Source organism: Varroa destructor, unplaced genomic scaffold, assembly GCF_002443255.2.
Source record: "Varroa destructor unplaced genomic scaffold, Vdes_3.0 BEIS01000001.1, whole genome shotgun sequence".
NCBI classification, from domain to species: domain Eukaryota; kingdom Metazoa; phylum Arthropoda; class Arachnida; order Mesostigmata; family Varroidae; genus Varroa; species Varroa destructor.
This window is the reverse complement of record NW_019211454.1, coordinates 39,937,102-40,009,190: the sequence shown is the minus strand read 5'-3', so window position 1 is coordinate 40,009,190 and position 72,089 is coordinate 39,937,102. Positions and strand designations below refer to the sequence as shown.

The window sequence follows — 72,089 nt, the reverse complement described above, 5'->3', positions numbered from 1 at the left end:
TTAAGATACGTTAAAGCCAGCTTCGTATTTAAGAGGATCAATTAATGCATTGCACTATATCAAGTTGTCACATGTTTATGTGGGTTTAATGAACTTATCCGCCGCATGCGGTTCTGAATGGTAAATACTTCAATAGTAGTTTTTGCCCTGAAGCGGTTAAAAAATTCTTTAAAAAAAATTTAATAAATCTTATATTTTTCTTTAGCAAAGTATATTCATACGCATAGACCCAACAACGACTTCAACAAAAGTTAGCTTCAAGCCTTGCGAATTTAATAGACATTTGGTGTTCACAGCGGTTAACTTCATCCATAAAAATTCGGGAACTTTTTTGTGAGAACTAAAATCGTGCAGACGGCACGACTGAGTTGGATGATAACAGCCTAGAGTTCATAGCCCACAAATAGTATTATTTTTTTCATTGTATTGCTATTATATTTCAGTCACACTTGCGTTTATTACGAACTCTCCTGAACAAAAATCTACTGATCTTAGCGGTGAATGATCCCTTTCAAAATTAGGATATTAGTCTTCACTTCTTTGTTTATGAATGGTTCCAAGTCGCTGCTTAGTACTGCTTTATGGACTTGTCAGGAAAGAGCGCCTGAAAAATATTCTAATTGCGATGTAATCTACAGAATCTGCTTACCTGCAAAAATCTAAGAACACCGAAATCGGCCTTAGTTTAAAACTAGGCGTACCTATACCTAATATATACCTCTGTATATATTCAGAATATACAAGCACCTCGTTTCGTGCTAAAAGTAGCCAGTCATTTAAAGCAATGGTTAGCGATAGCATAGACGTACAGCCCAGAATATTTAGATCGCCCGTATAGCTTCTGTTTTGTTTATAGACGTACGCGTTAGTCTATTTAGGGACGACCGGGTCATCCGGTGTTCTTTGCCTTCATTTGATGGGGTATGAGTGTAAGTCTTACTCATCTGTTTGCGAGCTGATCAAACGGTACTTTGACGGTGTAGAGCAAAATAATAGCCTACTTCCTTTAGATTGCTCAGTATCCACATTATGAGCAGGGCTCATAAATGGCAACAGATAAAAATTGCTAAATTCGACCAAATCAAAGTGGCTTGTGCTGTTTGAGAGGCAATCGTTTCGCAAAGTTCAAAAGCATTCAGGGAGTAACTAAGCTATGGCAGGATGAGCAAACGAACATGTAGCAAGGTTCGCACACAACGAGGTTTAGGGTTTAAAGGATAATAGGGGGTAAGAAGGGTTATGCTGAGACGCGGGGGCCGTTAGCGGACGAAGCCCGAAGTTGATAGTTAGATTCGAGCACGAACTGTGTCATGAACGGCATCGTAGATGGCCGCCATGACTATAGCGGAGAACCAGAAGTTAGACACTTCTTTAAGTAATTCCACTAAAGACAGAAATGCTTTGCTTTTTTTATTTCGAACTACACCTGCGTTTAGTATAACATTCAACTGGATTCAAGTGGCGTGTGATAAAACCATTTGCCTCTTTTATTTCTTATCGATAATGATCGGCTCGTTAATCATCATCAAAAGCTCATTTTTCGTTGAAGTCACAATCTAGCTCGGTCGGCAGCCGGTGAAACACAAGCTACAGAATATCATTTGTGTGCAGTCTAGACAGTTTGGAAGAGTCACCTTTAGTCTATAGGTAATTTAGGCTATATATATGCACACATATTGTGTGCTGCATATATCTAAAAATATAGTGTTCTTTACAATGAATAAGCAAACGGATACATGCGTGGTCTTCGGGACCCTGTCCCCTTCATAGATATCTGTATGACAAGGATATGAATGAGATATATTTTGCTTTACTTCTTCATCATCAGTGATGCATAATAACAATTAACTAATTATCATCATTGTTTTGCCAAATATTCATACGAAGCAAAAACATTCTGGGAAAACACTTTTCAGTGTGAAACGGTTAATAGCAGCTGTTGGATCTAATAAGAACAGAACGAAAGAAAAGCTGTACGCCTTAGACGATTCGGAGAGAGACGTTGGCTAGTTGAAATTTACATCAAATAAAGAGAGATGCTACCCGTATCAAAATGTGAACATAAAGGGCACACGAATGTTTTCAGAGGCGGGAACAGTCGGAGTGGCAAAGGCTGAGAGGGAAGTAGTGAAAAAAGAATGCAACAGTTGACCAGGCTGGAGATTCGCAAAGAAACAACACTGAGGCGTGCGCAACTGGGCTTAATGGTGTGCTACGCCTGAAAGCAACCATGGCACATGAGGCATTTGGATATGCGGTCTAGTAGCAGCAAGAGGTGGCTGAGAATGGTTGGTTCGTTCGCTGGGAGCAACTCCCAACCGAAAACTGGGACGAGTCGAGCAACAGCCATCGAGGGAAGGAGCCTCCTTCGACGCAGCTTGCCGGCGTGGCCTACCGGTCGAGATCAGCCGATTCGGAACGCGTCATCCATTTTAGGAAGGGAAAACGGTTTGAGCGATGTCGAAGAGAAGCCGACGAGGAAAAAGAAGAAGAAGAAGAGACGAAAGGCCAGGCATTGATAGGACAGACGGGCGCAGGGGCCGGAATGGATAAAACAGTTGAAAAATGCGCCGCATTTTGTTGTGATGCCCATTCTTCTGGATGCGGCCTGCTCCGTTTTTGTTTCATGGTTCGTGTTATTGCCCTTGTGTCCATTCTACGCTCTAAACAATTACCTTCGAGCCAATGTTTGCGAGGTCAAACTGTAACGATGAATAGTCGCCCCGTGGACTGTGTCTATAGGCCACCTCAGACAAAAACATAGAAAGAGAGTTAGAAAAACCAGGTACCCTTCAATGGTCTAACATTTATAGAAAAGTGCAGAAAAAGCGTACTGCATCTGTCGTAAAATTGCAGTAATGATAGAATGATGCGAGCTGTGAACTTTTATAATTGGCCGATTACTCTTATTGCAAGTAGTTGAAGGCTGTCCGATGAAATCGGTGATGGCTAGCATATGACGGAACTATCAAGTCTATTACCGAGTGGATGTTAATGGACAGCTAATGGAAAACCCGGCTAGTCGCGAGGCCGCGTGTGCAGATCATAGACAGGTCTAAAAGAACTTTAATACCTATTTATAATCGGACGTGGAGAGAGTAAATGGGCAAACGCGTTTACCTAAACGTTTCGAGTTTTGCTTCTAGTGCTGCGGCTGGCAATTTCTTCAGACGTTTGGTTCATAAAATGCAAGAAGTTTGTATTATGTCTTCATTAATATGTAAATCAATGTTTTGGTTAACTTTGATGCATTCAAAGCGTTTATTTTAAGAGGAAGTTATAAAAAATATGTGTCTTAATGGCGCTTTTAATATCCAACACTACCAAAAAAAATGTCGATCGCTCTTCTTGCTCGATACAACTTTCGAGTCACATAATCTCGAAAATATAAGTCGCATTGGTGTCGTTTGAAGGCTGACATTTGGCTGAAGTAGATGTGCTAAGAATATCAAGGTGCCTGTATTCAAACTTACGATAGAGCGCTTTAAAGATGGGCGGAATATCTGCAAAGATTAGTTATATTTTACAGTTTAATTTTCAGAGAGATACAAATGCTGCCCAGGCGCGGAAAAACCTTATGCGGCTTATAATCAAAACGCCTATCGGAACAGACCAGAAATTGTTCTGTCCGTTTTGGAAGTTCCTGGTTCCCGTTTGGAAGGGTCGATCGATTATGGAAAAAAATTGATGAAGTGATCGCGAAAGTTCAGCAAGACCGACACGTGGGTGTCCACGATGTCGCCAAGAAGCTAAACATTCGCCAGCGAACAACTTTAAACCAGCAGAAGACCGCCTGGTATAAGAGAAATCTCGATGCTTAGATCGCATACGAACCGATGCAAAAGAATTAATTCGACCGTATTTCCATCTGCGAAACTTTACAGGAATACAACGGGATCAATCCATTTCTAAAGCGGTAAATCAAAAGATGGAACGGGTGATGACGCTACGTGTTTGATGAGATCGGATCGGAAGCGTGTGTTATGAGTCGCTGACGATGTCCCGCTGACGAGTGTGACGAATCTCTACTGTCAGCAACTAATAAGATTACGTCAACCTATTGAGAAGAATCGACCGGAACTAGCGAGCAGAGAAGGCATCGTTTGCGATCATGATGATAGCTGGCAAAAATTGAGAACATTTGAATGGGAAATTACATAACGTATCTATAGCCTTCTATAGCGGGTCTCGCAGCATGTGTTCTTACTCCCTTTATGATGTAAATTTAGCTTCATAGTAATGGGGAATACAAAGATCACCTGTCACAATATTTTGCTCAGAAACCACGCAAGTTCTATCGTGATAGGATTATAGTATTAGAAAAAAAATAGCAGGGCGTCCTTGATCGAAATGGCACATAGTTAATTTAGTCATATTATTTCTCAATGTCTGGATTAAAAATGCCCCATACTTCTTTGGCAATTTAATATGTGGTGCCGCGTTTACGCACAATGTCATTTAACAAAATATTAATCGTTAAAAAACGCCCGATTGAATTTTAATAATAATAATAATAATAAAACGTGTCGTATTTGCTACAGACAGTGTTGAACTACAACTTGTCGATTTGTCTTGTCGGTGGCCTTGCTAATACCCTGTGATTTTAATTTTTAACACATCTTACTTAATGGATGCAGTAGCTTTCATACAAAAGAAAGCTACATAGAAGCTCTCGTACAAATACGGAGTTTTCGCGTCCGTATACTGTTACGTCCGTGAACAATAACATGAAGGAATAACTCGGATTGTCGAAAGCTGATAGAGTCCAAAGCAATTCAATAATCCAGAGAACCGAGATATAATGCTTCGTCTTCAGACTATCAAACTTTTTTCTCACGTTAGCATCTAGTGAATTCGGGGTTTCGAAATTGCTGAACCAACAAGGCACCGTCGACCAGGTACTGCTAAAAGACTTAATGGTAGCTTAAGTCACTGTATAAGTATTTAAGATACCTAATTTTTTGTGGTTATCGACTACAAATAAAATAGCGGGAGCTTCACAAGGGAATTCACAGACGAGTAGAATAAAGAGAAATAACTAGTCACAGTTGCGGTGACAGCAATACTATTCATGAAAGTATAAGACGGATTAATTGAAATTTAGGTAAACTGTTTAAAGCAGAGTGGTAAATACAATGCAGAGACAGGGGGAGGTATCATTTAGGGCATCGGCGAGAATCAATAATAGAGTTCCTGAATAAACGAAATGATGATATTGTTCTAAGGGGCAGGGCAAAAAGTCCCATGCAAAAGGAAATTGGTATTTCAGGGCATTGACGGGGCGATTGGCATTGCTTTATTCACGCGTATGCGCTACAACCTAAACTCTGTTGTAGTTAGAACTGCACGCAGCAGTCAGGAACGCCCGCTACTATAACTACTACTCCGCTTCTGATTTTAAATAAGTGGTTTTAGATAACTTCCTACCATTTAACATAGTTAAATATTCTTATTTTCCGCATCCTACTGTCACGTACTTCTAGCGTTCTTAACTGATTTACTCTAGTCAAATTAATTGTGCGTATAACTATAGGATAATTTTAAATGGTCAAGCGAAAGATCAGTCATGTCCAGCTAGTACGACAGCCGCGTACATAACCTTAATTAACAGAACTCCTCCAAAAGGACAAGGAACAACTCTTCTGAGTGGCCCGACCGATGCCACTGCCGCCAGGGGCCAGCCAGAGGAGTCTCACAAGCGATGCAGGCAAAGTCCTTGGAGCCCTGTAACTACTGGCAGAGGTGAGCATCTGCAGAAACCGTGGCAGTAACAGAAGGAAACTTGCTGAGCACTACGCAGTTCTTCCTATCCCCCTCCACCCAATGCCGTTCGTGCACCCCACCGAAAAGCCACCCGTTCTTCGTCTCATATCGCATTACCATTTGCCATGTTTTCCTTGGCCCTGGAGACTCCGTAGGGCAGCCAAAACGAACAGCGTTCGTTCAATTCGCCTCCATTTATAATGTCCTGTCAATGTTCCTCTCTAATTTATACCGCCAAGTTAGTGGCAGTGGATTCGTTTGCTGTGAGCATATGAATATAGCAGCCGACAGCAAATTAGACAAGGGAAAAAAACAGTATCTGTAGGAATACAAGCCTGGGCACACTGATCACTGCAAATTCAGATAGCACGGGAATTTGCGAATATTGAAATTTTAGAAATGACCATATGACTTTCTGTCGAGTCGAAATCTTAATTTGAACAGAGGTTGGATGTTAATATTGCAACCGATCACAGTATCACAAGCACCACTTATGAGATTTAGGTGTCATCGGGTTAATTCAAATGATTCGTATGTTATGGTTGGTAAAAGCTTCTCATACATGCGATCCGTTCTGCCCCAACTAGAGGACCTTTATAAGAGATAGCAATGCGTGTGCACTAACCATATATACTGTGTAATCAGTTCAGAGATCTACTTGATAAAAGTGTAATCTAAGCTTGCATTTGGTCATTCGTTGAAACGGATGAAGTGTTTCTGAAGTGATATAATACTTTCTGTGAACACTTGGACACCATATAGGGGCGATGCTGTCACTTCATCACGACGACCAGCGTTTAGCCGACGACGAATGGGTGACAGGTCTGTAGTTACTCTGGGGTTCACTTGGAGACGAAACGCATTTGCGTTAGCTTGCCCTGCACTGGAGCTGTTAAAAGCTTGGTCCCTGAAGTTCGAGACTTTTTTGAAGACTTCTTTAAAAAAACAATCCCTTGATGGAGTTCCTTCCTATAACAGGCCTTTCGACACTTTTTCAACCGTACTCACTCACCATGGATATGCACCCATTAAGTTGGTCGCCGGCTGAGTTGCGCTTGCCAACCAAGCACCTGACTGAGCGGCCGACTGACCGTTTCGCGCACTTTCAAATATTCCATAAAAAATCTATCTCTATATAGCTAGCTTGTTAACGGACGTCCATGCTAGACTGTATGGTCTTGCAGTACTAACAATGCGAGTCAGAAGAGATACCTGTTGCTGAATTCTAGAATCAGAGGTCATTGGAGCTTGCCCCAATTTTAGAGGGCTGTTGGTCGTTACTTCGCTCAGGTCTGTAGCACTCTAGCACTAACAGGATTAAAGGGCGCGTTCAAGGAATAACACAGATTTAATAGAAGCCAGACGGTATATTTCGGCGCGAATGTTAACCTTCGGATTGTGGCATTAATTTCTAAAAAGAAATTGTTTCCTTAGGCCAGGCTGCTGGACTCTGTTTCGTTAGACTAGTCTTGTTGATACTATAGGGCTTGCGTGAAATCCATTTGAAGGTAAACGATAAATGATATATTTGGCTCCTGTTTATGCTGTATTGTTTTTTTTCATTGTCTAAAAACCTGTCAACCAAGTTCTGCTCTACTGCATACATCCACGTCAAAAGGCCATTGAACTTTTGTAAGACCCACTCATTTCTGGGCGACCATTTTCATTGCGTGTTATAAAATGACTATAGTTATAGAGCAAACCTAGTGGAAGGGAGGTGTGGTACGACCAGCAGAATTTAAAAATGTTTAAATCTCGAGAGCTATTGGAAAGCTATTCATTCCTGTACCATGAGGATCAACAAAACCGTATAGCTGGTGACAGTCCTCTGACACTTTCAGCGGACCTGTCTCGAATTGTATGTTGTCGTCGGTTTTTTGATGCTCGCAAGTTGTTTAAATGACGCCTACGAATAGGCGTTAGAAGAGATCGTTTCCTGAATCGTGACGAAAGCAGGTTTGGAAAGTAGAGCTTATCGATTGAAGTCTAACACACGTCAAACAAATCAAATGTCAATCGCCAATTGTTATTCTATTGTGCTAACAATGTTGCTGCTGAAACGAGAAGGTGTTTTCATATGCAATTCGGGTCGACCCTGATATAAAACGGCTAACGTAATAGTAAATCGTGCACCTAGTAGTATAGCAAATACTCTTGATGGTTAACATTAAAGATATTGACTGACGAAAATCGTAGTTATCATGCTTAACGTGTGGGCAGGTGAGCAGAAGACTATCTTCTCCTAGGAAATGTAGTGCTTTGGATTGTAGCAAATTGCGCGGGCTAGGCGTTCGCTCAGTTAATTGACTGGTTGTACTACACGAATTTCGAGAAGATCTGGACGCTGTTTCTCCATCTAATTGATTGTCCGACGTTCTCACTACAACATAGTAGAAATAAAGACAAAAATGTGATATTACCCTTAAACTTACTGGCTTTTTGGTATGATAAGGGCCCATTTTGAAATGCCTAGTACGCTCTCAGGCTGTCTGAGCTCCTTATGCATATAGCCTTGAATATGCTCAATGATTTCTAGCAAAAATGCGTCGTACAGCGCGGAATATAGGGAATACGCACGCACGCACGCACACACGCACGCAGGCAACAATTATCGTTATGCTCACTCGATCCTAGCGCAGGATCCGGAAGCCACCAGAATCTTCGCCACGCTGTGCGCACTAGCGCCACAAGTGGTCGGGTTACGAAACAGAATTTAGATCACTTCCTAGTTCACAGACTGCTCAAACAGCAAACAAAGTGATCTCAAGCAGTCTTTCCGCCGACGTAAATGTCTGTTCCTTATCATCATTTGATATTTACCCCATGAGAACGGGATAAGAACCACACAGCCGATGTGCGGACAAGTTGAATTGGGCGCTGGGCAGAGGACGGGGTACGGGCAACAAAGAAGGTTATTCAGTTAAGAGATAGGAAATTCGGTTTGCTAAACCTGATTTACAAAGGGGTACAGGGACAGAGGGGTTCTCAGACTTGCGTTAAGGACTTCTGCGTATTAAGCGAGTTTGCACAGCGGAACAAGAAAGGGCATATATACATTTAGTGGACTCGGATTTGCCTGACTCGAGAACTTGCTGAGAGGGCATTCACGATATGGTAATTACATTAATTTGATACTCTGGCCTGTGGGACAGCTGGCCGGAGAATGGACAAGGCGGAAGAATAGAGACTGGCTGGGTTAGGTAAGGGACCGTTGTAATCGTTGTATTATATGTGTAATGAGCTTAGGCACGAACCTAGGCGAATGAAGGTTCGCTGATTCAGACTGTCAGGGGTTATCTTCGGTGATAACCACCCTTCTATGGGCTGAAATTAATTTAGAGTTATTACGTCCAGCATACATCTTGACCTAGGCCGCTTTTTTAATCAATGTTTCGTTGTTACAGAAACGAAGTGGGTTGTTTCAAATCCCTATTAAGTTACGACACTTTAAACAATTGGCATGATAATGAAAGGATAACCAATATCGCGAATAGAAGTCAAACGTATTCTCATAATTTCTATTGATTAGCCATATTTTGATTCTCTACGAGGTATAGATGCATCAATAATTAGTGCCTAATGGAAATCTCTAGAGTCTTACTGTAATTTTTTATTGTGTCTGCCACGGTAGAACGTTACCTCAGTGGAAACATGCTAGTGTCTCACCGTGGTAAACCAAGTTTTGACTTTACATCGGGACTTTCTTGGATAACTTGCACGCGTTATAAGTAAGATCAGCAAAAACTATCGGAGCCATAGTCAAAAAACTAGTCCTTGTTCAATGTTCGACCAGAATTTAAAACCATCATAAATAGTTCTAGGACCCCTCGACGCGTGGACGATTTTCACTAGCGCGTATATTATATAAAACTCATAAATTTGCACTTTAAAACGGAGCATGAGTTCGGTGCTCTGGGTGACCGTGCTTTACTGTAGAGCCTCAATCGTATGCTAAACGGGTTACCCAACTGGAATCAAATTGGCTACACGATGTCAAATAATGAAACGGTAATAGTATTCAATGTCCTCGTTAATGGATTCCGCGAAACTGCGGTTCTCTTGTCTCGATATATCAGCACTTATCCGGAAGCTGCAGAAATGTCCTCACTAAGTCTCAAATTTGTTTGCTTTCAGTTTGTGCAAGGTTTTCTTCCAATTTTGTTCCGCTGTGTTTCGAAAGCTTAGCAGTAGCTGCCGTCATATGTTCTACGCAAAGCTCATCACATTAAAAAAAAACTAGAGGAAGTAAGCTAAAAGATAAAATGTCGAGTGACTAGCCACCAATTGATCCTTCGATTGTAAACCTATTATACTCGCTAGCGCTAGCTGTACTTTTTCTAACTTGAATCTCACATCCTTCATTGCCGTAAGCCCCTTTTTAATGCATCTGATATGTATTGAACTATTTTTATGGTGCACATCGGCAATCAGCGAAGAAATATGGTGCTAGCCTACATAATATCGCCTGACTCAATTACCTATAGCCTACGCTTGTATCAGCATTTTCTTCAGTAATTTTTATACGTTTAGCCATAAAAAGTCGTACGAAAAGCGGAGTCGGCAATTATTTCAACGGATTCAACTGCCAGAAAGAAAACCGCACTAATTTTATATCACGATAGTTAAATTCAGTAACCAATTCATATACAAACATCAAACGCATAGAACTGTTTTTAGATCTTCGACAACTACCTGATTCTGTGAAAATAGCTTGGTTCTGTTTGAGAGTATTGTGCAGCTTATTCTTCTACGCTTCCAGGTGAGGGCAGAATTATTGACGAATGGTGACATAATCTATTGCTGACATATGAGGAAAAGAGCCTGCTAGTAGAAACGTGTTAACTTGTCGCCAACTTTCCCACTCTTGTTGCGCAATTCGTGTCGCACGCGTGGATAGCTGGATTGATCAGCTCGCTCTGAAACTTCTGAGATAAAATGAGGTCTGGACTCGTTGCAAGTAGAGGCACGTTGCTTATATTATTGCTAACCGCTAATCCTTCCCCTGTTTATTTCCGGCGTTGGGTTTATCGATTTGTAGATAGCCTTATATTCGTATTTTAGCGCCTTGATAAATTAGCACATTATTAATTTATATATAATATAAAATAACGTATCTGCATCTAATCTTTTAGATATATGCGAGGGTGCGAGCAAAATCCACTGCGCGGAGACGGATCTCACTGAAACAATTGCTGCAAGATAATTAAATTATCACGACATTAAACATTTGCAGTCAACATATATCGTTCCCCACCACACATGTATGTGTTACACATGTGGCTTACTTCGTGAATAGAGGGGCGTACTGGAACTGGCCTAGGAACATATTGCGAAACTGGTCTGGATCCAAAGATATAATATCAAAGAATCGATATGTGGCCTAAAGATCAATGTATCTTTAGAAGGCGGAATTTATCCGCACTGAACGTAAGTAAATTCTTCCTAGTTTCTTAGAATTTGCTGTTTTACAAGGTGGCAACTTGTACAATTTCGTCAATTCCCTAAAATTTGTCGCTCGTGCGAGCTCACTGAGGGAACCGTTCGGTATAGTCTAGATTCATACGGTTGGTACGTGTGTGAGGTAGGTATCAAATTAATTATACGCTGATCGTTGCCGTTCTCCAGTTTTGATTAGGTATGGTAGGACACGGGCGATTATCAGTTAGGCACGGCTTGTAACACAGATCTATCGTGTTTTCTTATAACACTTATTTACACAATTCACGCGGTTAGGTTTTGTTATTCGTTTTTCTCACGAGAAAGCACTGCTTACTATTTGCTCATGATTTTATACTTTCATAGGCTTAGTCCTGTACAAATGTTGGTTTCCAAGCCTCTACAAAAGGCTGAATAATTTATCGGTCTATGTTAGAAGACACAAGGCGAGCAGGTGACGCGTCCAAATACAAAACTAAGCTTTGAATAATTTCATTTGGCTTATTTCCAGCGGGACGGAAACAAAAGTATGCTTGTTGTCTACCGTAACGGATTTATTGTGAAGTAAAGCACTGGAGTGCACAAGCGTATTCACGTTTATAGGTTCGTATATATAACGTATATAAGAGAGAACTGTTCCTTCATATAATATAGGTTCGATTAAATAAATCCGATGTAGCTTATAGTTACAGAATACGTTGATGTTCCTGCATACAGGTCACGGTGTCAACAGGGTAAAGAAAGGAGAAGCTAGGATGAAATGGGCCGTGAAGACCCTTTTCTTATCCTCTCTCTCTCTCTCTCTCTCTCTCTCTCTCTCTCTACTTGGCGCCGATTACGACTGGAAATGATTTTTGTTTGAGGCAGAAGCAAATAAACTATAATAACGCCGATAGCGCATCTTCTATTAGATTTATTCTGGATATCTTATGCCACTTTACTCGAGCTTCGTCATACCTCGATGATTAGAAAATAATTATTTTTATGTTTCATACTCCATATGCGCCTTATTTGTCTTGTTCTTTGTTGTATTTTCTTGTACGAGGTCCATATGCTAGAGCAACCCTCCGATGATCTTCTAGGGAAAGATATGCGTGCGTTTTTGATTAAGTCGACATAGTTTGCAGAGCTGTGTTCAAGTTCCTTTAAATTAGTCAAGATTGAACCTCGTCCTCTCATACATTGTCAATCTTTTGATAAAGTTGATAAATTTCAATTTTAGACACTACAATGCGGCTGTACAGCCGATAGAACGGTCATTGCTGAAAGCTAAGTTTCGATGCAATCCCCATCAGTAGCTAGTAAGTAAGTAGACTTAACTCTTTTTATCAAATCAGTCCGTGTTCAAGAAGAGACGGCGCGCTTTTATTGTGTAGATTTAGATTAGTTATTAAGAACTTCATATAATTAATGTTTTTTAAGGGTGAGCTCTCCAGATACGCGAAATAACATGCGACGTAGCTCACTCTGTTTAGTATAAAATATTGATCGTTCGATGTACAGAATACATTGTGTGCAGTATGTTAGGATTACTCGATGTTTTGAGACATGAAAACCATGTTCCGCCATACTGTCGACTAGACTAAATAAGGTTTGAATTTGCATTCTTGCATATAATATAATAAATGTCTAAGTTTCTTATGATTTTCTTGTTTCATGTATATGCAAACCTCGAACGAAGTTTATTATGTTAAATGTATTTGAACCAACAATCTTACTTGCAAAGTGTCCTTGTGAAAATGCCCATTACGTTGTTCCGCCGAGATGAAAACTTATTCAGTTTTAGGAAAATATCTCATGTTAAATTAGAGACGGTGGAGTTTCTCTATTTACATACGAGTACGATTACCCAACGCAGAAAAATGAAACCTTTCCAACGCAGTAACACGCCGACATTTTGCTAGCTGTCTAGGTAATTGGTAAAAGTTTGTAAACGAATAGCAGTACAGAAGAAACCCCGGCAATTATGAAGTCCCTTTTGCCGGCCCGTTTGTCTTGATAGGACACATGAATGAAATTAGTTTACTCAAAGTATCTAACAGGACGACCCATTAATGATGTCGAACTGGTGAATTTCCTACAGAGTTCAGACTTTAGGCTGCACCATAGTGAGATTAAGAAAGATAGATACAAGTTGCCTGATCCTCCATTCACACTAGAATATATCTAATAATAGTACTAACAAATAATTATATGACTACGCTTATTATAGGATGAATGGGGTAGGGTAGACTATAGGAGACACCGTCATAATTCGCCTATTATCCGAGCTTGCAAGACGCAGTAAACTTCTCCAAAAATACAACGTTTATCGTTATAGCTTATTGCGCAGCTACAATGAATTAAGGTTAACTTTGAAACGTTGTAAATTCTCTTATAAAAATGGCACTTGAGCTGGGTTAATATTAAAAGGTTACCGAAAGTTATTTCGTGCAGCTTTACAGACCTATACTGTGAAATCAATCTTCGGTATGTGTTTATATATCTACCGTAGTATTTAACAAAATATACAAAAGTTATACCACGGAGTAGCTCTCGTTATATCGGTTATTATGAACGTCGATAGTCGTAAGTCGCCTAAGTCGTTAGGATCGCAACGGCTTTAGCAACGCTCTATTTACATACTTTCTTTACATCTTGATTTTAATACCCATACAGATGTTTAAAATACATTCGATTATGAGGTTGGATTGACGTACTTTTCCATAACTTCCGAGTGCGAGACCGATAGATAATAATTTACTTGTTATTGTTGATACTTACAATTTTTATTAGTTTTTATCTCACATACAGAATGCTCGAACGATGATTAGATATTCTGCTCGAAGATCAGCGACATTCCTCTAGAGGGTTTAATTAATGAAGCTTTTCATATGGTAGTTATTCATATTCAGGAATCCATTTGTTACGTAAGGGCAATAACAACAGCAATAAGTTATGTGTCTTAAAACGCCATCAGTCTACATCGCTTCAGAATACATCTTCAATAAAAGTGCGCCAAAACATCCTCTCAAAAGTAGAAGAAGTTACTCTACCCGAATATTAAATTAGAAGAACTACGAGCCTGTGAATGTACGGTATTCTGCAAATCATCTTAGGAAGTTGTGCGACACGTAAGACTATAAAATGGCGCGTTTTTCCTCACAGTATCTTCTTTTTCCTCTCAGACATCGACGCTCGTCTTCTACCATCATCAGTCGTTTACCCTACTGTAAATTGCTTCTATTGTCAAGTTCCGTTTCCTTCAATCTCGAATTTGAAGTTTTTTTGCCTCTTCTTTTCCGATAGTAACTTTCCATCTGCCTCAATTTTATTTCCCCACATCAATTTCTTCCAATGAACGCTGCTACGTCCTATGCCTTTTTCAAGCTGTCAATCCCCAAGGTGTCGTATTGAGAGAGGGCTAGAGAGGTCTTTCTTATGGCTTTAATATTAGCGGCAATTTTCCCCTCTGTCACACATATTAGCAGAAGGGGGAGAGAAGGCAGCAGCACCAAAGAAGCCCTCCGGTGCGCCAGTTTTCTTGACGTCTGTCGTTCCACTCGACGATTCCTCGCGCGGAAGTAAATGAGTGGGGGCAATTTTTGCTGTAAACGTATCGTTGGCTGACACTACCACATCCCCCGTAGTAGGAGCAAGACTAATAACAGCAGCAGCAGCAGCAGCGGCGGCAGCGGCGGCGGCGATTGCGCTACTGCCAGCAAACAATCGAAGTTCTGGCTCAAGCATCTACAGCCTTCTTGCGGTCTAACGACGCGCTGACAAACGGTCAACGCGGACAAATGGTCGGCAGCGTGAACGACGTGACGCCTTGTAAAGTGCGGGCCTATTCTGTTGCTTCTGGTTCGGGCCCTCCGCACTTGTGTGCACTTCTGGCTCTAGTTGATCTTGACTTCAGCTTGCAGCTGAAATTGCCGTAAGCTGTCAAAGCACCTCGATCGCCATACCTCTATACAACTGCCTAGAGTCGCTTGAACGAATGTTCTCTATTAGCTTTACCGAAGTGGGTCCAGCAGGGCGACAAATGCAAAATATGCTGATGATACTAAAGCGGTTGGAAAACATACAGACACGTACAGACGGATGTGTGCGACGCGCGTCGTCTTTTAAAGAAAGATTCTCCCCACAGGGTTACACTAAGTTACGCTCGTAATATGCTGATAGCTTGCTCGGAAAGCTGTTCCTGTACTAACGCATTTAGTCCAACGCTATAATATGTAAGTCCGAATTTCTCTAGTTGAGATTATACAACTGTTCGTCCAAGTAGGATTAGGGGTGAGCAAATGTGCATTTACAAAAGTAACTACATCAAAGACTAGACTTTCTGAAAACAATCAGGCAGATACCAAGTTACATAGAAATGAAAGCCACACCTTCAAAACATATTCGACAAACTCGTAGTCTAACGAACACAACTGTGTAATTTGAAATAAACTGACACGTCCTGTTTCGAAATAAGATGGCATCCATGGTAGTCAGGAGATCTTCAGCTTCTTTAGCTTGCGTGTTGCATATAGGCTGCTACTTATTGTCAGAAGACTCGTGCGCTTCTTGTATTGTATGTTTATCGGCTAGCCGTGACGATTCCGACATCTTGTTCAACGTATGCCCGGGAATCGCATCGGGTATGTAACAATGTCCCAATGCATGGCGTTGCTTATTCAATCTTTCGTTCGGAAACACATTGGCTGTTTGATAATACTTGTACGAATAATGATTGCCGGATATTCTGATGAGCATACCTTTTGTATAGATAGACTGGTAACCTATTCAACGCTACTATACTAATTGAACGCTAACTATATCGTGATTATATCGCCGGCCCTACCAAATGATGTACATGGCTATTGCAATCAATACCGTAGCAGCAATCTGAAATAAACCTGTGAGCATGAAGATGCTACAAGATTATGCGGTTAACATTAACAAAAAAAAAAAAAAAAACGCTACACACGACAAATGATCCACTAGTAAATTTGTCCTAGATGTTTCCAAATACATCTGAATATGTACTTGGGCAAAGTTGCAATTCAAACGAGCTCTTTGCCTTCCTCAAACGCTGTCAGTATACACGATGCTACATACCTATAAATCGCCAGAATATAATTCGATGAAGATGTGATCTACCTTGGCTGTACCCTTTAAATCCAATGGCCTTTTGCCCGTCGAGCTTGGATGGAATATGCTAGTACACTGTAAATAAGTTAACGCACTATGTTAGCTTTTGAACTTCTCAGCTACATATGTAAATTTTTGTATAGCTATTTAAATGAAGTTCAATGTCGATGTAGCGCAGTTTTGTAGAAAATAGATGGCCTAAAATAGAGTGACCTTACTCAAACCTGCGATAACGTAAATGTTGCTTCGGCCAGGGGATGTGCTGAAATTAAAATAGCTACTTGGTACACGCCGTGGGCCTATTTTCTTTGAAATGAGATGGCAGCAGAGATCAGAAGCGAACGCTGTTAAAGATGCGCGCTTCTACAGACTATAGCGAATGCCTGTAGTAGATTTCATTGGTCCCACTTTACAACACGCCAATTATTAGTGTTCTTCATTGTTAGTTTCATCGTTATCTAGAATCTAGAGCTTGTGTGGTTTATCCTGCTGTTTTATATTTGTTCGATTATCGAACCAGGAACTATTACCTGGATTTGCTAAATATGATCTAATAAGTTAATTTCTAATATATAATGTGAATGAATAGAATTGTGGAAGCGGCTGTAACAAACGTGCTACATTGTTAAGGACAGTCACTAAAGCCATTGATGCACCATAGGCGACATGATATCGCGTGCAGGGTCTTTGACATCATTCATAGCGACGATCGTCTTCTCGGCCATGGCAACTAAACGTCTGTTAACGAACGTATTAATAAAACCCTGTGACAAACAAAACCCTGTAAAAGCAACAGCTGTTAATCTGCTTGTACACATGAAGCGTATTTTCATTTTTCCACTACAACGTAGAACAGAGCTCTTACTTCCTTCTCGTGTCGTCTTTGGATTGGCGGCATACTTCGTCTCTATTAGGCTGAACCGCTGTGTAGTTCAGAAGGAATACTGGCATTTCCTGCAGCTAGTAGACATCTCTATTTTAATGTTGATTCTTGAATAGTGAGACGCTTTTTCGATACGTGAATCCGATCTGATAGAGATAATGGAACTGTACTTTCGGGGCACACATTAGGTGAGGTACGTCAAATACACAGAACGCTATTTTTAGATACAAGACCGCAAACGCTGCTGTTAGAGGAAACCTAAGCAGTTTCTCAATCATCGTAGCTGAGACGAGCCCCTTTCGCATCCTAAGCGTTCTATGCTTTTTCAAGAATGACTGAGTATCATTGCCACTCCAAACCGGCCAAAGGTTACTATTTAATATTCCCACAGCCGTGGTGAGTCCGATGCAATACGAGTAGTCCTTTTGACCGTTTTTCTCGCCCCGGGCTATACCTCAAGGCCTAGTCGACTAATAACAATAAGCCTCGAAAATAATCAAATTCTGTTCGAAATAATAAGATCTATTTCTTTTAGGACACGAGATCTTCTGTGTAAAAGGAGAACACCGACTTGAGCGTCTTGCTTCGCAACTTAAATTCACAGGTCCCTAATCACAATGTAAGGTATGTGTGGACTGAAATTTTCACCCTAAGTCACATGCATTAGATGTTTTTAAAGTTCAGGTCTCCCAACTGCGTCATCTACTACTTGTTTTCCTGAAGTACAAACCGGAGCAGGCTGAGTCCGGTTGTATTCGGATAAACTTATGAATGGTGTCAGTTCTCTAGGGCTATATCGAATACTAAACTAACAGTATGCCGAACGTTTTCCGCTAAGGTCGGGCCAGCTATAAAGGTGAAAGGACTCGTTTGAATAATCGGAATGGCAAATAAGAGCTTCTCCAAAATCGTGATTATCTGTAACAGTTAGCAAAAATTCATAATGGTAGTCGTTCTTTGCAATTAGGCAACAAGTGACAGGTTCATAAGGACCAATTTATTTTTCAATGTTGTATAGAGACTGCATCTTACCTGACACAGGGTTTTACGCCATTCTATTCCTATCGCTCTCGCAGGTTAAGTGTCGAACGCGAACGTGCAGCAGTGGTCGATTGAAGTATGTTACTAATGTTGGTCCCGACTTGAGTCGAACAGCTTCATTGCGGCATAATTTTGCCTTAACTTCCATCACTTCATGAATTTCGTATCACGCATTTCAAGCACCAATGTTTTTCATGTGCGAGACATCCAATGCTCCCGGCAAATTTTCCTGGCGGACTTCAGACCGTTGAATAAAGATACTTGCTCCAACAGGGCCCACCGTAGTTGAGCCCCGTCTATCCCGGGATGAGATATTTAATTAGTGACTGACGCGCACTTTTCAGGAATTGCTGTTCTTCTTGCATTGTACATCGAAAATTATCGAAGGGCATACATTTTGCTTAGATGCCACATACGAAAACTTATACTAGAAAAGAACAAAAACGAGTCACGCTAATATTTATACATTAACTTTTCTAACGAAAAGCAATAATGTGTGCTTATTTGTTGTAGATATCCTGTATCTATTGCCGTAAGGGACACTCGTCCCTGGTGAAGCCTTTTTAAAACCGCTGTTCATAACTATAGGATTACAGGTAGTCAAGATATATTCCATCGCTAATTTTAATCGACCTATTGTATGATTATTCACGGAATTTTATTGTCAGTCGGTTTATATACTTCGTTGGCTCAATGCCTGCCATTTTTGCAAAAACAGCGAAACGCAAATACGCAATAAACACTTTCTGGAGCCCTATATATTAAAGTAGCAGTGGTGCGAGCAGCTACCGGCTGAAGTGTTGTTTCATGTACTAATTTAAGTTCTTCGTCCTTCGTTGTAAGGCTTCATAACTAACGAGGCGTCGGCTCTTACAGATTGACGGCATATTGAAGTAAATAGAAGTTGGCTTAGATGCGCGCACGCAAAAAGCGGATCGCAACTACGAGCTCCGATATTGTCCCTTAAACGCGGCTAAGTTTTAGTCTTCTCAAAATCGCTAGTTCTATTTCTTAGCATTCTATTCAATAAGTTGTATTTATGTGTTCACATTAAACTGTCCTATTGTATTTCTTTAGGATATAAGGACCCTATACACTGTCGCTAGCTTTGCCTGAACCTACTTATGTTCGCATGCCGTATATATTTGAAAAAAGGAGTGCTCATGTTCTTATGCACGGGAAATTCCGCTTAGTAAATGATCGTCAATATAATTTATTTATATAAATTCAGCTTAAACAAATCAATTCATTGTTAGAGATTCGCTAACTAATGCATGACAGCTTAACATGTTGGTGTGCATTGCGGCACTTGGGTGTCCACTGACATCCTTCTTACTAAACCCTGCACCTCACTTCGTTCTTCCCCTTACGATGAGCACATAAATAGGGAATTGTTTATCGATTATAAAGGAACCTCTCAAGAACATTCTTGTCTTAGATCACAGTCATGCGGTATAACTAATCGTTTTATCACAAACGAATGCTTTCGGGACAACTTTGGAATGTAGTAACTATCGGTACTACGGGGCCAAGCGATTCCTTTTGCTATGTTGGTATACTGTGCAGATAGGCGCGCAAAATGCTACCTGTGGTCGCTTACGCATCCGAAGTTCATTTTGTAACTTGTATGTTCATACTCCAAAATCGCTATAAGACATGCGCTAAAGAATCCCTGCAATGTGAGAAACGTCGAATCAACTAAATGAATGTTTTAAGAAATTCGGAACCAGCGATATAAAATTGGCGTCACTACTTCAGAATCGAGGTCTTTAATTCGTAGAAGACTCCCTTTCTGTAGGATGTTCCTCATTAGTAGAACTTCTTGCACCGGTATGGGAAGCATCGATTGACGAAAATCGAATGTGTCTACGATCCGATGCGACATCCGATACCACACCTCGTATGGAAGACTTCCTCTTTTCCGAAGCAAAAAGCACCACGCCGTACGATGGGCCTTCAGACCTACATCGTGTATAAGATTTAGATCTTAAAGCAGATTGCCTTGTAGGAGACCTACGTCGGGAAGAGAAATTCTGCAATCCAAAGCACGCACGATTTTCGTCGGGTTTGTCACTTTCACAGTGTCGATGTTCCATGGAAATTTCACGGCTTCCAGGAGATAGTTGTTTCGTTGAAAGGTTGTGTCTCGCGTGTGACTTACAAGGTCTAGGGAACGCGCAGGTAATACCGATGCTTCTTGCAGATTTGGCCATACGGATTCCTGCCCCTGTAGGACCTCTAGTGTTCACCAAGGCTTGTTCTAGCTCGTCCATAGTTGGGCTGCTTCCTGCAGCTGGCTCGCCGGGCTCATCAGGTTGAATTGGTTGTTCCATATCTTCAAACTTCCTCGGTTTTTTTTTTTTAGCAGGGACCCTAGGTGCAGGTGTAGGTGTAGGTGTAGTGCTTTTCTTCATACTTCTTATTGTCCAGTCTGTGGCCTTGGCCCATCTTATCGATTTCGTCCAATCGACTGTATTGCCAAACTCTTCATCAGTTTTAGCTGGAGGCAAACTTCTCCCCCGAACTTTTTTGGTTCTTTTAATTATAGTGGTACCTTTGTTACGTGTAGGTGATTTAGCTTTGAAAGGAGACTTAGTTCTACCTTGTCTGCCTCTTCTGTCAGATCTATCCTTGGTTTCCTGCTCAGGATTTTCGTCTCCATGAAGACCCGTGCTTCCTGCTGCGATAATAACTGGGCTTAATTTTCTAGCGATTTTCTTTTTTCTGCGACTCATTTCTTTTCTCGGTATAACCTCGCATTTACTTCCTGTTTTTAATTCTTTAACTGAACGTCGTATCCCTTTAGCACCATCTCGCTTTTTAGATTCTTTCGCCCTGGACCTGTCCCGCGGCACGTGGGCAGTCTTTGCATTAACCTGTGTGAATTGCGCTCTCTGATCGAATTTTTGCGGTGTTTTGTGACATTCATTAGTTTCCTCTTCTAAAACATCCTCGTTTCTCTCTAAAAAGTAGCCATACCGGTCGGTTTTATCCTGTCGCAGGTCGTACACATTGAGCTCATTATCATCTTCGGCTTCCGTAGACGCATCCATGCTCTGCCAAGAACTGACCTCTTCGCAGCCATCATCGGAATAATCTAGGTCTTCATCTTCATACTCACTTCTTTCGCTACCACTACACTCCCCGGAAGAGGAAAAACCTCCTCTTAAGCGGGATCCGTATCTTGCACGTGTACTGCTGCTTGATCCGCTACCGCTACTGGTATTGATACTCGGTTGAATTCTTCTACTCCAGCGACACTGCCTTCCCCATAGCCTCCATCTTGCCCATTGGTTTTGATTTCTAGCAGGTCTAATTCGAGCCCGCGTACGACTTGGTATATAAATTCGGCCTATCATAGTTCCTGGGTCCAAGTGGCTCCGAGATTCCGCAGCGTTTGTCCTACATCGATGACGGCGATTACCCACTTTCGCAGAAGCCCTTCGACGAGCAGTGTGACCCCTGGCAACTGACCTATTTTTTCCAAAACCACGAGCTTCCTGTGTAGTCCTCTGTCGATTACCAGGTCGAACCTCCACAGCTGCTTTACCACGACGGTCTTGAGCGCGCGTAGTTAGCTGGTTCGTACTGAATGATCGGACTCTTCCAGGTGTCTTACTTCTGTTTCGAAATAGAATACGTGCCCCTCGATTTTTTCCACGATAGCCAAACCTCCAAATGACGCCGTTTCCAGAACAAATGTGTTTCCTCGAACAATCACCGGTTCCTTCCATTATTAATGTTTGTCGTACATGTCCAATTTTCTTTGCGTCACCCTGTGCCCCCGTATCCCTGACAGAGCGAGGTCGCGTGTTTTGAGAGGCTTTTGCAGTGCCTCGACCACAAGAATCGGCTTCGACTGTTGAAGAAGCTTGAGGGGTTTTAGCCCCCTTGACACAAGTTCTACGACGGTGAGTTGAAGGCAGCGTGAAACTAGGTCCATATTTTGCATTTCGTCCAGTGGCACTAGCGTTTCGGCTTATGAGTGCTGAGCTAGTTGCTCGCGTTTCTCGGTTTGTTATTTTTTCTTCAACAACGTGCGTATTTAGGGAGGGTTGCTCATCCCGACCATGCTTACCGTTCCGAGTCAATACCGAACTTTGAAGAGCTTTATACTTGATTGCAGACCGGTTGCTTTCAGCATCTCCACTTGTTCGAATAGTTCTAGGAGTCTTGGGAGTTTCAGTGGCATCTAGACTGAGGCAAAGCCCCGTTTTGCACGATAGCATTACTTCTCGTGAACATCTCGTAGCCTGAGCTGTATCAGTGGTCCGAGCAGATCTGACGTTCCCAGCTGTTTTTAAATGTTGAGGTAATTGGGCCTTTTGAGAAATACCGATGCGCAGATGGCTTGCAGGTCTGGCGACTGGGGTATAATTAATGTTCCTTTTATGACCTCCATTCTGAGCCTGTTCCGTTACCACAGCTGGCTCTGTATCTGGATCGTTTCTCCTTCTTTGATTAAACACCAAAATTGGTGCACGGTTTGAGTCGCTAAAATGCCTCCTGTCTTGGACTAGATGCGGCCCTCTCATTTTTACGGCGCCTAATATCTGAGCAGCTTTCGTAGGTTTAAGCTGTGAAAAACTTGGAGTATCCGTATTTCCTACCATAGATATCGTTTGTGCAATGTTTTTCTTGGATAAGGACCGGCGGTCTACCTTCCTGATAGGTTTGGTCGTTTGAACAATAGCTTCTTTTAAAACAGTCGCCTTTTGAACTGACACAGCTTCGGTATTCTTTATGCTTCCGCACAAACCTACTGTAGCTAGTGTTACTCTTTGTCCTGAAACACCACCTACGGCTTTTGCTTGCACCAAAAGTTTAGAAATTTGATCTGGTGTTACCTCGCCAACTCCTTTGTCAGGATCGGGGAGAATGTTGGGTTTAGCAGCATTTTCTAGTTGCCCCCTATCCATATACTGATTAAAGTTTAATACAGCTGCCTTCGCTCGTTGTTTAACGGATTCAGAGTTCGTCGTAGCTGCAGTATCGCTGCCAGCAACTACTGAGTCGCAAGCTCCTAATAACGCATTCACTCCACCTGTGACAACCTCCGATCGATCATCCGTTGCTACATTATTGAGAACTTCCGATCTTTTTCTAGCACCCGTCTGTGACACGAGCGTCTGGCCTTCCTTTAATTCCTGTTTCCCTATAGGACCCATCACTGAATCGGTTTTAACTCCGCCTGGTGATTGGTTGTTTCTTCAGGGTTTCGCATACTTCAAAAGTATTTTCTCACGTTGCTTGCTGGTAGAGCTGCTGTCTGCAACGTACGATTCTTAAACAAATTCCCAAAAATATTAACTATTAAACATTCGTATTAAAAAGCCATTAAATAGCATTTGACCTGCTATTTTACTATATTTGGTAGACAGCTGTTGGAAACGGAGGAACTGCTTTACACCTTTCATGAAATCTATGTTACATAGTTAATCTAGGCACTCAGCCACTTGAAAGCTTAATGTTGCACACGTAGCGGTTCTAAAGGTTCAATATTGCCCCACTAGAATCCTTGCCCCATCGTGCACAAATATAACAAGACTTAGAATGTTCATTTCGGGCAAGAGTTTCCGTACAATCGATTTTAATTAAAACACAGTCTCCGCTTACGGTTAAGTGTGAGGCGTCATTTGGTGACATGCCGCGTTGGATCTTTAGCTAATACTCCGTAATTTCTCCCATTGTGTTTCACAAGCAACAATTGATTTCTCGTTGCTCCTAGCCTTCCTAGAAATTTCTATGAACTACACTGATTTATGTCAGGTACTAGCTTATCTTTCTCAACAAATTCACAGGTTCCATCCCGTGGTTAATGTGCGACAATTACAACTTATCGCCTTCACCGACCTTCAATCGATATACATCGTCATTGATCGTAAAATAGGTAGAAACCTACCAGTTGCCGCCAGCCTAGATGGCTAGGCTCTCACGCACTTCAGTGCTCAAACCTCTCCACCTGAAGCTAGCAACCCGCACGTCGTTATCTGAAAGCAAAATACATTAAGAACGTCATATGAGTGGAGAGGAACGACTCCCTTTACCTGCTAATTACTAGTTATAATTACTACTGGTTTGATATTAGCCCCACAGCACGATCTATAAGCAACCTGGAGGATGCTAGGTCGTAGACTTATTTGTTTTTCATAGCTCTGCTTATTTAAAACCTGTACATCGACAAGCTGTTTGTTATGGAGGATGGTGTTTGATTAGTTAACAATAGTGAGGCCAAAGCACCATCTAATTTTGTAAAGCTATTAAGTTTTTTTTTTATTAAGTTTTTATTTTTACCATGCCGCTTGCATTAGTAAGCGATGTCCTACCGTAAAGCGAAATATATAGAACCGTATGATTTGTGCTGGGTTCGGGGCATCACAAAGGGATCTAATTTTTCTCTCTGGTTCTCAATAACTCTGAGGTCTAAGATAGAAGTAACATAAAATCCTTGCTGAATGTCAACAATTATTGGCACGGCGTTATTCTCATACGTTTTTCTCCGTTAAAGTCACGGTGCTTAATTTGCGTTTCTCTTAGCTAAACAGAGTCCCTGATTAATAACAATTTTTGCCTGTCGAAATGCCACTTTACAGTAAGTAGCATAATCAAAAATAAATATATTCACAATATTAAATCTCCTAGACTGCGTATCCTAAGATTTTTTTACGCGTTCTGTGTTGAAATAACGAAGCACTAGTGATTGTAACCGGCTACCAATACACGTGATCTTGTAGTCCGTGGAGGAAGTGCGCAGTTACTTACGAGCCTATAGGGGTGAGCGAAGTTAGCATTCTTAATGAAAACGCAGTATTATCTCTTATTATTTATATATTGTCTGTATGAACTATCTATGCCATATCTATCGATTCTATTTAAAAGTCGAGGGATATGGCAGGTTAAGACGTCGTAAAACTGCTTGTTTCTAGTGTAGGTATTAAACTTGCGCAATTAGTTCGTGAGCATTAAAGAATCCGTGGCACTGATCAGGTCTGCTAGGAGGAATTTTCAACGAAAATCAGAACTATTTTGGAGCAGTGACGATCAATAGCAAAGGTAAAATCTAACTTAGCTGAACCTTATGCATTATGTAGCTTTGGTACTGCGTTCTCGGATTCACTGGTAATTTTTCTTCGCCTTTAATCCAGATCTAGCAGAATATTTCTCCTCATTACATAACAGCCACAGAGTAACGAGAAAAAAAAATTTGTAAATTTGTATTGTAGGATATGAATCAACGCACAGATACAAACGCGCAGCAAAACAGGCCACGCAAAGCAATTCAGGTGCATATAATAGATTACGCCATCCATTACAACGATAGATATTGAAATTAAATTGGTGCTTATGGATCAGGTAGGTGGTGTCGATCGCACAGCGACGGAGCTTTGCGTTCGATCTTCAGCTTGCAGCTTATTTATAATCAGCTTACCGTACAGCTGCGTTCCACCAGAGTTTATTGTACTAACCTCCTACCCGGAATACGTTCGAAATCGTCCTCTACGTAATACTATCAGCGAACGAAATAGCAGAAATATTTCTATGAAGATAGCAATTGCGTTGTTTCGCTTTCATTCCAGTAATGTGCAGAATCTATGCCTGCTAGCTGGTTCTGGTCTACCAAGACGCTCTAAGATGCTTCAGGGGTTGTAAAAGGTAAGTTCGGTAGAAATTGATGGGCTCACTTTGCACAATCGTCTGAGACATGAGAACGGAAAGACTTATCGGAAGAGTTACACTACATGTTTGATGAGCCTTAATATTCCGAAAGAAGGTAAGTCATAATCTTTCTCATAGAAGCGTTTTCCTAGTGAAGAACTAAGCAATCTCGATGCTGTGCTCAAAGAAAAACGGCCATTTCACGAACGGGTGATCGAAGTTCCTAGTGATTTATCATCGCTACTAGATCGGTAATTATCACGGTTTCAATGAATGTACCAATTGGGGACGCTGATCGTCGATGCCCGCGTCGTTGCAGTGAAACATCTATTGCAAAGGCTTAACCCATCGAACAATAAGTCAATCAGCGTATGTATAGGAAGCGACCTAAAAATGCCATTGGACTTAGCCCTCTAATTTTCAGAAAAGGAAAAGTGTTAGCTAGGATACTTCAGCTTCCGCTTTTAAGTGAAAGCGGAATAATTTCGTATGAAAACATGAAAAACTAACATAGGGATGGCTCAGGTTCTAACAGTTTAGAACCTACCGTCTTGAAGCTTTTCGTGCCAAGAGAATCCAATTCCATCGGTAGGCGCCCTGCTGATCCAGTTGTTACAGAAGTTCCTCAAATAGCAGGGTTTCGCAGCATTAGGCATCTAGGAGTGTAGGGCAATTCAGCGAAAATAGAACACGTACGACAAGCATAGCATTAGTGATGGAAAAAGCCGGCGATCGTTTACAATGATTAATTCGTTCAAAGAACGGCGTCACGTGAGGTACGGGTTCCATTGGAGAAATTAAAGACAAGCACGTACTCTATTTCGGGGCAAAGATAGGATATTTGCAAGCATTCCATTGTTCAGAACTGGTCGATAGGCTTCGTGGACTCGAGTTTGTCGTGTCGTGGCAAACCGACACTGCGGAAATTCAATCTGGGACCAGGAAGCGCTACCCGACGAGCGTGTGGTCATGCTAGAAAAACGCGAAAATGTGCCAGAAGAGCATGGTAAAAAAGTTGGAACGCAAAACATAAAAACTGAAGTAAATGTGCACGAGCTACAATGAAGCAACGCTTGTGCCAACAAACGGGCCGAAAAACGGAGATGGTCAAAAAATAACATGGAGCGAAGCTGAATAAACCCAAAGTTAAAAAAAATTGGAAAAAAAACGCCAGATAGTGAAGCGTATTACCATTAAAAAGTTTGTTTTGTATTTGATGATATGGCCACAGTTATCGATACATTTTCAAGAGGTACTAGTACTGCAGAAGAGGAAATCATCGAAGATGCGTCTAAGAGATTATCTATAGGGAAAAAAAGTAGAGCGGGCGAGTTCAAAGGAAGGAGGATCCTAAGTCTTGAAACGAATCCGGTTCGGGTTATGTCAAAATCGCAAGCTCTGCACGATGTATGTGCACGCTTTTCGACGAGCGCATTTTATGGACGCATTTGTTAAAATGCGTTAATACAGTGTAAATAAGGGAACGTTTGAGTGGTATTTATGTAACAAGTCATTTTGTTGATACGCACGTGTTTATAAGGAATACAAATCCCTCGCATATCATTTTCAGAGGACGAAAGGTACATCTAGAAAATGATTATCCTGGAAATAACAACCCGTTAAGGGAAAAATTAGGACCTCAAACAGCTCATCTCTAACAAAACCGAAATAACGGACTGGGTTCTTCAAGCAAGCTTTCCACAGGATGTCGACTATTGCGTAAAATCATATTTATTCGGTTCTTCATCAATCATATTTATTCGATATTCATTCGAATAAAGTGCCACGTACTTTGACAAGCTAAACGTTCCGCAAGAAATACCTCTTCTACAAACTAGATTCATCTAGGCACGCGAAGCCTATTTAAAGTTGTTAGCTCTATCAATGGAAGCCAATCTTGAACGACAAACCTTAATTTCGTAGCTTATGGCGTTGCTAGGATCTCGGCAGGTCGTGGCCAGATCTCGGCGTTTCATGATTCAGGAACTATTAGCTGATCTGGTGACCTGATTCGAGCGCTGAGATAGCTTGATATTTCGAATTCAAGATGAATCAATGCACTTAGCGTCGTTTTAGGTAGCTTATAGGATGCGTGGAAGCCTTTAAAAGAAATTTTTTTTTCCTTCCCAAAATTCCCAAAATTTTAGTCCTTCTCGAGCAGACATAGCCGCGTCTATCTACACAGCAGAAACCGCATTACGGTACTCCTTCACGACCCATTGTTTTCAGGACTACCGTCGAGGCAAGAATTTTCGATGGAAAAGTGCATAAGCGTGATCTAATATTTGTATGCCATATGCCAGTGTTTCGAATGACTTTGGTCTTCGATTTACAAGAAAATCGATGAGTTTTCCGTCCAACCTGTTACTCCAGACATCAATCTCGTAATGTAATGTAGTGTAAGAGTCCTTTTGCTAAAGTGAACCGAGAGTCTTCAGAAGTGCAGAATTTGTTTGGCGCTAAAAGTTGGGACCGTAATATATAATAAAAAAAAAAAATGAAATATTGCTGATTGCGTATCGATTTATATAAAGGAAGTATCATGGATGTTAGTCATATTTATTTGAGGTACTAATGCAGCTTTCAGTGTACGGCACGCGTACATTAGAACAACGGCTAATCGAAAGAACAGAGTGCTTGCAGCACAAACTACATCCCACAATGTCTTTGATAGCACATCGTACCTTGAGATTATCCGTATCGACTTACCGATAAGCTATAATTGCAATATAATAGAACATGCTTTATAATTTAATTGCCCTAATAAATAATAATTTTCAAAGTGCAAATTCTCCATTCAGGTTTCGTTATCGTTGTCAGGTCTTCTGACGTAGACATGTCAATGTTAGGGTAAAGCGTTCCCGTAATATCGGAACGTCCTTAACTTGCGTGTCTTTTCATGCGTGGCTATCTGCCGGAAAACTATCAGGTGTTTAGACTTACCGGATCATTACGTTTTATAATCAAAGGATCTAGGCAGCGGTTCTGCATATTTACACAGCTGCAAATGCTGTCACCTTTTGCTTCTCTATAGATTGACATGTCCGTATTGGACTGACAATATGCGTACGTAAGACTAAGCTATTCTGCCGGTTTCCAATGAATTGGAACCAACAGGATTGAAATCTCTGAAAGGTCTCGCCCCAGTGGGTTAGAGTGAAACAAATCCACGGTGTCGCAATTCGTTTTGAACCCTTTACGTAACTCTGAATCAAGCGATTTGGTCAAAGCGGTTTGATTAAATAGGTATACCTTATCCAAAGGTTCGATATAAAAAAAGGTTCGAAAAATTTTGCGCGTAACCGTACTTTCGTTTTCGGCACAGCGTAGTTAATCAGGCGCGTCAATATGGACACTCAATCAACATTTCTTGGGCAACATTGGATCTGATTACCCGCGAACAAACACAAAATACGAAATACATAACGTAACGGCATCTAATACAAGCGTCCGTTAGAACAAAGTTCTTGGACCCGATTTAAACCAGAACTTACTTTAACAACAGCCTCAATCTCACGCCGTATCAAACGATTTTATTCAGTTCTTATCTGCAAAGTGGTAAATTTCAAGTTTAATGGTGCTAAATCCTGCTCTGGATGATACCGAAAAGCGAAAAAAGATCTGGTGATGAGTTATTGGCCACGATTTGAGAAAACCAAGATTATATACGTATGGTCCTTATCAGAAGTCTATAATCAGTTCTTGAACATTCATAATTGCTTTTCCTAAAGAACATCCAAGAGATCCTCGACCTAATCGCTCTACGTTTAAAACCTGATCGACCTTGCTTGGAAAGAGTCAGCGTCCTTTTTTGAAATAGACCGAAGTACTATATCGTCGGTTAGGTGCTGTCTTCATTGATTTTTATCCACACTGGACATAGCTGCCGCAAGGGTTCTGGGGGCTTTGAAATTTTCTCAGCTCGAAATGCCGTTAAGTAAGCAAAGATGTCTGGCCTGCACGCCGCAAGAGTTCGTCGGGCATTCGATTAACTTACGCGAGACAGACAGATTTTGTAATATCAAAACTGTATAGCCCATTTGAACTTACAAAACCCTACAATAAAGCCATTTGAACGTATTCAAATTGCTTCCTCTCACATTTCGATTTGATCTGCTCTTCGCATGCGGGCTACCCCAAAAAAACAATCTTTCGTATATGCATACTCCTGTTTGGAGCAGAGTTTATTTACGATAGTCAAAGCACTTGCTACACAAAAGCCTTCAACTTCAAACTCGAGGCAACCTGTCAGCATGATGTAGACAAAAACACTACCACATGAACATTAATGCTACAGGTCGCGTACGTCTCTGACCCGCATCCCTCCGTGTGTGCTGCGGATGTTCTCCAGTAGATTCAGTATCTGTTGACCTATCGCTTTGCTAGTATCATTTCAGGACAGCCCCCGTCATAGCTTAATGGGTAATGTATTTGCCTACTAACCTTAAGGATACGATACCGTACGTAAAACTGCATAAAGAAGCATAATGCTTAATCTTCTTCTTAAAATGCCCGTTCAAGCAGCCCCAGGCAATCTTGCAGAGGCGTGCCGATCGATAGTTTCGACAGTCTACGACAGTTTGTTGTAAGTGAATTGTGCTAGCTAACAGCAGGCTCAGCTCGAGCCAAAAGCGCGCAGCGGTGGAGAAGACCACGATTGAAAAACAGCGGAGGCGGCCCGAACCTTGCAGGACGTCACGTCGTTCAAACTATAGACCGTCTGTCCACACTGACGGCAATTTGGAGATGCGTCATCAGACTGCAAAGACTCTGCAGAACCCTAAATTAGACTCCTAGCAGTAAAGCGGCTGCCGCCGCCTGCTGCTCTTGTTGTTGATGTTGTTGTTGTTATCCGTTATACTGCTACCATATGAGCAATGGTGATGTCAGTCAACGATACATGTACTGCTGAAATTGCCTTCACTCAGTGACTCTCGTACGAGTAGTTACGAAGTGGACAAGAAAACTGTTGCACCGTAGGGCTGCGCTATTTTTTTTTAGCTGCTTCACCTCCGCCACAATTGCCATCCTCTGCTTATCTGCGTGACAGAGGAGAAGTCTGCCGGTAATATTGAAGACGTGAAGCAGATGTTTTCCATCCTGCTAGGGTTTTCTCGGTGTAGAGGCTCAAAAATTGACGATCTGAGGGAGGGGTCAAACAAAACGACGATTGTTGAAGAAGCTGGGAAGGATAAAACTGGAGCAGATGGAAAGTTACTATTGGAGAACAAGCAACAAACACTCTCCTTTAGAGGAAACTAGAGTCGGTGATAGAAGCAATTTAACCTAGGATAACCGGCTGATGATGGCGCTAACCAAGCACCGGTGTTTAAAAGAAACAAGTACTGCAACGGAAAGTGTGCTATTTGACATACTTGCATCTCGCGCAGCAGCCCGAGGGAGTGAGAAATACATCGTAGCCCTAAGCTCGTTTTTCAGCGGAGACAAACCGGTCAACTTAGTGGCTCTTGCTAAGTTGTAAAGCGTTGGAAGTCCATGGTGTGCCCCGGCAAAGATAACTAGGCTTCGCTGAAACGTAATTCGAATTTACTTAGCCTATCATAAGTTCAAGATTGACAAATGGCTGCGAATATATATGGCGCGGATAGCCATGGTGCAAACAGATCAGTGAATTATCTCGCTTATTATGAATATCATCAATTGCGAAATATTACATTGTCTCCACTTCAGTGTGCTATTGCTGACATGCATAGTGTGATACCTTTGAGAATGTAAAACAACTAGTAGCCGTTAACAAGGACGCATGAAGGATCAGTTCACTCATATGGTCAGTCCTTTCTCTGCATTGATTATATTTTTACAGCTGTAAATCACCCGGATTCAACACCGTAGTTGAATATGCATGCTTTTTGATGGATTTTTCCACGTAGTCGCAGAAATATATATTTTGCATGGTAGTGTTGCGAGTGCCTTGTCCTAGTAAATGGCAGGGTGAGCCTACCAAATGTATTTCTATTTAAGCACGTAAATATTCGTTATCGAGAAAGGTAAATGTCTGTTTGAATCGACTGAGCCGCAGACAATCAAATATTTACAGGTATTCAGAGCCTATAAGTTTCAATGCATGCACAGGTGGTACCTTTTATCACTGTTTGTTTAGTTAACTGTTTAAAGAGCCGTACGGCATATACGGCTGTACTCAGTTTTAATTTATTTATGGTGGTAGATTTTTAATTTATGGCCCTATGAGATTACGATACTTTAAGCTTAATTTATTAATGGCTACGTTTATTAAACGATGGCTAGAGCCTTTTTTAGCCACATGGCTGAGTATGCGTATGTACCAAGGTATGTTTTTTGCCTTTAGTGCTGTGACAAACTTCGCTCCATTACGATTAAGCAGCATAAACAAAGAGCACGATCAATATACTGAGAAGTATGCTAAGATTATAAATAACCCATACTTAACGACTAGTGGCTCGAAATGCGCCTCGTGGCTTCAAGCAGACCCATGTATCGATTAATCTATTGATAGAGTATAGTGAAATTTCTTGTATATAACGTTATAATGCTTGTCAAAGCGAAACAAACAAATAAATTCAACAAAAATTATGCAACTACTTCGTATTGATTCATAATATCTCAATCCTAAAGTATCACGAATCACTGGAAAAATTTGGAGCTTTTTTATTGTTGTTTTCTAATCGAATATTAAACATTTTTTTATGGATGTAGTGACCTACGCACGTAGCTTCCCTACGCACACCAAGTCTCTACAAAAAAGATTTCGACAAGCGTACGAAAGCTATTCATCCATCATGAATGTACTTACACGCACGCAAGGTCCTTCCCTCTCCTCTGCGCCATGTCAGCAAATATTGAGATAATTAGGAAATCTAACGTATGCCAGGCCGAGCTCATTGATTAACCCTGCATAGCGTAGCATTCGGTTCTGTATATGTTAAATAGCGGGAATCGGATAAACGTAACCCAAGAAGCGGTCTGGGTAGATGGTACGCGACGTTACCAACAGGGCGGACGCATAGCCGATTTGAATTGTCAATTTAGTGAAATAGCTAATATAGTGAATTCTTCAGGATCAACGCATTTTGTATGTAGGCGTACGAAAGACACACGTACGCGGTGAGCGTTTTTTTATTTATTTATGGAAAAAGTTCCTCAGCGAATGCTGGCGTAAAATGTACTAAAATCAAAAGCACGTACAGTGTTTTGTTGCTGTTGCTCCATTTATATTAGTGGCCATTTGCGATTAAGTATATAAATGAAAGAAATACGGTGGCCCGAAGCGCAGGTACATTCGCGTCTTCATTGGCAGATCGTTCCCTAGTGAAAACATTACCCTTAAAAAAGCAGCTAAATTATTTACTTAACAGGAGACGATGCATATCACAATCAACGGACTGCAGCACTGATCGTCAAACCACCTCAGTCAGATTCGACTCGGCTTCAAAAAGCAAGTCACTGATATCTCTCACGGCAGTTCGCCATATAATAACGCAAATCTTCTGATTCTTCAATAAATACATTGCCTCATCGATGTATGCCATTAACCAGCTGGCGGAAAGCGAATTGCCTTCTTTTAATTGAGGAAGCGCTGTGTCTCGTCAGCAGGTAGACAGACGCGTGCTAAATAAGTCTCTTTTGATCCCCAGATTATTGCTGCTCCTGCCCTGAAACGAATGACATGAGATTACCCATCGGCACTGTCAGGAGCGACGTCATTATAACAGAGACCAGAGACAGACGCTATACCCAATAAAGCTCTCCGTTGCTGCCTGTGTCACTCCTCGATCCCTGAATTCATCAGTTCTGTTCCTAGACTGTGTGCTCCTTACTGTTGCCTTGGCTTGCACTTGACGTTTGACTTCGTCCGTTCTTAGTTCTTCTGCGTCATTCTGCTCACACATTGGCGTCCGTCCTTGCTCTATTCTGCGTCATCATTATACGTTCGTTCGATGTCGGTAAATCGGATCGGCATTTCTTTTCATCAGTAAGCAGGAAACAACAGATCTAGTTTGCTTGGCAACGGCTGCTAGAAGTAGCGGGAAACAGCAGACGGGCCGATAGATACGAGTAGTAGTTTAGTTCGACCGTGGGGGTGCGATACGAGCCTAATATATTTGTAAATAGCAAATTCTGCTCCGGAGTACTTCGAAATAGAACGAGGGTCTATTCTCACATCCATCGGAGCAGTGCACCACAAATATACTTGCTTTCTCCGTTCCGCTTGCAGTAGATTGCAAGATTATCTAAGAAGAGAGATATCGGGTCTTTCACGGGCCTTCATTCTTGCGATGCCGTGTGGGGTCTAGGGCCACTGAGGATGTTCCAGTTCGATCAGTTGATCGAGACCATCCATAGGAGCATAGCCTAGGTAATAACTGTATTACAACAAGGCCCTCTCGAACATGATTAACATTCTTCTTTTGTTTCAGTATCAGACCTTTGTATTGGTTATGCTCATGTCATTGGGAAGTCACCTTCGAAGAAATGTGTAGGTGTTGTCATTGGTCCTTTCTGATACCTACTTCGTCGCTTCACTCTGCTTGGAAGTTTGTGGCTTTCACACACTGTGCTCTTCACGGAGCAATGGAGCGGCAATACGCATGCAAGCTTTTGAAAACTTTATCACAGCTTAAATTAACGGGCGAAGCAACAGCATGAAGGGACGTAAACTAGATTTATTTTTTAGCACGCGAACAGCGACAAATGTCTCCAGATATTCAGTTAAGCGATTCCTCTCCTATGAAAATTAAACTTAATATTTTTGGCCAGTGTTTGACCACAGGTATCTCGAAATGTTTTCATAGTAGGAATTCTACTGAGGCAAGCCCTTATGCTTAGGTAGGAGAGAATAGCTACGCGTATCGAAACTTCTACCCATTTTATCAGATTTATTTTCTGAATTTCACTAGTCTTCTTATTAAAAAAAAAAGTGAGCTCATTGGAAAGACTGTTACAAAGTAAAAGAAATACCAAATCTTATAAATAGTAAAAAAGACTTTGGTAAATTGCATGTCACGGTGTTTTGCATAAGGTATTTTAAAATCAGGAAAGAATATGTTTCTCGAAACTTCAGGAGTTCTTGAAACGTTTTCACAGATCTCGAACTATGAAACTTATGTAGCATATATCCTAGTAGCATGACTGTTTCGTACGTAAATGTTGGTCAAGAAAAGAAAGATGATGAAAAACGTGTAGTTACTGAAAAGCCACACGCAGGTAAACATTCCATTATGTATCAATATTATTACATTTTGGCTAAGCGATAAAAGAGATGTCAAATAATAAAAGATATAAAGTGATTTAAGTAACAAGGTGATTGTAGTGATATTTACAAAACAAAGCGGAATTAGGTTCCCTTTAATAGAGAAGACAAGCTTATGTCGAGACGACGAAAACAACCAGGTTAGCACTTACTTTGGTTTTAGGATTTAGTATTTGTATTGTTTTCTAGTATATTTGCGGCAGAATATTTCCATACATCAATATTTTCTGCGATAAATCAAGAAAGAAGAAGAAAAGTGATTAGTTAGTCGCCAGGTGTGAGCTGCTCGATGCAAATTTATCGTTTGATAGCGTCAAATCAGGCGTAACCGTTTCTCTTGGGCTTTGGTATCGCACCCGTTGTTTTTCTCGGTCACAGGTCCCTTCAACGTTTTGTCGTATTCGTGTATCCCTTGCCAGGAATACTCTGAAGATAAGTACTAGAAGCATCAATAAGTGTTACGAATGCAATGCTACCAACGCCTAATTTTCGAACATTGACAAGGCTCATTTGCAGCAAAAGTTTTTTTCGTTGTCATAGACCGCAGAACTCACCGAATGAAAGATCCGACGTTCTAGCCCTTTTTTTAGCGCTCTCACCCTGTGTACCTAGAGATAACGTTGAGTTCCGGGTACCCTATAACATAAGAGCTAATGAAACACCTAATGGAATACGTGTGCATGCACACATCGTTTCGTCGCAAATATGAAACACAAAAAAATCAGAAATGTGTTTAACACCCGGTGTTCGTGTAGTTTCCTAGAGCTAAGAGATCTAGCAGACGCTAAAAAGAGCACACCCGATATTTTGTTGATGTACCCATCCTATCCTGCTAAATCCCAAGAGCCATACTACTACTACTAATATTACGACTGTCCCCCTCCCCTCGGCCCGCAGCCTTACCTTTTGCACATGAAACTTTACCGGCAGACAGCAAGACCAGTTAAGACAAGGCGTCGTAAACGCATTAAGCTGTCGGTACCCTTCCGCAATCGCTACCCTCCGCGATTTGGCGTTGAATTACACTGAACATTACGAACCCGAGGGTCTCATGATTTTTTCTTGCTTTTCGCCATTTCCGGCTCGAATAGACGATCCCATTCACTGCGAACCCAGGAATCCGCAATATACAGTCATCTAAGTAAAAACAGCAGTGGCGGCCACCAGAGCAGTGAAGACTGCGCAGCACAAGCAAGTAAGAAATCCTATATTCGTCATGTTCGCCAAGCGATGCGCGGCAGCGCTGAACGGAACTAAACAAGCCACAGTGAAAAAAGAGACTAGCTTTTCGGAGAAGGTCGATTCTCGCTTTAACGTTACTACAAACTATATCGGTACGTTTTGTAGCTCAATGTGTCTTTATATTGCATACCGCAATGGACCAGTTCTTATGGCAATGGCTTCAAAGCTACTGGGTGGCTGGCCGACTGCTCGGACGATGCGGGTTGCAGCCTCATCGTCCAGGGTGGTTATTTATGAAGATGGCTACAAGAAATGCTTATCCGGATTTCTTCGAGGATCACTCCCGAGGGAGCAGTGTGCCGACGGTGTACCTTCGTGCCTTCCAGCGAGGCGTCGCATCGTCAGCTTCTGCCATTCATCGTTTACCCTTCCCCGCTTTTCTATTTTCCGCCCCACTCACCGCCGATATGCAATAGGAGATCCGTTTTTCTTTGCGTTGAGCTATACAGAGGGAGAAAATAGCTTACATACTTGCAACAAGAGATCCCGCACTCATACTGACTTAAATAGACTGCAAGTGTTTTCAGATAGACATTATTATTTGAAGTACCCCGTTGTACTACTTTGTTCTCTATATCCTTTCTTGGCAGGTCCGAGAATTTCATTGCGTTCTGCGTTTGAGGCGCTATTAACATGTTTAAAGTGGATTGAAAGCTATTTACTTATAGGTGATGAGTTCGGTGTAACGACCATTTAAGGTTCCCATTAAGTATTTCACACCGAATATATATATATATATATATATATAAGCTCTTTCTAGGAAGAGAAAGCTTTTATTCGACATGGAGCAAGGGGAAGCTAAATAACTTTATTGACGCTAGCAGAACTACGTAAAAGGCAACGGCTTAAATCCGATCCCAGGTATTATTCATCATTAACACGAAAATCTAGTCGACGGTTCTGACTTTCTTGTTCAGCTTCTCTCACAGCTTCTTCTTTGGCCTCGCGCACATCGCCACCCACTCTGTCCTCGACTTCCGAACATCCATAACCTTCTACGACGTTACTCCTTGTGCTTCTTCCCGGTGTAGACGTTGAGACAGTAGCTGATGGCTTCCCGATTTTTGTCGAGGCAAACTGCTCTTTGAGACAACTATTCTCAATCGCAAGTTTTTGACTGATGTCTTTGTACTGTTCAAGAATCAGCATTCGTTGACGATTCTGCTCTCGTTCCTTCGCTTGAATGCGCATCATTTGTTCCATTGCAGCTCGTGCGCGGCTTCCAGCTTCAACTGCCTCGGTAAGTTTTGCAAAACATATCATTTTTAAGCCATGCTCAACTGCCTCAAGATCATTCATCACCGATTCTTGATTGTCTAATGCGGTCGCTGGCATATGTGCCCCAGCGAGCATACGGCGTAGCCATGCCTCTTCCGGACGGGCGTCAGAATCAGCCGAGGCTGACGAATCCCCACCGTAGGTGCTCGTCCACTCCGACGAGCCGGACGTCGCACGGCTTCGTGCTCCCTGCTCTGCCGACCCGTCTTCGCGAAAGATATCGACAGAAAGGTAAACATACAAATCATTATTCAAAAATCTGCACAAAAGGCCAGATTAGAACCACAAAGAACTAATCATACCTTACATTGTTTACTATAGAAGTATACTAGGGTTCTACTCGCACCGGACGCCAACGCATCAGGTGAATCAACATGAACATATGTATAAACTAACCTACCGTTAGAAGCGAGGGCGGATCTCACGGACTCGCGTATGCCCTCCATTGCTGCTTTGGCTACTTCAATGAATAGTGATAGAAACAGTAAAAATCGCAAGTAAGTCTATATATTTACACAGCTGTGGTGTTAACAATACGTCTCAAATTCTTCTCTAGACATGATTTACTCATAATTCATTTGAAACCCCATTACTTTTCAAGGAGACAAATTCATAGGGGAAACGCGGTGTTTCTATAGTTCGTGCACTAAAAGTAGATTCTGACCGCTTCTGCTGGGAGACGTCTTGGTCTGTTTCTTATGAGAATAGTCTATAATCTATGCATTCGAAGAAACGAAGCTAAAGGGGTGAGCGGTGTTTGTTGGTGTTGCGCAAATCCGTTGATGGCAGCGCCTGAGAAGTCTGCTGTTTCTTTATTGAATTTTATGGAGCTTAATAGGATTTCCTATGATCTGCTGTTAGTACTTCAGCATGTAAAATAACCAAACTTACTGAGGGGTTGTTTGTCAGATTTGTCAAACCTACGGTCCAAACAGCCGGCCCATCTTCAAGTACGTTCAAGACGGGCTTTAGTAGCCAAAAATCGAAGTACGTAAAGCGACCGTATGGCATTTCTCAAGCTAAACGGACATGTGCATAGAAGTTCGTACGCCACGTTTTCGCTAGAAGGAAATCTCGCCATATTTGTTGAGACGCTATTTCACTGTTACTCTTTCAATTCAACCTAGAATCAACGACCGCGTGTTGAAAAAATGGAACTCATTTAGAAAAAAATTCTTACCAAAAGGTGAAATGACGTTCGGCGAATATTTATCTATTGCCCCAACATAGATAATTATCTACCTGTAATACAATATCCAAAACAGAGCTTTCAGTTAAGCCTTACATTTAATATAGAAGGGTCTCACAAATTATGTTCATTTTAATAATCCGGAACTTGGAATTTTTCTACACACAGTACAGGGAGTCGGCAGTTAAATGGAGCAGACTGTCAAAATAGCTTGAATAATTACTATAAGATCGGCGGATCATCAATGAATTTAATTTTTTCTAGTTCGCAGCTTCGAAAACACAAAAGACAGCGTATGTTCGAATCAATATTGGGCTGTATTGTAAAAAATATGGCTACTTTTTTCGCATTCATTTAGCATCTTAGCATACACATGCTGGCCAAGCTAAAACCAACGTAGTATTAGACGATTAGGAAATAATGGGCTTGTAGGGTTATCAGCAAGCTTTGCAGTAAACGACGCCAAAAATAGAGTGAGAAAAAAGCGACATTTATATACTAAAACTGCACGTCAGCCATCCGGCTACATGTGTATGTGGCTACAACATGGGTAAAATGTAGCTCTAATAATAATAATAACGAGAGAATAGCTTCCCTTTATCCGGCTTGTCGGTTCGTAATCGTAGAGGCGAATTCGCCAGAGATAAAGCGATGGTTTGACTCAGCAGGGAAATACAATGGACCAGTTTTGTTCCGTTGTGTCTTCTATGGTCCGTCGTGTTATAATGGGGCCTATTTTTGGAGAAGCGAGAGAAGGCCAGGGAACGCTTATTCAATTGTCGCTGCTCAGCAGGGCGAAAGGGTCGAGTTTCGTCGGAAAAGTGAGAGAGAAAAGACGACAAGCGACATGGACCGAGTGTGATCTATGCGGCCCTCGCTAGCTTTGAGAACTGTTTTGGCGGGCAGCTCATCCGGAATCATTTCCCAGATCTACGTGTCACCCGACTCTGCATAACGTGAATCTATCTAAACCGACAAAAGTGACGCACAAGATACTGACTCCGTTGTTCGTGTCTCAAAAGCATAGCTAGATAGGAAGCTGGAAAAGTATTTGTTAGTAACAAGGAAAGTATATATACATATTTGCCTATACGGATGATGCGTTTTGTCAGCGATTGTAAGATATAAACGAGGCAAGGTAAAAAAAAAAAAAAAAAAGTAGAAACAAAATAACACTTTTACAGAATTAATGGTAAAGTTCTATGAGTGATCTTTATGAATGGCTAATCTAGTAGAAACGATGGGATCGAGCTGCCCATTTTCAACGCTAACCCGTTCTAAAGCTTTAGCTCGTTGGGAGTTTTTATGTAGTTTCCGATTGTCTTAGTGAAAGCTATGCTTATAGAGTATGATCATTTTCACTAGATTACTTTATGGTCATCGCCGGAATTTAACTTCCGTCTGCATAGCGTTGTCGCAAATGCATTAGGTCCTTCGCGTTTTTCTGAAAAACGAGACTAAAAGACAATTTGCCGTAAATCTAATTACGAGTTATCCGGATCCTTCGAAAACTGTAGACAGCTGGAGTAAATTAGTTTACCTCACTACCCTATTAAAGGTTTATAGTAATGTGTAAGAAGAAGGAAGTTTTACGGAAGGCTATCGTTCTCACTTAGGACTTCAAAATATTCTTATGCTGCATACATGAATCGTCATCAGTTCTTCTTTTCTTCTAATGAAATTACATTCTAGGAAGCGCATTGTAATGAATCTACTGAAATATGCGAACTTTTCTTTACTATCCTGCTTCTTCACCATACGAATTATCGATTAATTTCGATTTGAGCTAATATAATCTAGTCACCTAAATGGCGCAAGTATATTACGTTGTAAATTAGCTCGTCCCAGCTTTGCTCTGGGCTGCTAGGATGAGTGTTGGTTAGGCAGAAATTTTGTGTGAGCTAAAAAATTGTATCTGTGTTTTAAAAGCTATTAAAAAAGTAACTATCCTTTGTTTTGAAGCTGAACGTTAATTAAAAGCGAAAGCTCATTAGAATTAGGCGGATCTCGACCGTGTGTAGCGCAGTATGTCTTTTAGTTTCTCTCACACAGAAAATTCTTTACTGGTATAGAGTCTAGCCACATCAACGTCTAGTACGGAATACGATTACGTAAAACCGACTCCTACATAGTCGTTGTTTGAGCTAATTAATAAATCTATTGAACTGTAGAGGTTCAAAAGTGAGGCGAAACATCTTTGCAAACAAACTGATACATGTTAGACACATGTGTGAACTTCGCTTGCGGACTTTAACCGTTGATTTCCTGAATCTAACATCGAGGCAATGTTTCTTAGTTAGATCTTGAGACTTTATAAGAACTCACTGAACGAAGCGCTCAAACGTAGACTAATATCTCAATGAAATATCTTGCTGTTTTTCTCAGGAAAGCCTTTGATACGAGTGTCAGTAAAATGAACTACCCGGCGAAAGTCGCGACGGTGTTCCGGCGAATTTACATACAGCTCGAGGCTTAATCGACTAAGACTGCTGTGTGTGTGACCTTAGACGCTGTGTTTTTAAAAGAACTTTACGAATGTGTATGTTATGTTTCCTCGTTTATTTCTCTGCCGGCTGCGAGTCGTACTGTTCAAGTTAAACCTTAGCAGGATGACCGTTTTCGTTCGTCGTATGTATCATCGACTGCTATTTATCTAATTAAAACGTGGCTTTTCGTCAAAATCGCTTGCGAACTATATGAAAGGCAACCAAGAAGCTATAAACACCTTTGTACACAACTAGCCGGTACTTGTTGTCATCTGTATCATGCTTCTCACTGCCCACAAGCCTGGACACTGGCCAGTCTGGCTTAGAAACTAAGCGAAGAATGGCAGTACGATGCTGTGCGTTGTACAATGCGATCATTGGTAGATTCTAAATAATCCCATAAACCGTAAATCAACTAATTTAGGAATCACAGTTTTCGCCAAGCTCATAAAGGTGTCATGTGTATGATATAGGAGGGTAGAATATAAAGGTTAGTATGCCAAGTTGCTATAAACATTTATATAAGTGCTTGCAGTACTATTTCACAAAGGTGAACCAATGATGGGTAAACTTTGAGCGTAATTTAACGTTGAAGTGCACGGGTGTACATGTACCGTGAAGTCTGTCCGTTTATCAAGCAAATTAATTCAGCCCTACAGATATGTAGACCAAGGTACATATTTTGGATATGAAAGTCGCAAGGTAAAAAGTGTAGTAGAAGCCAAAGCTAGTGAACCCTATTTCTCTAATGAAATCAAGCTCTACGCAGTAGCAGTGCATACGTATGTCGTGGACGCTGCTGTACAATAATGTGTCATCGATAGAAGCTCAAACCTTGCTTACGAAACGCTTTGTCCGGCGAGCTAATGCCTGGATCACCCACAATTTTACTTTTACTTTATGGAAAAAAGCGTGTTATTCATCTTACCGCACCATTCATAAAAACAGACAAATATCTGCTTAAACAAGCCAAGATTCGTCGAAGCGCTAAAGTAGCCACTGTGATGTGTGTGGGTGATTGTGAAACTGGTGGAGACCAAGAGGTCGACTGTTCCTCTGGTTTTGGGAATTGTGTCGTGGGGAGAGATTGATGAGGCCAATTAGCTCCCTCCTTTTAGCCATTCCTTTGCGTCATGGGTCGAAGGCGTCGTGGGCGGACGGCTGAAACCAAGCCAGATTGGTTGCCTGCCCGCTTCCTTTCTTAGCGGCGACTGATGTTTCCTTAGCTCTTGTCAAGGGCTGTTCGGCTCTATCTCTTACCATTGTATCTCCGACGGCTCTAGTCGACCCGACAGTCCCCTCTTTTCCGAACTCCCCTTCCTCTTCCCAAATGCCGCCATTTTCCACTTACCGCACCGTCTCTGCGTCGCCCTATTCCGTAAAAGGGTTAGTCGGAAAGACGTTCACTCAAAGTCTCGGAGGCGTGGCTTGTGCCGTTATTCGTTATACAAGACACTTCTGCTCCTTTACTTTACGTACACAATTTCTCGCGAGTGGGACGAAGTAGCAGTGGTGTGGGACATAGCACATTACATCGATGTGTACGCGTGGCTGCTTTTTTTTAGCACCACATTTAATATGGTGCTCGTCCTTACTCTTTTCTTCCTTATTCCCAAAATTACATTTCTTTTTTGCCCCTGAGAAGGGGTTGAGTAGTACTCTCGACTTTTAGCGATCGTGCCACTCACAGTATAGCAGGAGAATGATCGATGACTACCCGCAGTTACAAGCGTCGTCGATCAGAAAAGCAGCAAACGAAGAAAATATAAAAGAGCAATAAAACGCCGTACACTATGTTAACTGGAATCTATCGATAAAAACTGATCTATTGTTAAGTTGAGAGAGGGAGAGAGAGTGAGAACATTTGAAGAAGAAACAGGGGCTTAGGATGTCAGGAAGAAAGAGCTATTCCACTCCTTGATTCTGCCTTACGTTCGTTACGATGATCCGTGTATTCAAGTATCGATAGTCTCAACAGCTGAAGTTTGTTTTTAGAGAATGGAGAAGGAGCGGATAGTGGGCAAAAGGCGACCGTTACAGCAGGCCATAGGGGTCTTACTGGCTCGAATCGGCTCGACAAGGCGACACAGATCTTATATGATAGCTATACGACTGTGTAGCTGCAGCGGGGACTCGAAGTGCAGTTGATTGAGTGACGAACTCCTTGAGCAGCAAAAAAGCAGTGGGCTCAACGCGAGGGTCCACTGCTGAAGGCAAGGATCTCTTTTTCATCCTTTCCTCATTCCGTCGAACGGACTGTGACGACGAAGGCCTGTAGTACTCCGAAAGCAATTTGTGTCCGGAAATGGAAATGGATTCATAACAAGCTTTTGATGGCAGCGGTCCGCCGACCCCAAGGTCGTTACTACATAGACTATTAGGAGACAGGCAAAGAGCCGCACACACGCGCTGACACACAAGCAGACACCCATAGTCGACCACTCGCCGTACTGTACAGAAGGAGAGACCACTTAGGGATACCTCGGAAATAGCTGCTCCCGCGAGCTATAACGACGAGAACAAAGATGACAAGTAACAGCGAGCAACTCCTGCTGCGGCTTTGGCCAAGCCTGGATGAGGCAGACGAGAACACGCCTTTTACGCTCAACAAACGCAATCGATTTTTTTATGTGGAATAGTTCATTTACGTAACACTATTTAATTGTGCGCAGTGTCTAGGCGCTCGTATTGATCTTGTATGTAAGAACCAGGCAGCAACAAATGCTTGTGTCAAGCTTAAAACTGCGTAGTTACCTAAGGAAGTGTCTAAGAAGAGCTTAGTCAAAGCACAATGGAGATGATTGTGTTCAAAATGGCGTCAACGGCTATTCAAAACGATTATCTTCTTCACGTAGGAAGCAGAGCCGCGTACGAAGTTTTTCAAGATACAACCAACTTCTTTGAGCGTCTTTCCGCGCGTGCATAACTGTTGTAATCAAAGATAGCATAGTTACTTATACAATCCATAAATATACCCATATGTTGTTAATAAGTCTCTTACAGCTCCCCTTTATTGACATAATTTTTTTCAGAGTTCAATAAATTCTTGATTTGGATGGACTATGTCCCTGTGAGCCACTTTTACTCTCAAATGACCCATCATTTTCGAGTAGTTTCACGTACTTCCACGAGTGCACTACAAGCAAAATCCTTAGATAGAGTTTAATTAGACATTTAGAATAAAACCGGTTCATTAAATCTTTTGAGTAAGTTACTTCTTGGATTCAACATATTTCCTGCGCTTTTATCGGCTTCACGTGCTCTTAGTTTCTGAGCCGGTTTTCAAAATATTTGGGAAGTGGCTTTGCAATCGAAGCCTTCGAGGTTGCAACCGCTGATATCGGAAGTAGGTTTTTGTTTTGACATGTAACTCCGTATATCCGCGTCAATGAGTAGCCAAATCGTGTTATGGATCAAAACAACGTTTGCATTCTACTGTAAGGCTAAGAGAATTCAGTCTAAAATGTGACCAACACGTTACTCATAGTCGGTGGCATCCATAAACACTTATACGGTACTGTCATATATGTATGATGCTATTCTGTGAACTCCGATGAAAGAATTTTTGGTTTTCCATAATTCAACGGTCAAGCGCTATGGACAGTTTTAGTACTTAATCAAGCCAGATGGGTATATAAATAAAGGTCGAAAAAATACGGTCAGGTAGCCAGTTTGTTTAGCAATAATCGTGTGCCCTTAACCGTGAACACCGTGAAAGCTGATAGACTTTAAGATGCAGACCTATTCTATATCCAACATTCAAGCTTTAACCACAATGACATATCCCTCTGACAGGATGACTAGCAGCATAAATTGGTATTCTGTGCATTACATCTTCAAACACTAATGATAATTGACGACATCATGGATAAACTATAATGCGTTCAATACCCACTATGCTCCACTGTGATACTGAGGAAACGCAAACACGAGAACGTTTTTGTGATCATGTAAAACGGAAACATTTTGAAGCAAATTTACGTTGCTTGTCCGATGACGCTGCTCGAGCCGCCATCAGCTGTCGCGCGGTAGTGTTTTGTGGCGCGGCCTGCGGCTCGAACGGTCGATGTAACCTTACCCATAAAAATAGAAATGGACGAAGAAAAATCAGGAAAAGGAGGATAAGTAGAAAGAAGCATTATGCCACACGCTCGAATGACATATGTAATTCGATGCATACCCCACCTCCTGCAACTATTGGAACCATCATCTCCGTTGACCGGCAGAAGGCGGCACGTTTAGGACTCCCCCCTGTGATACGTTGCTTTTATGCGCGGCCATTGCCAGCAAGAGAGCGACCGAATGACAGACCTACCGGTTGACCTCGGTGATGTTGCCGTCACATTTGCCTGATTAGATTTACGCAAAAATGTACAGTTGTTCTGGCACCCTGTTAGACGCTGATGTTGCTATCGCTAACACAGGCTGAAAACAAGCCACATAAGAACGCTCTTAAATGGTGGTTTTTGTTGCAGGGACTACTGCGACAGCATTTGGACATGTAGAACGAATATTTCTTAGGTAAACACTTCCTAGGCCAGAGTGTCTCTACGCCTCTAGTGATACGCTAGATACTATTGTCCTGTTGCTCCCTTAGTAACAGATACAGTATTTTTAGATAGAGAAATAAACGAATTATTGTATCCATATGCAAAAACAAACCTCATAGTAATATACACGCATGCAAAAACAAAGAAGCATAGTCGGGTAATAAAATCTACTTAACGGTGTCCTGCACTTTTGAGCTTTGAGAAGAAGATTAGCATTATATAAAGCGCCCAGGTTTTTGTTTACTTTCAGTATATATAGTAGTAATTATTGCCGCGAAATGAATATTAATTAACATGTACGTTCAAATAATAATAATATCCATTATATAGGACATTGTAATAACTTGAACAACGCAAGTTAGCCCTGTGAGTATGTATTAAGCAATAATCATTTGATGCGCTCTCGTGGAGTCCGTATAGATAACAAATCTATCCGTGTTAATTATTTTTTCATCTAAATAAACACCCTCCAGTGAAGCAGGTTCTATTCACCGATACTGTGCGAAACATCCAAAGAACTGATGATACCTTTATGCACTTCCGATTTGCTAGTGAGAAAATCTTCTCTTCTACCACTACGTTGTGCTATTTACCGGCTGTTCATCATCATCTTCTTTTCACGAAGAGGTCTTGTAGGGCGTACAAAGGACACTGTGGATTGGCGACACGACGAGAACTTCATCTCGTGACGAATTAGGCATAGTTGGATCGCTCTACACGAGCGCACAAGTATGATCCAAGTGCCAAGTAAGTGAGCATGAAAGAATGGCGGTTGATTAGTCTGTTACTGGGTTATAAGGTTCAGGGCCGCTCCGATAAGCAAGACTCACCTTTCAGTAAGCGCCATTTTGTTGTACGAAGAAGAAGAACTTCGTTGTATGCATGTGCATACTCACACAGCGGACTACTATCTATAGGCATCGTATGTAAATTCGTATGCACGTGTGCAGGATCTAATAAGAACGCTAGTACTTTTGACCTAATGCTCTCTATTTATCCTTCCAGGAGAAGCGCAGTGGGCACATTTTTTACGGCGGATAATGTTTATTTCATTCAAACATGGAAGCGACCCGTTTACTTTACGGTAATAAGAGCATTAAAAACTAGAAGCTATATGGCTCATTCATAGACATATCTCTTAATAGATAACCAAATTTCGTATATAATCAGCCACAATTGCTTAAATTGCATAGTTTGCATACACTCGTAGATTAGATATTAGCAAATGCTAAAATCTGAGCGCGTACCTACGGCTGACGAGCAAGTGAAGCCTTAGGTTACCTGGTAGAGAATACTGACCAAAGAATAAACATTATATAATGGACTATTTCAGTTCCGTGAAGGGACATTTGTCAATGATTAACTAGCCTTAGATCTCAGATTTGCTGACAATGTTGGTAAACGTATTTGCACTCGAATCAAAGTGCACCTTTCGTAGAGGCAAGAAAAATCATTTTATTCATGTATTATTTGATCTCGTAATGGATTCGAGTAGAGCGGAAATATGTACTGCTTAGATGTGTGGATCGTCCAGCATTTCATTGTATTACTAGGATACAGTTCGTGTGCTTACGCGCGGGGCATCAGACCGCTTTACACCCCGATAGTACCTCTTTGGGTGATTTTATTTTAAGATATCAGCTGAGAAAAACACACGGTGAACAATTGTTTGTTACGAACGTTCATTTGGGTGGGAGAGCACTCACTGTTTTCGTGCCTGGTACTTTTCCTCGAGTGTTTCCCAGGCGTTATCGGGTTACTGTGAGTAATAATGAGCACAAGGGACATATCGACTTTAGAATCGCAGCAAAAACAACGAACAAACTGTAGAGTTGCTTAGAGTAAAATCTGCCATGGGGGATCTCCCCTTTGCCTTAGCGATTTGCACACGGTTTTTGATGATCACATTTGGGAGAACGGTGAGTCTGGCTCGTTTCCGCGATCTCAAACGACGTATCTGGCTGTAAATGCTTCTTTTCATAGGAAAGAACTTATTCAGTTTGTAGTTTTATAAGGAGTTAGGCAAAGGAGAAAAGTTTAAGGCAACGTGTTGTTGTTGCTGCTCCTGCTGTCTTCATTGTTATGGAGTTAGTTCTATCGCATAATTTCGTTCGCTATCGTTTCACCTATTGCAGGCCCTGTCTGCCAACTAGGATGAACGCATTCTAGTGAGTCGCAAGTAAATCTGTCGTCATTACACTGTGACATGCATGAACGCGCCAAGTAATCGACGGAAACTTCTCAAGATGCAAATGACGAGATGCAGTCATCTGAGTCGGTAAGGAATCGGCCGATCAGTCACACCGATCGCTTACAAGTGTTCTCTGTCCCTCACAATAATATACGAATGTTTTCAACTCGGACAGGAAGCGCTATCAAAAAAGTGATGGGCACGTAGAACGAGAGCTTATTTTTGCCGAAGCCGTTGCTAACTTCACAAACAGACCAGTGCACGCTACGATATTATGTATACACATATATAATTGAGATTAACGAATAAACCTCGTGTCATCTATCGCGCATTGTAAACTGCCGCAGCCTTTCGATCCGCCCTTGTTTCATTACACAACGTAAATGCTTACAAAATTTCAGTTTTGACTATTTGACAAAAATAAGAATAATTTTCCTTTTTCTACAACTAGTATTCATTCGAAATGTTTATAAAGCTTCGGTCTATTTCGTACACTCAGGACCGCTGTGTAGATACCAGAAATGCTCAACACCAAAAAGTTCTTGGCTTTCCGACACAGCATCGTTTCTATACACCTTTCTTATTAATTTGCCTGCGCACAAATTTTCTAAGAGAGCCAGCATATTCAGTCGGTTTTGCTTCTATCCACCTGCATTAGCTTGCCATTCGGTTTCAGTGATATGGCGTTTATTATGATTCATTTTAAACTATGTACAAAAAAAATGTTTGTACGCTTCTTGGGAGACGCTTCACCTCGACCGCTATGCGAGTTTGTTTTAAGAGTCGTAGTAATTAGTCTTCTTGGTAGTTAACTTTCAGAAAATTAGCAATTCTTAGTGACAACATGTACGAGCAGCTGGAAGTTATAAGTCCTTAAAGGTATAAGCTTGTCACTATATGCTACTTTATATGCCGCAAACCGCGTCATCTGTGCTCCTTCAATCGGCTTCATAAACAATGGCAGCAAGCTTACCGCTCCATAATTGAGAGCCGGCCCTGTGATACCGAATCAGAGCACCCAGTACTACAGATGAATCAGAGGCAACTAAGTTTAGCATATGGGGCATAAATGAAAGCGCACCTTAGAGCCTTAGAGCTACCAAATTTTGTACTTGTCAATGTTCCATCAGTAAGACTTTTTTGCCTCCCCCAGCACGGAATTTGATAAAACTTTCGTGATCTAACAGTGGACGCCATTGCCCGACTCGACAGCGCTACCAGCTAGCGCGCGTAATTTTAGTCCACCAAATAGATAAAGGGAGTTTAACCTGACCTTGAGATCTCGCTAACTAACTGGTATAAAGATTCAGAACAATCGTACTAACCGCTGCTCCCAAAAAAAACTTTGCCCCTTCGAGACACAGTTTCAAAGGTATGGTGCGAAACATTTAAGCAATATAAGCAAACTGAAAAGGCTCTTATAGACGACTGAAATGTCGCCTGTGGCCTTTTAGTGCCGCCAGGCCTTTAGTCGAATGTGGGCTGGCATGTACTACCATTGTTGAGGGCGAGATGTCTTCAACTAGCATTGTGAAGAAGAAGAAAAGAAGATCCAAATACGCCCTTCGCTCTGATAACGTTCAAGTTCAAGGACGCCGTCTATACTAATGCTGTAAGCATTGTAATACTGGGCACAGGAACTATGGTAAGTGTCATCTCCACATCTTTTCTACAAAGGACTGCCGCGGGTGGCGCCGCATCCGCATTACAAGAAATGTAGTGTGGTCGACACAGAAATCGTCTAGATTAGTGAAGGGTACCATCGGCTCCGCAAAAATAGCTACATTACACGAGGCGCCTCATTTGTTTCCCAATGATATCTTCGTGATTTAGCGTAGTTTAATAGATTTATACCCGTGAAGAACCTATAAGGTGCTTCTCACGAATCTTGCGGATCAGTGCCTGTGCAATATAGTAAGGCTCAAAGGCGCGTGGTAAAGGAACAACCGAATTGTTTAAATAAGCGCACACAGAGGAAGATATGTGGACCGTAACCGTACGTAAACGTCTTCTCCAAGTACAAAGCCAGAAAAGGCGTTCGGGGCTTGCTTGCTTGCTTGATACACTCGCCTGAAAATACCGCATGATGACTTCGGGTGGGCGTTTAGTAAACAGACTGGATTTCTTCTGATCCACCGGGTCCAGCATGCAAATGCCACCAAAAAAAAGTAAATTAGAGCTCTGTAAGCGACTTCGCATGGGGGCACGAAGTAAAAATCTTGCACCCCTAAGTAGGTGCAACGGGCGCTAAACCAGATAGTAATTACATATTCTCACAAAATGAACCTTGCGCACAAACAGCTTGTCTTGTTTATTGTTCTATTCTTGTCTACAGATCTTGTCCATTGGAAATTTAATGAACAAAACGGACTTTTTGCCTCTTCGACGTATTGAAAGACCAGAATTATTTCTACCATGGACTTCTTATCAGTTGGGCTTTTCCAACATGAATTACTGTGGACTAAGCGAATGACCTTCAAACTGGCCAACTAAAACTATTGATACAAGGCCAACATATCCTCGGCCACGTTTCAGTGGCTGGTGAATTGCGTGTCTAGAAAACTCAAGCAACAAATGGCATTAATCTGTCTAGACGATCTCGTAACTTTCTTCAAAAGATTTGAGGGGCATCCGCAGCATCTGCGGCAGGTACCATAGAGATCTTATTGACTCTCCGACGACAATCCACCTTCTTCATGAAAAGCTTCATGAAGTTTGCATTATATTATATTGCATCGCATTGCGCTCCACCCACAGTTTCTCCAAAAACTCCACATGGGCTGTTAAGTGCAGGAGATGCTTTTCCTGTACTTGGAGTAACTCATACCAGCTAGTATTTCTGCACCAGAAAAAAGCCTATTTTCCAGCACTTCCACGACGGACTAAAACAGAGCTGCAGACGAACGCTCGTAGGGTCAGACTCGGAGTTGTCCTTGCCTGATACTAGGTCGGCAGAGAGGCGTGTGGTTGCCTAAGGTAGCTGGCTTTTCTGGGCTTCAAAAGATGAAATGGTGAATCCTTTCAAACAAAATATCTGGCAGTCATGTGGGCGGTGAAGAAGTCCTATTCTTTTTTGATCGGACGACGATTCACAGTGATCACCAAAAGCAGCACGCTAATGTACCTGCAATATGAAATGAAAATTCTTTTGCGCTACGATGACGAGAAATTGACTAGTTTACACCAAAAGAAAATATGTTCTGTCGCTCCATAGCACAGGGACTGCGGTCCGTGTGCGACAGTAGTGAGAGAGTTGCCCCGTCCGACAGAAGATGAAGCCAAATACCAAACAATGACTGTTCAGGCGACGATGAGTTCCCAACTCATTCGTTCTCTGATTTGAATCTGCATTTTATAAGTCCATTCCGAGTTGGGCCGCGCTAAAGTTCTGGATGGTAAAGCGCTGCATTTGCCTCGTATATTTTTTCCAGTTGCCTGCACGACCTAACGATGAGTTCAGGTTGTCTACACTTTACAACATCGCTACGGCGCCTCTTCTGGGCGATTTGATTCGTTCCGGTGTGTGCGACTTTAAGATCCCTATCAAACAGCTGAAGGCCAATGGCGTAGCAAAAGAGGCTGCTCGAACCGTTACCAAGCTGCTTGTCTGTATCATTGGTGAGGAGCTTAGGTACTCTTGCTGTCCAAAATTATGTTTATTATCAAAACCGCAAAAAGCCAAACCTATGAATTACCCTACAAACTTAAAGCCGTGTTAATCGATATACGTCCGTACTCGCGCATTATGTATTCGATGATTTCAAAGACCCTTCGAAGGTTGGTACAGCTATGCCGCCACCGCCGGTTATGTAAGGCTCGAAAGGCGAAATGTTTCGGGTGCTCGCCCAAGGCTATTGAGTGTCTCCACCAGTAGTTCTGGGATATCTGTGAAATTCGTGTCGAGGTTCCATCCATGAGGTAACGTAAAACGATGGAGCGCATCTCATACGACGATCTATCATGATTAACCTACACGATACAAACCTACAGGACACTGGCATGAGGGCATCTCGCTCAGCAGAGGTGGTTTATACACAACGAACTTAACTTAAATAGTTTCAGAACAGTTTGGGTATTCAAGGCAAAACTTAGGGTCCCGTGAACTCAGTCTTGCCTGAACAAAGGCAAAATTTGTACCAGTAAGGATCAGATTCGGCGGCTAGATATACAATATGGATTTAAAAGTGATCTGTTAGACAGTTAAGGCCCAGGCAGGAGCTTTCCCTCAAAAGACTCTCTGCTCGAGGTAACTACTAACGTTGAAGGATATCGCCGGTCTTACTGTCCCTAGTAGAGTACCTCAAAACGTTGTCTCATTTATCTGCTTGATAAGGAAGCACATGATAACATAAACATAACATTAGGGAATCAATGGATAATAAATAACAGGGATAATAACTGCTACATTGGTCTGAATCAAGTGATGAAAGTAAACAGTAGATTTTCAGAGTGATCGTATACACATGTGAATTTTACTAAGCTGAAACAAAAAAGAGGCTCGCGGTAGCTGAGACAGCGAACGAGGCTTTCATAGCTAGCTTCCCTCTAACTGACTTGACCATAGCATCTCGTTTACCAGCTTTCTGGATGAAATTGGGACTTATCCATATTATCACGCAGTTATGTTTTGTCCGAAGGGAAATGGAATAATAATCAGCCTCAACTTCTGCGAGAGAAAAACTTCTGATAAAAATAAACTGCATAAATAAAATGAATCATTTGCATTTTACCTATAACATGATACATTCAAACAAAAACTTTATTTCTTATGTAAAAATGTTGAGTTTTCTATATGTAATTGAAGGAGCCTGCACGAACCGTCGTTTCTCGAGCTTTCTAGAAATTTTATTCTTCAAGTCATCGTACCGACAAGATTATGAGATGCATGACTGTCCAATACTTGCTATTATCGAATGCACTATGTAAACCTGAAATATTGAACAGCGATTAGTGAATTTATTTATAAATAATACAGCCCCTTAATAGGAGTTTGCAGCGCTTGAGATGCGTATAGCGATCAGACCAGTGGGCAGCTGCCTGCCGAAAGGAAGGGACGCAACATGAAGACGCTACAATGCGCAAGAGAGAACTGGCCGTGACAGTAATGAATGAAAGAGGTCCTAGAGGGGCTCCTCTCCAGGGAAATAACATATAAAAATAGTAATAATAATAATAATAGTACATATATCTATCCGTCGTCCAATTCAGCCTACAGAGAACATCACGAACGCCCTTTCTACCGCATCCGCTATGATCTAAGGGACGCTATAGGAGAGGTCAACAAAATAGTAAAACGCATTATTTACGAAGTAATGTATATTTTCCTTCAGGAGCTATCTCCTACTTATGATTACGTTGTATACCGCAAGCGCAGCCTGTGCCTTCATATTTCACAACTAAGTAGATATTTGTGGTATAAGTCTTCGTGATAGAAAAATGAGAGCCCATAAAGAAGGGCTATTTCCCTGTCAAACAAAATATACGAAAAAGGACAATTGGAATGAAGATCGCAGTAGAATGTTACCGCACGTCAAGGGCGTTGGTGTCTTTCCTAAGATCCATGCTCCAACACTGCACTGCTTACGTAAAACGGGATTGAGAGTATTTAGTGGTTCCTGAATTTGTAAAAAAGCACCCTGTATTCAAACGAACAGAATATTGAAGCATTAAGTATCTTTGCATCTTTCAATCGTAACCGTTTCTGTACGGGTCACATCCATAAAAACAAATAAGTACGTGTTAAACGCGCAAGATATTTCAGAATCGACGATTCTTTGTGACGCCATCGGTACGCAATGATAGCTCTGTTTTGATGGCTGTCTATGAATTGTCCGGTGTGATTGTCGTATATGACATTATCTATTCAGTCAAGCCTTGATAAGATTACCAGTTCAAGCATAGCCTTTCCAACATCAATTCAAGTCAGGTTTTGACAGTTAAACACTTGCAGATCCCTGTTGACCCTATTTGATACATATCGACGTTCCCCACCTTCACAGCCGTGCCGAGCATCTCAACACACTAAGCAGCAGACGCCTTGTGACGAGTTCCTGATCGTGCAATAATCGTCGTTCAGTCATTTAGTCGTCTTATGTGGCGCCGATTGAGCCGCTTGCATCTATACACTAACCTTTTTTGCACTGATACGTATATTTACGCAGTAAGTTCTCAGCGACCTTGTTGGCTGGTTTCTTGGCGCCATCCAGCAATAAAAAGGCTATCGAATATAAAATGTTGGGCATTGCTACTCGAGGTAACTTCCAAAATGTCGCACATCCTAAACCGTACAAGCTTTCAGTTTACATATTAACCTTATAATTAATTTCAGCTTTGTCTAAGATTCCTCGAGAAATGATCATAACTTTTTCTCGCATCATCCTTGCCAGTGAGTGAACCTTTTCTTTTTCTGTGACTGCTGTTTGAAAGTACCTAATAAAGGAATCAGCTACATACTGGGGTTACTAATAACATTATAACACACGCTTGTCGTGGCGACATTCACCACACAGTTCTGAGCAAATATCGAAGAGCTGCTACTTGTTTGGCTTAGATTTCCCCTATAGAAGGGGTGCCAGCTTCCTAATACAAGGTATAGACTGGATATATAAGCGACCATCGCAGCTCTTAAAATACTTCATCGCATCTTACATGCGTAAAAAAAATCACAGTTATACTTTAAACACATATTTGTTTATTAATTGGTGTGGAACATAACATGACAACATTAGCCGTGTACGCGGAACGTTCCTTGGCTTAGTAGAGACGCTTTGGAACCGAAATTGATGCTGAACAGCATATACGAGTCGTTAACTGAGGTACAAATATTTCTCATAGGTGTTTCTAAACTCGCTAATCGCGATTTTATGGCGCCGTACGAGGAACGTCAGATTTAAGGTTGGATTTCCCTTTTGCTCTGACATCAATCGAAATTTGCGCAGTCTTCCTAAATCTTCCAAAGGTATCACTTTCTTCAGGTTCGTATTTGATAATAATCTTCGGTTACAGTTGAATGAAAAACATCTACACAAAAATTAGAATCTTTTGATAATATTTATAAGGACAGATGGGTTACTCTATTAATCTATACGTTGAAGTTGCTATTTCGGTAATCCGCTTGTGCTGGAAAACATAATGGATATTGGAAACGTGTTGTATGCGGCTCAAGATCTTTGAATGCAAGTGTGAATTTGTCGTTCAGAGATGTTATTGTATATCTGAGTCCTATTTAAAATATCACAGTGATCGCAACCGGGGGCCTATTACTCACTGTAATTGCATCCATTTACCTAGCAAAAAAAAATCGAATATTTTTCACACTCACTTGACTTCAAAATGTAGGCATGCACATTTGTATTGGATATCCAGTGTCTCAAAATATCGACCAGATAGGTAACCAGATATATATATATATATTTATATATAGAAGTACATCTGCGTTTCTGAGAGGTCATTATTGAGAGTGACGTTTGTTAAGCTATATGTTTAATATGCGCCACGTAATGCAAGTATGAAACAGAGAACAGAAGAAGGTTCAATACATCGAGACAGAATATAACAGATCTATTTTCTATAGACGAGGGTGTTCTTCATAAGGCGGTACTGCTTGCTCTGACGTGACACAAACACGTGCAGATAACGTCATCTTTACCAGGTGCTTGACCTGTCTGATTTCGACTTCTTGATTCAGAATGCGCTTTCGGAGGGGTTCGCTTAGACAAAAACGAAATTCATGGTAGCAAAGCCATAGGGCATTGTAGAGGCCTAGCTTACCACGCGTAGTTCACTCAATCTACCTATCGAAGGGAGTCTCTAGAACTCAATGGAGGGGGAGGTAGAGGTCTCGCTATTTCCTTCTTGCCCGTTGCGTTGTCCAACGCTACAGCACGATAGCGTGGCTGTAACTCCTTTTTTCCCTTCTACTACTGCTGCTGTTGCTGCCTCTGCTACTGTTGAGTGCTTCTGTTAGGTCCATCTTCTACCTTACCCTCTTCACTTTTATCCAATTCTATACTAAAAGCTTCCCCGTGAGAGAGCCATGGACCAAATTCAGCCGGCGGCCGGGGCGCTGCGACTCGACGGCTGAGTTGGCAAAAGGACGACAACGACACCGCCGCCGCTGCCGCCGCCAACGGGGGCTAGACTGAACAAACGCTGAAGCGATGACACTTCGCCCGTTCTAGCCCCCCCCTTTTTTTGTTCTCGGTTTCTTCCCGCTACTTTGAATTGCAGTGGGCATAGCAGCACTGCCCTCTTTCGAAATGCTGTTGCCCTCCGACGCCGGCACTGCTCCCGCTGTTGATGCTGCTGTTACCCCCTAGTGCGGCTGCTAGTTGGTACTGTCAGCCGCTACCCTCCACCAGTCGCTCTTCTTATCGTTCTGCTTCTCTTCTGCGCTCTCTCACTCGCGCACTCCCGTTCTGTCACCGCACTTTTTTTTTCTTTTGCTTTGGGCTTTGTGCAATTCAATTGACCCCCCTGAGCGAACACGGACCGTTTACTGGGAATACAATTGAGTCTATGGCCTGACGGTCCCAAGGACAGAGTCCTGCCGCCGTCCGTACTAACCCCCACAGCGCAGCCACCGCCCAGCCTACTTCGCCTCTTCCATATCCAGAGCATTCTTTGTCTCTTTAAGAAGCAGGCAGAAGCGGGAACGGCAGTCCGGTATGGTCTTCTCGGTCATTGCATCTCGGCTACGAATCGAGATGCTGTCCCCGTGGGGCGTCAGGCCTACTGCTGCTGCTAGCCGTATCGCGAAAAAAGCTGGCATTAAGAGGAGGCGGAAGAAGCGCACGCCGTCGCCTTTTCTCCCACTGGCTTGCCAGTGTGAGCAGCGGAAGTACATGACATCTTCACAAATAGAAGTAGGCACCTTAGAACGTGATCTTCGACGGTTGGTGAAAAGCATGAGGAATAGAAAGGTATAAAGTGAGTAGAATGTGTGCGCCCAAAGAGCGGGTGCCCGCCAACGCATCTTCTGCGCCAGGCACACAGATGGACACACAGTGTATTCGGCGCTAAGAGAGAAGACATTTCCATAAGAGTGGACACAGACGCACATTGACATCATGGAGGTATCAATCTCTAGTCCATTTTCGCCCAGTATAGGCTTGGTTCAGGCATAGGCTAGACGGGCTGCTGGATGTTTTGATTGGATTCGGTTTTGGCAGTCGTACTGATCGAATCGAGTTGTGAAACTTCCCTCGGGCGTGGCATTTGCTAAACAGAGATAATAGTCTTTAAATGTTGCAGTGCCTGATTGTTATACAATGGATGTGACGTCCCACGCTAGAAATGCTAGGTACTTTTGAAGGCCCATATAATTCTTGTGCTTGAAGCCTGCTGTATTTTAAGCAATTGTAGACCGTTGAATTAGCAGGCCATATAACGAAACGTTTGCTCCGCGATTTACATTGTTTGTGTTTAGGTGCCTGAGGTCAGCTTAATAGTCGATACGCTATTAGGTAATCTGAAATGTTTCTTAATAAAAACGACTCTATGTTAATCATACGATATGTTTGATATGGGCGCTTTTGGTAACCAACAAAGCTGTTACGAATAAATGTTATTTAATTGTCTGCAGAAAGCAATTTCTAACAGTTGTTTTAAACGCATCATTCCTCTGTGTACTACCTACTCATTCAAAGGAAGCAGGCTAGACTCACAATAAAGCTCAAAGGATTGGCGAGTAACGCGTTTTCTTCATGTATTGTTTGCGCAGGAGTAATGTGACAACAGTTGCACTACAGTATATGGTCGGCCTTTTCGCGCAGTCTCGCACGCTATCTCCGCATACAACGGTGCGCAACGTACGACGACATTCGCTTGCATACGAGGCTCCATTAATATCAATTTGTCCCTCTGGCTGAATCCGCTACTCCTACTGCCGTCGGCGGTACAGCCTCGTCTACCGCCCTTAACCCTACCCTCTTCTGGGGGTTACACAGCAGGAATTCGAGCTTTCGGAAGTGGTTTCCAAGGAAAGGTAAATCGCAACCCGAATTTCCCTGAGACAGCTCCGTGTACTTCCTCAGCAGGCCATGCTCTCTAGGACAATCGCACTCTTCGTGACTCGTGGGAGGGACAATGGGGTAAATGAAAAACCTCCCTTGCCTTTGTGGAATGACTGTGACCGATTGCCGCGTTTCATCCTTGGTCGCGCCGCGCGCTTCGTCTCTTAGGAGCCTATCTACTCTTCGTACTATTTTCTTCCTTCCCCTTCCAACAATGAAAACCCAGGCGGCTGAGGCCGAGAAGGACTAGAGCAGACAAACCGAGACAGAGTGTCGACAACTGAAGCGAACCATATACACAGGCACACATCTACCCATCTACACACTATATGCATACATACTCAAGGTTCACTTACATCCGTACACAGTCGTTTCGTGACAACTCGAGACGAACCCACTTTCAGACACTGCTTGCCAGCTTGTTTTCTATTCGGCCTTCTTCCGCCTATCTTCGTCCATGCGTGACTAAGCAAGCCTTTGTCAATTCTGCAGTCCGACGGACCGACCAAAACCATAGCCTCTCAGACGACTTAATATCAAGTAAGTTGTCCGAGCACTAAACACACTGGTGTTCTAGGTTGCTGCAAACCGTGCATTAACCCACAGATCGGACACTTTGTAGTGAGTCTATTGACAGACAGAAGGGAACGATAAGAGAACAGAAAATGATTTGCATGGGTGCTACACTAAGCACCAACGCCGTACATTTTCATATATGGCGCGAAACGTTCACAGTTATTTTCTACTGCTTTGATAGCTTATATGTAGGTCAGCTAGCTACCTGTTGACGATGCCGCTCGTATGGTACCTGTAATCTTGGCAGCACAAAATCTATCTGATCGATTACCGTAATAGTTCCATTCCAAATAATATCAGGAATTAAATGTCTTTCATTAATGGTTAATTGGTTGATTACAGTTACCGGTCGTCATTGGGCAACTGTATTTGCCTTAAAAACAAGAAGTTTCTCATAGTTGGAGTGTAATAGTTCAAGTATTGTTCGTTATCGTACATACTTGAAACGAATTTAGTGACGATGCTTGTTATATCTAATAAAAAGAAGTACAGGTTTCGAGTTCTAGCTAAGAGTTCTGTCTTGGAGTTGGAGAAAATTTTTGTAGTTAAATGTTCGAAGCGTACTCCATATGCCTTGACGGTACAGCTTAGGTTAGTTGAGCTGCTTAGCATTAGCAAGACTGTGTAATGATCTCACGCGCGGACCAAATATTGATAAATCCTATAAGAAGCTTAGCTCTCGCCAGGTAATTAGCGGCCAAAACGCCCCGATATACTACAGTAAAGTCATGTTGTTGATATTATAATAGTTATACTAAGCTATTATGGGCCTTATTGGTAAGCTACATAACGTTAGGCCTGAAGTTCATCTGTATTTTTATACAGATGAACTTCAAGCAGACTAAACAGTTCTTAGCTGTTCGCACGCTAAGTCTTCAACGAATTATTAATATGTTTTCAATTAGAATAGTCAGACAAATTGGTTGAACCTAAACAACTATTTCGAGTTTTGCTACGTTGCGACATCACTGCCTACCTGCCTACCTACCTACCTACCTACCTACCACAACTGATCCACATATGTCTATGAAGCTGAATTGCCTCTTCTATGAACCTAGCTTATACTATAGCGCGATTAATTAATGTACGGTAAGAAATTATACATGTCTAGCTATGAGTCCTCTTCCATAGACTCTCTATAAACTGTGTGATATTGCGACTCATAGTAACGAGGTTTCAGGCCTCGAAGAAATAGTGACAAACTTTATTAGATCCATGACAAAATATTACACATTTACATTAGCTCTGCATAGAGATATAGTTGCTTGTCTATTGGCGCCTTAATGCTTTGTTGATTTGAAAAATCTGGTCCTGAGTGTTGCTTTTCGTTTCTCAAAAATGGAGCCAACCCTTTTAATGGAGTTGAACGTCTAATCTTATTAACAGATTTTTCTCAATCAGTTTTAACAGTTCAATAGGCTATTCGCAGTATTAACACGTGTGAAAACAGATTGTGCTGAAAGTTTTCCTTTTACGACGAGGCTTGATGTCCTTCCTCATTACATTCTCCTCTGACGGATTTGATCTTTTCGGCAGAAGCCGACAAGAACGCCGGGTTTAACGACCCGTGGCCCAACGGTGTATGATTCAGTGCCTCAATGAACTTTCATTATAGCGGGGCAAACTAGATATACGTAGGCATATACGATCTTCTCAGCAGAAAAGTAGAAGGTGCTGATTGTTAGGTTGTTCGTATGGCAGTCTATAGATTTCGCTTTCCAAGGGAAGAAGAAGGTTTCCAACTGTATTATCGTGAATGAGACATATGATTTCGTTTCGGATAATTTCTTTATATATTGAGTTGGACATGGGAAGCATTGACCTATTCTGTATGTTTATTTAAAAAGAAAAAATATAATTAAATTCCAGGTTGAAATATATTGCCATAGTGCTCCTTACTGCATACATATATAGCAGCCGTCTAATATATGATGCCAGATCTGTCATAGTAGTAATACAACTTGTCATTGATTAACCTACGCTAAAGAAACACTCAAGCGAACTTCATATGATGCATCAATCGCAAAAATATCGTTTAGCCTTCTATAGTATTTGGCCTATACTCATGTCACTCTAACGCTAGGAAAAACAGTATTTTCAAATAATAGGATCTTATTCAATTAGAATAAGGTTTCAATAAAATTTCGAAAAGACCAATTCGCATCGATCATTTCTCCCTTGCTCGTGTAACTTAACATAAGAGTATAGAATGAAACTAGATTCCCGCTTGACCACAAACGTAAATGTTACATTCAGAATCGAGAGGAGGCGTATCATCTTCTTGGTCTATTTTTTTCCGATATTTCCCTGCTTTTTTGTCTCTCTTGCTTCTCCGAGGTACGAGATACACACTCACAGCTATAACTCGGCTAGTTCAAGCCTTCTCACATTCTTGTTCGTTATGCAGCTATCTGTTTACGGTCAACCATCGTAGACAGTCTGCAATCTAAAAGTTAGTAACTCCCTTCTTGTTTTTCCTCTAGCCCAGAAAGAACTTAGGCCATGCTTTGTTAGATAAAAAAAAAAAAAAAAAAAGTACCGGGTTTAAGAGAACACCCCAGCTATCTTGTTCCCCCCTTTTATCCCCGTCCGGACTGTAACGATCGCCTTCTTGCCCAAACCTGTCCTTAGCGTTAAGCTCCCGGATGACCCCAGTTAGCTATGGTCCGCTTTTCCAAATGCAGCTCTCAGTCCCTATTACTCCTGCGACTCCGTTTCTGATGCCATTCCCACTCGCCCATTTTCTCAGCCTTGCGTTAGCCATTACATGGCATCTCTATTACTTCATACAATCTTGTCGTCATTGTTGTCATTTCAGCGTCAACGGCACCAGCAGCAGCAATGACGACAACGGCTCACTGTAGCCACCCTCTCATTCGTCTCGGCCAACGAAGTCCATGTCGATATTAAATTTCCAAAGCTCGCCTTGGCTTGTGTCTCGTCCATTATTTCGTCCTTTCCTTCTTTTCCCCTCTTTTTTTTTTTTTTTTTTTTTTATCTATCAGCTGTTACCAACTATTGTTCTCATCACCGAGATCGGCCTCAGTCTTTATTGGGCCACACAAGGAAACTAGGGAAGGAAAATGGTATAGAAGGGAGAGTGTTGATGTGAAGCGGGAAGAAGATGTGGTGGAAGATTCTGGTGAAGCCGAAGCAAGGGACTGGCGAGTGAGGAAGAGAGCTGAAGGAGAACGTGACTGAATGGGAAAAGAGAGGAAAGGAAGAAGCTGAAAATACAGGATGGTAGCAAAGCCGAGCCGAAGCCAGGAACCGAGCCCAGGCCAAAGAGAAGATGAAAAACAAGGCTGAAGGCGAATGAAAACGAGGGAGCGAGAGTTAGCTAGTAGGTAGAGACGAAAGAGGAGTAAAGCCTTGCAAACCGCTTTCCCTTTGATCGTGAGCGATTTCCCTGGAGCTTTACGATCTCAATATTGTCCCGCCGTCAACAAGGCTCCGTATTCGCTTTCCATCGTTTTCATGCGTCTTGCGCCTTCCCCAATGAAGCCTGCTGCCTCCATAGCCCAACCTAGGCCACCTTTTCACTCGGTCTCTCATCTGGGACGAGAAACTTCCCTGAAGAATTCCAAGCCTGCCGTTTCAACTGCCTCGTGCTAGCCACCGTTTATTGTCCGAATATACAATACACTCTGTAATAGCCTCCCTTCGTGCCTCTAATCGGTTTCGACCACACCCAAGGGACTAATTCTTATATCATAGGGCGGTAGACACTATTTTAAATCGGAAAAAAGGTTCTCATCAACTGCGAGTTGCGGTTCGTCCCAGCCACACGACAGCTGGGCCTCGATGAGCTCAGCTAATCAATAATTGTTGTAGACCGCCTCAGATAGGGAAATTAAGGGACCAATATCGCGGCAAGATTAGGAAAAGAACAAGGAGAGAGAGACCAAGTGAAAAAGACGAACTTGCTTCTAATTTATAGAACTATTTGGCAATCAAGTTGTACATGGTCAGTGTTATGGCCTAATGAAAACTATCATTACTAAGGTAGACGGTCAGGATAATGAACTCAGACTAATGTAGCACTGTTCAATTTTACTTTCAGTACATTTTAATTAACATGGTATTATTTAATAATTGCGTACTGCTAATTAAAATATAGTTATGATTATTATTTTAGTGTATTCATTGGAAGATGGAGATTTGCACGTCTTCTATATTATACGTCGGATATTACGTTGGATAGTAAATATACTTCTTGCCAACTTCCGTCTCGCAGTTGCGGCTCAGCTTGTAAAGAAAAGTCGTGAAAATATGTATCTTTTATATTGCATTGAAGTTGCTAAACATCCACCTAGAGCAACTGGCGCCATGTGCTTGTTAGCCCCAGCACATGGGCCAGAGACTAAATACGACTTTATGAGACCGCGACACTCAACGAGTGCCGTAAAGAAACTACTTCGACCCACTTTGGCTACACTCACTTCTATATATGTATATAGGATATCGTACTCGTGAGCGTAGTAACAATAGCTAAGTATTCACAAACGCAATACAGAGTAACGTTAAGGGGAGTGGCGTTTTACGAGGTTGTGCTACATGCAAAGTAGAAAGCAATTTAATACTCCTCGGCTCTTTTTTAATGATGAGCTCGAGAATTGCGTTTTTATATGCAACACTAACTCATTCACGATGGGAAAGATTCTCGTTATGAATTTGGTAAACACAGCACCTATGACGAAGACCTCTCTTTAAAGCAGACCTATAGTTCAATGTAACGCGCTAAAGTAATATATAGTCTTATATCTAAATATGAACTCTCTTTTGCAATATGTACTACATTGATAGCTTTTGAAATATACAGACCCATCGCCCATTTACGGGTGTACGTTCCAACCATTATCACCTGAAGCCAAAAAAAGCGTAGAGAAAATGTACGCGTTCATAGTGTGGTTGTCAATTGTGTGCAGTAAAAGCTGCTATTACCTGTTTTTAGTAGATAAAATCGATCGGTATGCTTCCCTTCAATCACCAGTTGGGCGTCAGACAGAACAGCTTCTTTAAACAAAAGCTCAACGTTAATATTAAAGGTCAATTTATTAGGTATATTATGATTGATGTGATCAATTCACTACGACTGACAGAATATTAGAAAGTTTGTGCCAACATCTATTATTTGGGTTTAACTGCAGGGCAAATGTAAGCAATATGAGATATCTCTCTATCTCTCTCTCTCTCTCGTTTGTTCTCTGCATGTCCATATTTAAACAAACGTTCTCGTTACGCGCAATACAGGTACACTTATATAATTATATCGTCTTCCTGTGTTGAACTTCAAGACCGGCAGACACCGAGCCTACAGGTGTATAGGCGATATCTAAATTTTTATGAGGATCGCCGAGCTAGATCTTAACCCCTGTCGTTTCCATTATAGCAGCTATTAATGTATTATACAGAGACAATTTTACTAATCCAAAAATGCATGCAGGTCTTCGAAAGGACTTCTTTCAAACAACGTGCTCAGTAATTCTTGTGCCTTTGCTAGATCGAAATCTTGCGGTACTAAGTGACTGGAGGATCTGTAATCTACCCAGAAATGACATACAATTATTTTAAGGGGCCTGGGGATTTCAAATCCTCATTGAGAGCTAAGCTGCTATCTGTCGTGAAGCTAGACGAAAATCCTTTTTCCAATAAGATTTGATATCGAAGTATATGTGTACGCTTCAATTCACCCGTTAAATACAGCTAGCTGACAATAATTTCTACCGTCGAATAATCATCGATAAACTACTTTTCCTATTCACTGCATTATAGTAAGATTGAAGCTAAATGAAATCTTCGAATGCTCTAAGTCCATGATCATATTCGGCAGAGATTGGCTTCAATGCTATAGCTGAGTGATTGCGTTTATAGGAAAAGGCTTACTAGGAAAATGTTCGAACAATGTTCCCTGCGATTCCCCGAACGTTAGACTAATCAGCAGGAAAAAAAAATAGAGAGAAATAACCTTATCGGTTTACGCAAGCACTTAACACCTATCGACCCTGTCTCGAGTTCCCATCTAACAAGAAATAATAGTACCGCCTTCAAAATGCAATATGCTTAAGACAAATTTTACAATATTGGAATTACCCCCTAAAGGAAGGCGATTGAGTTATACTTCTCGATATTTCCTTGACTCAGCAGTACCAGTTAGCTAAACCCTACGTAAAGTAAATATCGTAGCACAATCTAAATACGACCTTGACTAAAAATGCAGCGCTATTGCGTAAGTATGAGTGACTTGGGGCACTTAAAGTGTGCAATCATATCAATCAATCTTGTCATCACCAGAGTGCTCAACAGATTACTGACTCAGCCCGGCGTTTCGCGGCTGCCTGTGGAACGATAACCGTACCGGCATCGACGTTACGTGCTCGTACTAGATCAACGTTGACTTGACAGGTTTCATCGCACAGTCGGATTTTGGGCGTGGCTAGTTCCGACGCGACTTCGTATCCAGTCCATCTTGTAACTATTAGTTACTACTAGCACGACTGTAGGCTGAAGGACCATGAGCATACCCGTATTACCTTTGGTCGCGCGACGTTAACCAAACAATGTTGGCCTTGACGCTTGTCAATGAGTGAGACGACTACGGGGGTTCGAGCCCCGCGATCACTCTAAACTCCCCTTCGCATTTTTATCACTTGAACAGCACATACGAAGTCTCAAAATATAATTACAGCTTATTTTAATTGGGTGTTTTTAGTTTTTTGCTCACTTCTCTTGAGAGATATAACAGAATCGATTTGGTAAGACTCTACTGAATCATTTAAATTAATTAACGTCCCAAGGAAGCTAATTTGAGCTAATTGAATGGTTCATGAGAACGAAAGTCACAGAGGAAATAAGGCGCCGCATAATAATCCCTTCTCGCACGGTAAGCCGATTGAGTAAAGGCAGGATGGAGGTGCGTACGAGCTAGCAGAACCCAGGACACGGAGACTGTTCATAATAATTACGGTTTTTTTTTCGAGCAAACGTATTGCCCTTGATCTCTTTGTTTACCTGAACTATGTATTCCAATGAACTAGAAAGTAAAAAGGATTTGAAGATATAGACAAATGCTTGTTCTAAATTATTAACTTCAGTTCTCTCATAATCCCTTTGAAAAATGCGTTACGGCGTATTTATTCGGCTTGATTGAATATTCCATCACGTCAGTATCAAATAATCATTCTAATAATTTATGACTGCGACCATTCAAAACTCCGAGCGTCGGCGGCCTAGCCACCCGAAATTTTTCTAACAAATAAAGTAATTAGATGTAACATATTCCTAAGAGCCCTTGAGGAGAGGAAGACTGAAGAATGACCGAAAGATCAATGCACCGATTTCGGAACATAGATTACACTGTTTCGTTGAATAATTCAGCAACACAATACATGGACTACTACGGAGTATTAAAATCGAAATTTTCTATATTTCGGTCGATCGTACCGTTATTTGTTCAAGCGCGGTACATAGCCAAAGTGTTTCTTCATCTTGCGCACAGTGTACGTTGTAAGTTTTCCTTGCATCCGGGCAGCATATCTGCACAATTAGCATCACGTAATTAGGATAAGAAGAGATTTTACGCCTAGCTCTGTCCAGCTATCCATTTACGTCAACATTATGCCTTTGGGTAGAATGAAGTAGCGGCGCGTTATTATAAAGCCCTTCCTTTAGTGGCTTGACAGCACTTCTCCTTTTGACTGTGAGTTGTCAAACGCCAACACAGGTTGTCTTTTATGACTGGCAGGTGGGAAACGGCTTCAGTTAACCGCAACGAATGGGGAAACTCACAATAGTTCTGTTAAAATGACAACACTGTCAAACCTTCGCTCTCGTCCTGTCATCTCGGAGACGTCCAAGTGATGGCTGTCAAAAATAGATTATCCAGCGGAAAGTACCGTTACCGCTCGTAAAAATCTAGAACCGTTCAAAGGCGACCCCCTGTACAGCTTGGCACCACTCGTGCTCTGGCTTGCGTAAAAGTATTAATTGAGGTATAACCGGCATTAGTTAGGTACTATAAACGTCACCACTAACGTCGCCTTTTTAGTTCAGAACATATTAGAATAAGCTAATGAACGAATGGTTCTCGTGGACACTCTCAGTATTTCTACGCAAATTGACACATGTCCTAAAAGTTAAAGGTACATCATATCGTAGTAGAGAGAATAAAGAAGAAAAACAGTAAAGCTGAACCCGATGTTTGCTTCGGTATTTAGTGGCCTTGATAGCCGTGCAGAATTAGTCTGCACAATTGCATATGACACCTATTTCAGTTAAATCGACATATATTTCGTTGTCTCATAGCTCATATAATTCCGCAATTGGAAACAAGGATGAAGGTATTACTGATGAAGTCTTTTTAATCAATTTAACTGCCATTTGCTTTGGTAATTCATTCCAACATTGCCAAAGGGAAGCATAGTTTTGCGCAAAAGTTCTCTCTACAGATTTGTGGAGGGTCTTAGTTATTGATGGCCTTCAATGGCGCGATGTTGCGATAGGTAGAATTACCATGCATCGAAATAATTTCCGCAAAGCAAACCTTAAGCAATGGGCCGCTTGCGCTTTTTACATGTTCCTCTTTAGGAAAAGGCTCTCATTTTTCAACAGCAAGTTTATGCTATAAATGGTTATTTTGCGTCGGTTTGTCCTGCCAAAGGTCATGTGGCTCTACGTCCGCCACAGCGTCGATAGACGATTCTACCTGTTTTTAAAGCTAGCCAAATGAGCTTCTTCTGTAGCGGCTTCATCTTTTTGTAGAAAACAATATAACGTTACCCGCCCCAGACCACGCTACTAAAGATCGAAAATCTAGCTACCGTCATGGCGGAAACGCCATATTTACAGTGAGCTCAAGCTCTGATCAGACAAGATCTTGGGCACCTAGAGCGGCCTAGCGAGCAAATTAGCCAGAACACATATTTGTTTTAGCGTCTACACAGACCTACATTCCTCAATGATTTGTGTAATGCGAGAAGTGTACCTAAGGTCTTAGTAAATTATGTAACGTGCTTATTAGCAGAAAATATCAGCTTCCTTCCTAGTAAAGATGCCAGCACTAGTACGTATGCACTTTTCTGTTTTGGTAAACTTCTAAGCTTTTTAAAAATCTTTGCATTGTGGGTCTTTTCAGGAATGGAAGCCTTTCTAAGATTCTTTGAGGGTCACATAATACTGGCAACGGTGTAGACCGTCAATCATGGGTTTCCAAAAGTGTCAATTGTGGCATTTTAACCTTTAATGCTCCCACCTGTAGGACATCCGACGGCAGACGGTTTTGAGGCATATTCGAAACGTGACCACTTCTGGATTAGTCATAACAATTCTATTTTCTTGTGGGTGATAGAATAGGTTTCCATTATCGCTCGTTAATCGATATCTAGGTACCAGTTTATTGCGAAAACTACAGTTTTAAAATTACCTGGTTTTAGTCTTCGTCCTTTGTGCATAGAACTAACTAACTAAATAAACTTCGACTTCATTGCTCGCCGCTATCGCTCGACCGAACAAAAACAATAACATTTTGAATTTCGATTGTTGTATATACTGGAGGAGAGATTATGCTTGAGGATTCACAAATGTATGCGAAGTTTCCGCGAATAAACATTCAAACACATTGTGCGCCTATTACGGTCGACCTTGTATCGTCCGTCAACCTTACGAATACAAGTGGGCAGAAAGATACAGTCGACTGTGCCTGCACCACTCATAGCCCTGTTCAGGTTGAATTAGTGAAGGTTGAAAGGAAGCTTGTTTACCAACGGGTTTATCCCCAAAAACAACCGCTATGTTTGTACACATACTTGTTATTGTAATTTGGATGACTTCTTTATATACTGAGGACTCCTTTAGATATTCCTAAGCGTGTGACAATTGCGTTCTCATCTTCAACAGCCAAAGTGCGTGAACCTAATGAAACAAACATACATGAGTAGTCGATATAAGGCAGCGCAACCTGGATGATTGTCTACAAGCTGTAGGCAACCAACGATAGACAAAGTTATGCAGTGATAGCACTCGAGGAACACGAAGTATCTATTAGTTTCAACGACACATTTTCCGGATAAAAATTGCAAAATGTTCAACGATGTTCAAGGAAGTAGGTCACCTCGGAGGCGGAAATAATTGTAAACTTTTTACTGCTTTATGACAGCCTCATTTACCGGAGAACGGATAGCGGGGGAGGACCCGCACAGGATACCACTGCCTGGGTGGGCTATGAAGAGGCGGGCGGCTGGTAATAGTGCCGTTGGGCGCGACGGGATGGAGAGCAAAATAAAGGAAGCAAGTAAGGCTCAGAATCTAGCGAGGGATGGGGCGAGTGAACTGGAGGCACAGGGGGTCCAGGGTCGCTGGCAATGGGACTGGCCGGAAGGAATAGTGTGAGCTCTGGTTGTAGTGTTGTCGGTCGGCCAAGTCAGGACGTCGTGATCTCACTTCGGCGTCGACAATGACGGTTCTTGGTGGTCACCCGCCCGTCTGCCTGCCTGCCTGCCTGCCTGCCTGTTCTCTCGGTTTTCTCCCTGTCTACCCCAAACGGCGCGCCACTGTAAAGGTAGAAGATTCGCCTGAGGCGGTGGACGTTCCGATAGCGGCGTGACCCAATCTCGTAGAATCGCATAAGTGCGATGTGTCTGTTTAACTCCGAGACCAGTAGGGTGATATGGCTACGCTTCTCAGAGTGACTGGATCCGGTGGCCTCACCCTGCGCATCACAAGAAAAAGTCCCTCACTAATAGCTTTGTTATATTGCAAGTATATGAGTACTTCATATGTGGCGTTGAAAGTTAGATGTGATTTAGTTATCAGTTCTAGTCTATCTAGACCATGATAGATACAGATGTATACGAACGTATTATACATGTAACCGATAATCATCTGTCGATTTTAGGGTGTATATTGTTTTAGGACATAGAAAAATCGGATTGAAAGTAAAAAAAAAAAAGAAGATTAACCGATGTCAAATATTTTTGGCGAGCGCAGCGTTTATTCTTAATCAGACATGCATGTGCCTAGAATGCTTGGTACATGGCATTGTAATGCAGCTCTTCATTCGTGCGAATACAAACTTGGTTAGGACGGCTACGACGTTTAAATTTATCCGGTATGAACGTTCGTTTCAAGACGCGAAAAGGCGTACTCAGTTGCCAAGTCTGAGCTATAAACTATACCGATACCTCACAAAAAACAGTGAATTTTCCACGAACACTAGGCCCACTCATGCCTGCCATGGATTACAACTAAAAGTATTGAGTTGAAAAAGGCTCGAATATTAATACAATAGCTAGCAATACTTTCAAGTGCAATCGTAGCGCTTGGAACATGGGATTCATTTTTCGGGTTTCAACTTATATTTTTTTTCTTATTCAGATACGTTGTAATAGACCCAGACCGAAACGCACTCCTTTGGAAACACTATCCATATATATAGTTGTATAACAGTTTTATTAACAAAAATTCGCTGCATTTCCACAAGTGATCGGGTAATAATCGTGCAACATAGTATAGTTTATAAATTATCCAGTAACTCGTTGACGTCAAGTGTACGTATATCGTAGCTTCAGTGACAGACGAGTTGATTAAATATGGAATATTGTATTATATTATTCGACCGTTAGCAGAATCTTCACTATTACGTACAGAGTTCCACAATTGACTTTATATCTGTCAGGTTTTCTAAGCGCATGCTGATTTTTGTCAGAGCATGTTAACCCTTACATTGTTGCACCAGACGTTGCCGGCCAAAAAAAAGTTTTCATTTTTCTCGCCCATCTTAATCGAGCTTACATATCTAGAACAGGGCGGCTTTTGACAGCACTGGTCTGAATAGACTGGCAGCCGATCAACGTAAACAACAGTATCGATCGAAGCCATTGCTTTTCTCAAGCATTTGATGGTCCTGTACGTAATGACTACTTTTTTTTTTTACTCAACTCTTTAAATATACAAGCATAGCCTAAGCTCTATCACTTGTTCCGATTCGATGGTCGATTACGTTCGTTTGGTAGAACCGTATCCATCAACGCCGTAGACAACGTCCGTTTCCACACCACTCTCCTCGTCTCTCTCTTGTAGTCAATCATTGACTGCGCATTAGATAAGTCTTTCCATTAGGAATTTTTGCCAGTAAAACATATGCTTATTCATAGCTGAGAGAACTTGCACGTTCGTTGTTACAGCGAACCGCTATTGCTTCGAATAGTTAAGAAGAAGACGTTACGATATTTGTTTGCTAGCCAGCTTTTCGATGGCGTGTCGACAGTCTGCCAATACTCGCGACATATAGCGACTACCGCCTGTAACCACCAGGTAACATGTTGACACAGCCTAGCGACGGAACAGAATTGTCGGGAGAATAGGTGTATAGTCTCCCCGATCGGTGTATCTCAGGTGTAAAGAGCAACTGCGTACAGAGCGAATAGAACATCGTTACATATTGTACGAACAATCGACACGGGGCAACGAGATTTATATTTAACGCCTATAGCACAATATTGGCAAGGTTATCAGAGAAAAGTGATTCTTTGGTCACTGTTGCTGACAACAGCTGCAGTCTTTGCATTGGCTGCCGAAAAATACAGCCTTTCAAACGTCTACATTTGCTGAACACTAGAATATAAGTATGAAAGATAAACGAGGCATACTTTTCCATCATACTCCGTTATAAGCCGGTATCTACATTTACGTACGCGCTATTTAGAATTTCCGACTCTACCTTCAAAATATTAGGACCATACTAAGGAAGCCATTAACAAACTGCCGTATGCTTCGCGTATATCGAACACGATCGCCGTCTTCTTTGTGCATCCCGTATGCTATGAAAACCAGATAAAATTCGAACACGATTGATATTGAATCGCGACCCATACACGATCATAGCATACTTTTCAGACTTGTCTAAAGCGTCAGATACATGATTCCTAACGAGCAAGGCGATGGAACACCACAAACGATGAGAAAAAGAGGCAAATTAAAAGCGGAATTCTTACCAGACATCATGTCAGGCGTTCAGAGTTAATAGGGCTGATTTATTAAGTACTCCCAGATTATTACGGCTAACGACGTTAATAGCTCGCTTGAATTTTAATTTCAGTGTTAATTATACAATGCTTTTCCTTATTTATTTATTTTTTTTTTTATAGAAATGAACAATAATTCTAGTATAAATATTTTAATCTTTCCGTCTGTACTTGTCGTACTATGATTTTCCTATACCCATCTTGAGCAGCCGGGTCAAGTCTGCTGTTAGGCTATCAGTTTTCGGCCTCTCAGACAGTTCCCGCTGATAGCCGCATTCCATCCACTTTAATGGGTCAGTCTAATTCACTTCAGGGTGCATATTTCACGTATTCTAAAATTTCAGACACAGGGTACCTCCGCCAGACATTGCCACTAACACCCTTATCGTTCACACAAT

General features: G+C 41.7%; 2 protein-coding genes and 3 long non-coding RNA genes across 22 annotated transcripts in view; 3 read left to right on the top strand and 2 right to left on the bottom strand.

The window, feature by feature from the left end:
• Positions 1 to 12,092, top strand: part of LOC111243146 (uncharacterized) — a 93,998-nt gene extending 81,906 nt beyond the window's left edge. For 5 of the 12 annotated variants that reach the window (XR_015324178.1, XR_015324169.1, XR_015324160.1 and 2 more), the window contains 5 exons: positions 3,885 to 5,742; positions 10,523 to 10,726; positions 10,896 to 11,190; positions 11,711 to 11,802; positions 11,917 to 12,092. This is a non-coding gene — a long non-coding RNA (uncharacterized LOC111243146). Of the gene's footprint in view, positions 1 to 3,884; positions 5,743 to 10,522; positions 10,727 to 10,895; positions 11,191 to 11,710; positions 11,803 to 11,916 lie in introns of those variants that run through there. The other 7 variants (XR_015324177.1, XR_015324171.1, XR_015324153.1 and 4 more) reach the window with 3 other exon arrangements.
• A 7,332-nt stretch (positions 12,093 to 19,424) lies between these two features.
• Positions 19,425 to 24,300, bottom strand: LOC111243029 (uncharacterized). 2 transcript variants are annotated; one of them, XM_022788031.2, is made up of 2 exons: positions 24,144 to 24,300; positions 19,425 to 23,525 (listed from the first exon to the last, which is right to left on the bottom strand). In XM_022788031.2, exon 2 carries the CDS (start codon positions 23,407 to 23,409, stop codon positions 20,011 to 20,013), a length of 3,399 nt encoding a protein of 1,132 aa, XP_022643766.1. In that variant the 5' UTR covers positions 23,410 to 23,525; positions 24,144 to 24,300; the 3' UTR covers positions 19,425 to 20,010. The 2 variants fall into 2 exon arrangements, with proteins under 2 accessions (XP_022643766.1, XP_022643767.1); XM_022788032.2 differs by lacking the exon at positions 24,144 to 24,300 and adding an exon at positions 23,858 to 24,093.
• Positions 24,301 to 24,790: 490 nt separating this feature from the next.
• On the top strand, positions 24,791 to 28,693 carry LOC111252861 (uncharacterized). 2 transcript variants are annotated; one of them, XR_015319033.1, is made up of 4 exons: positions 24,791 to 25,015; positions 25,465 to 25,524; positions 25,819 to 26,012; positions 27,468 to 28,693. It is a non-coding gene; the product is annotated as an uncharacterized LOC111252861 (long non-coding RNA). The 2 variants fall into 2 exon arrangements; XR_002674382.2 differs by having other exon boundaries at positions 25,819 to 28,693.
• An 8,364-nt stretch (positions 28,694 to 37,057) lies between these two features.
• LOC111253358 (uncharacterized) lies at positions 37,058 to 38,892 on the bottom strand. Its single transcript, XM_022812632.2, has 3 exons — positions 38,848 to 38,892; positions 38,068 to 38,127; positions 37,058 to 37,873 (listed from the first exon to the last, which is right to left on the bottom strand). Exons 2-3 carry the CDS (start codon positions 38,111 to 38,113, stop codon positions 37,254 to 37,256), a joined length of 666 nt encoding a protein of 221 aa, XP_022668367.1. The 5' UTR covers positions 38,114 to 38,127; positions 38,848 to 38,892; the 3' UTR covers positions 37,058 to 37,253.
• A 388-nt stretch (positions 38,893 to 39,280) lies between these two features.
• LOC111251020 (uncharacterized) lies at positions 39,281 to 62,709 on the top strand. Of its 5 annotated transcripts, none has more exons than XR_015330304.1 (7): positions 39,281 to 39,994; positions 41,242 to 41,832; positions 46,366 to 46,639; positions 46,898 to 46,976; positions 48,028 to 48,170; positions 57,805 to 58,636; positions 61,491 to 62,709. It is a non-coding gene; the product is annotated as an uncharacterized LOC111251020 (long non-coding RNA). The 5 variants fall into 5 exon arrangements; XR_002673605.2 differs by lacking the exon at positions 61,491 to 62,709 and adding an exon at positions 59,015 to 59,182 and having other exon boundaries at positions 39,283 to 39,994; XR_015330303.1 differs by lacking the exon at positions 61,491 to 62,709 and having other exon boundaries at positions 39,285 to 39,994; positions 46,445 to 46,639; positions 57,805 to 59,182.
• Positions 62,710 to 72,089: the final 9,380 nt, after the last annotated feature.

Excerpts from the sequence above, each read along its gene's own strand:
- LOC111253358 (XM_022812632.2), bottom strand. The coding sequence starts at position 38,113 with ATGGAGGGCATACGCGAGTCCGTGAGATCCGCCCTCGCTTCTAACG. Across the intron at positions 37,874-38,067 it reads ATCCGCCCTCGCTTCTAACG|ACGGGTCGGCAGAGCAGGGA; the intron begins GTAGGTTAGTTT and ends TCTTTCGCGAAG.
- LOC111243029 (XM_022788031.2), bottom strand. The coding sequence starts at position 23,409 with ATGGGTCCTATAGGGAAACAGGAATTAAAGGAAGGCCAGACGCTCGTG.